Below are 72,089 nucleotides of genomic sequence, written 5' to 3' on the forward strand. Positions count from 1 at the left end.
AGAATTATCTATGGGACTTAAAAAAAATTACAATCTTGGATTGTGCCACCAGAAATTTTCATTCTGTAGGTTTTAGGAGACGTCTGAGCATCCCTGTTTTTAAAGAGCTGCACAGATGATTCTGATGTGTATCTCAATTGAGAACTATGGTCTAGAACAGGGGTCAGTAAACTATGGACCACATACCAAATCCAGCCTGCCATATGTTTTTAGATATCTTTTTTTTTTTTAATTTTATTTATTTATTTATTTATTTATTTATTTATTTATTTATGGCTCTGTTGGGTCTTCGTTTCTGCGCGAGGGCTTTCTCTAGTTGCGGCAAGCGGGGGCCACTCTTCATCGCGGTGCGCTGGCCTCTCACTGTCGCGGCCTCTCTTGTTGCGGAGCACAGGCTCCAGATGCGCAGGCTCAGTAATTATGGCTCACGGGCCTAGCCACTCCGCGGCCTGTGGGATCTTCCCAGACCAGGGTTCGAACCCGTGTCCCCTGCATTGGCAGGCGGATTCTCGACCCTGCACCACCAGAGAAGTCCTGCCATATGTTTTTATACGGCCCGTGAGCCAACCATTTACATTTTTAAATGGTTGAAAAAAATTTTTTAAGGAATATTTCATGGCATATGACATTAATATGAAATTCAAACCCCAGTGTCCAAAAATGAAGTTTTATTGGAATCCACCCATGCTCACGGGTTTATGTATTATCTATAACTGTTTTCCCACTACAGTGGCAAAGTTGAGCAATTATAAAAGACTGCAGGGCCCACAAAGCCAAAAATATTTACCATCTGGCATGTTACAGGAAAAGTTTGTGACCCCTGGCCTAGAGTAGTGAAATGAGACTAGAATTCCTTGGTTCTAGGGTATTACTGAAGTGCTGTCCCAGAATGATTTGTTGTCCGTTTCAGAAGCAAAATTACTATAGTTATATCAAGGTTCTCAAGACAAGAAACAGAGCTGAAAGAGATTATAAACTGTAGATCTTCCATTTATGGCAATAAGGTGAATTCTATATCCTGAAATCCTGCTACAGTATAGCCAAAATTGCTGTGTGGAATAGAAATAAACCACTCTTTAAATGCATGGCTGAACTGGAAAGAAAGTAAGGGTAAATTTCAGATGCATCAAACAAAGAAGAAAAACAAACTATATATATGTATAACTGAGTCACTTTGCTGTACAGAAGAAATTAACACAACATTGTAAATCAACTATACTTCAATAAAATTTTTTAAAAAATTTAAAAAGAAGGAGAAGAGAAGAAAACAAACCCAGGTAGCTGAGAGTGCTCTGAAGCTGGCAGCTGCCTTAAGGGAATCTTCTGATATCTGGCGACTACTGGGGGGGAATAGGACACAAAGCCTTGGGCCAAGGCAAAGTAGAGAGTTGAATTGTACTGTCCCCCACACCCCTTACCTCCCATGACACTGGGACTCTTGAGGACAACATCGTTACTGAGAGGGTGACCTAGAAAAACAAGGCACACAAAGGAAGACAACAAAGAAACTTGCTGTCTCAGTCTTTGGTTCAGGGTAAGGAAAAAAATTCTCCCCTGCAGATTCATAACACAAATCTAGCTCCCATGCAGATTTGGGGCCTGGATTCACACAATGTGCAAGGTATGAAGATTCCAAGAATTTATTTTCAAGTTGGTAGTGCCCCAGGTACCTGGCAGCAGCAAATCTCTATCTTCTCTGGAAGAAGAAACGCTCACCACATGCCTCCTATAACTACCACATATAAAGTTCCAAAAGACGTGAACTCACACAACAATAGATATACAAATACCAAAACACATGAGGGACTAAGGCACCATGAGTGAGAGTCAGAACATACAACAAATAGCAGAAGGAGTCCCCGAAAGACTTCGGATAAAGGAACTACTGGATACAGAATGTAAAGTAGCCATGTTTGATCAGTTTAAAGAATTAAAAGAGTAAATCAAAAGTCTGAGTAAGGAGCAAGAGATCATTCAAAATGACCAACAGACTGGGAGAAGAATGAGGTAGAACTTCTAGAAATAAAAAAACATAATACTTAAAATAGTATACAATGTCAATTTAATCCACTGTCCCACCTTTCAGGAGAACAATCGACTACCTGACTACCTGACATGGGTGGTGTAGGTAGAGATAAGATAGAGTTGGAATGAACTACAGAGAGCTCTGAAAGACAGGCTGAAGGGTTTGGAACTTATTCTGTGTGCCATGAAGAACCACTGACATTTTTTGAGCAGGAGTGGTGGCGGTGGTCATTGGGGGATTCAGGGTCCCATCATATTTAACCCCAGGCCTACCATCTTTCAGAGCACACAAATATGACCCTTCTTAAGAGACTCAGGGACCTTAAATATTGCAACTAAATTTCAGGGTGAAAATAAGTGGCCATGTGGGGCAAGTGGCAGGTCTAGCCTATCACCAAAGGGACAAAACAGAAATTAATGGATGTAAGCATGGCCATGAAGAGGGAGGAAAAGGAAGAGCAGAAATCCAAGGGAAAGACACAATGGGCTAAGAGAGTGGAGAAGTTTTGTAGGCAAAGGTGGATTGTGGCAAGGTGAATAGGGAGGGCAGTTAATAATGGTTGAAGGTGAAGGTGGGAGGGAAAATAGTAGAGTGAATACGTAGGTAAGTGGTTGCTGACTGAACTTAAGGTCACGTAGCATCAGCACCAGGGCGTTACCAGTAAAGCAATGTTTTGTGGCTCTGGGAACTTAAGTGGCTGGGAGGGGAGAGAGTTTCTCATTCATTCTCTTCATTCTGAAGATCAAAGCCTTGATTTTATGATCACTCCTAAACTCTGTTAGTATCATTTCTCTAACATTTCTTATTTTTCAGAGTCCCTCATGAACCTCTTCTTGTACATTCATTGCTCTCATTGATGTTGTTACAATTATGATGCTGCAGCTCCCCTTCCCCTAAGTTTCTGCCCCTGCCTTCTGAAGTCTAATTTTTTTTAAGTTTACCCAGGCAGCTCCAGAGAGATTCTCTGATTCTGCTTACATCCTGTGTTTTCTGCCTGATCTTTGTAGGTTAATTTCATTGTGAGATGGCATGCAATTAATGAGACTTATTATGTTAATGAGCACAGAAGTTATTATTTAATAATTATGTTAGTGATGAAAACAGTTATGGGTTAATTGTTACATTTACTATTAAAATAACAATCTGAGGGTTGAATTTATGTCTATAGTTCAGTTAAAAAGAAATTTAAACATAGAATTGTGATCAAGTGACTGGTATGTAGAAGACAAAAAATGTGTTTATACATGTAAAAGTTAACAGCTATCAACCTCACCAGTAAATGTGGTACAAGAAAGATTTTGACACAAAGAGACTTTGTACAGGGTGATCTTAGGTATTTTTTAAGAAAAGCAAAACTGAAAAAAACACTCCAGTTTGGAAGGACACCAGTGGATAAGATATTGGGAGCTTATGATAGACTCCTACGTCAAGGTCAAGAAAATATCAAAAATCAACATAGAACAAAAGCCATAACCAGATCAGGTGACTTGCCTTCTTGGTCACTGAATAGCCATTGACTTTTGACAGTTCGTTTTACCCTCTTAGTAACTCAGTTTCCTAATCTATCAAAAGAGGCTTTAGAGTCTATGGAAATGAATATTTTTAGAGGCACTGACACCCACACACCAAAGCAACCAAGGCTGTTCTCCAGAGTTGGTCTAAGTATCAGTGAAGTGCGTGTGTGTATATGTGTATGCATGCTTGCGCATAGACACATGCAGACATGGGACTAGGAGAAATTCTATAATTAGTCTGTTTGCAATGAGAAATCTTTGTCTGTAAATGATTTGTCTTAAAATCTCCTTCTTAAGACATTTGCATTGTGCCTTGCAAAAACTATTTGTTGTTAATGGCAAAGCAGGCTATGAGGGCATGTCTGAGTTCTGGGAAGGAGTGTCATGATCAATAACCATGTCTGCCATGGCCAGCCCTTTACAATCACTTCTGATTTCTTGCATTTTCTTTATTATTATTATTTTAAAATTTAGTCTAAAAACTTTTTTGGACACATATCCATTTTACATCAGTTTTCTTCTCTTTGTTTTGCTTGGACTCATAGACTTTTGACCTAGGAGGGACCCTAGAGCTCATCTAATCCAACTGTATCATTTTATAGAAGACAAAGCTGAGGACCAGAGAGGGGAACGTATTTGTCCAAACTTACAGGGGCGATTTGTAGCAGATTTGGAACTAGAATTCCAGTCTTTGACTCCTTGTAAAATGGTTTCTCTGCTCTAAGCTTTCCAGGACTCATCATAAGGTATGTCATAATAGTATATCGTTTTATCTCGGTAAAGCATTTTACAATTTTTAAAACAGTTTCATATATGTCATCTCACTGGACCCTAATAACATCCAATAAGATACACTCAGGCAGTTTTGTCTATATGTTAGCTAGATGAGAATCCTGAAATTCCCTTGTTCAAGGTCACATGATGAGTCAAAGTTAGCAGTGCTATTAGAAGCCAGTCTTTCCAGTTCTGGCTTACTGCTCTTGCATTGTTCCATGATACAGGAAAAATGGGATGAGATGATTGGGATTTATTTCAGAAACTCAAAAGCTGCTTTAAATTTACCTTGTAAATATTTTTTCAATATATCAATTCATCACATCTAAGAATTTCCCTTTGGCATATTTTGCACTGACCCTACACAATCTCTGCAGTAGCAGGAAGAAGCAGACTAACACTTGGGTTGTAAACAGCCCCGCTCTATAAGAACCGTTTCGTGCACTGTTCATGGATCAGAAATCTAAGCCTTGTGATATTGAGCAGTGCCACTCATGAAGCCTTAAGACCTGTAGAGGTAGTAAAAGGCCTGTAGAGGTATTAAAATAAAAGTAAGAATTAGGAAGAATAAGAATGGAGCAAGTGACCCAGGACACAGAGGTAAAAGAAGAGGACCCCAAGGTAGGGATGGCTGTGCCACCAGCCAGTGCCTTAAGGGCTCATGGAGTGTGGGGCTGGGAGGTAACTGGTGTCAGAGGCTCAGAGTTGGCATTTAGAATTACTCCTTTTCCCAGGTCTTTATTGACCGATTTCCTGCTCTGTTTGATATGGCCTAGGGTAGTAGCCAAAATGAATGAACCTTCATTTAGGTTTTTCCAGGTCCTGGTGGACATGGCCAGAATTAATAAAAACAGCTAACAGGTACTAAGATTAGCTTATAATGACAAAGCTAACATTTATTGAGCTAATAGTTATTAAAATTAGCTTTTATATAATGATAAGTAACAGGTATTGAACATTTATTAAGTGCCAGACCTGTTCTAAATACTCTGGGGGTATTAACACATTGAATTCTCACAATTCTATGAGTAGTTCCCTTTGACAGTTGAGAAAATTGCTGTGCAAAGAGGTGACATATCTTGCTGAAGGTCACACAGCTAGTAAGTGGTACAGTTAGGATTCAAAGCAGAGTCCTTGGGATTAATTACCAGGCTACACAAGTAAATGTCAAGTAAATAGTGATACCAGAAAGGATTGATTACTTGGGCCCTCTAATGCCATCATTGCTTGGTAGGCATGCAGTTGCTTGAGGTGCAAACGGTGTGCCCAAGTGCAAAGTCAGCCACCAAGGGTGACTGTGCAGACTGGCCATTCCACACCCAATATGTCAGTTTCCTGTACAACTGTGAAAACCACTTAGCTGAGAGGTGTGCAAATCACAGCCTCACCAGTGAGTGGTTCTCTGAGAGAATTAGAATATGCCAATCTCAACAGAAGTGTGCAGAAAAGTGTGGGTGTGGCATTTTCAAGCCCTCCTTCACTGCTAGCTTCCAGCTATATACATTATCACGCCCTTTCAAAGGGAGAGGGAGAATTAGTCATGATAGGTGTTAGAATCAGGTCAGGGTTATTGGCAGCTTGCTGTGAGGGAGGAAAAAGGGATTAGGAACAAGAGTAATTCTCTGTCTTCATTGATTTCAGAGGCTGTTTACCTGCAAGTGTTTTCTACAACTTTCCTTCTCCTTTTCGACAAATTCACAGTGCAGGGAAGAGATTTGCTCAATGGTGGCTCTGAGAGAGTCCTGCAGAGCTTAGAACTGCCAAGGTCAGGAAATGGAACACATGCTTTTTGCCAAGGCAATTTTTTTTCTCATCAGATTAGTGGTCATGCAGGGAAAAGGGCGATTGATAGGTCCAGAGGCACGTATAGTGGGGAAGAAATAGCCACAAGCCTGTGTTATAGCTTAGGATGAGAGCAGCTTAAAATTGTCTGTTTAGTTAAAACAGGGGCCTACGTTGGAGTGTTGGCTTCTGAGTGCCTGGCTTGAGGAAGGTCAGGTAGAATCTATGCCATTGCTTCTGTTGCACCTTTTGGAAGCCATCAGAGGAATCATGAATTCAGTTAAAGCAGAGCCATAGGATTCAAAATAAATAGAAATGATCTACTTTCAGGGTGAGGACATGCAAGATTTCCTTTGTTCTCCCAAGATAATTTGCTATTTTATAGATTACAGATCTGTGATGAGGCTGAGTATTGTTTGAACCTGTCTAGCTGCCCGGCTCTTTTAGGAGACAGCTGAGGAGGAAATACTCTTTTATTCATCCCTGTGAAACATTTCCCAATTAAAAACCAATCAAGCAAACAAACAACCCAATAAACCTATATTTAAAGAATCTGAACCTCTCTATGAGCAAAATCCCAATATGTGGGAGCATGAGTTTGGAAATACAATTGTCCCTCAGTATCTTCAGGGGGTTGGTTCCAGGATCTCACCCTGCACCCGGTCGATATGAATATCTGCAGAGGCTAAGTCCCTTATATAAAATAGCTTAGCATTTGCATATAAACTGTGCACATCCTCCCATGTACTTTAAAATCTCTAGATTACTTATAATACTGAAGACAATGTAAATGCTATGTAAATAGCTGTAAATACAATGTAAATATTATGTAAATATTTGCCAGCAAATTCAAGTTTTGTTTTTTGGGACTTTCTGGAATTTTTTTTACCAACTATTTCTGATCCCAGGTTGGTTGAATCTGAAGGTGTGGAACCCGGGGACAGAGGGCCAGCTGTGCTTGTTTTTCAAGTCCAAAGAGAGTAGTAGGTGTGAATATTATCTGGCAAATCCAGGGCATTGTTATTAGCTGTAAATATGAAAAACATTTAATAAGTTAACTTTCCCCTCGGAGTACAGCTAGGCATAAAGGGGCAGAGCGGCTGCCCCCAGGGTGCTGTTTATGAGTAACTTCAGCAAAGGAGGGGCTCCTTGCTGCCAAAGCCTAATGGGGTGCTGGGGAGAGGGTTTGCTCTGCTGCTTTCAAGTCAGCGCGACATAAGGACATAACGCAGCTGGATGGCAGCTCACGCGTGTGGCTGGGTCTCCACTCGGTCATAGCCCCTGGCTCTTCCTTTGAAGTGTCTCCTTTGGGAAGTGCTAATAAGAGCTGTTAACAACCACTGTGGTGCAGAGGAGCATGTGACAATCTAAGTATCTGTGTGGTAGCTCAGTGCTTAAAAAGAAATGGAAACATAACTGACCCTGGACAAGGACCAGTAATCCTTGCTGACTGTCGGGACTCCAGAGTGAGATGTGTTTCTGTTTGAATAAAGTTCTCTGCCCCAGCCTAAAGGTGGATATCGCTCTCCACTAGAGGAAGAGGAGGAGTCTGCAGGGTACGCTGCTTGTGATAGAGCCAATGCAAGGGGAGTTTCTCCAGGTGGTTTGTGGAACAGAATGTCTTGAAGTTATTGCTGTTTGGAGAGTGTCTCCATGGAGACATTGGCTTTCTGTAACATTGGATGCTGGAGTCTTGTTCAGGGACAGCTGGGCACCAGAATGGCTTTGTCTGCTCTGACAAGGACAAGGCATAAAGCCTTGGCTGACACTGCATTTGGTTTAAGATCTGGGAGGACTTGAGTTTCCTAGGCATTCTCCAAATGGAAACTCACAGATCCGTAGTGTCACGGTGATGTAAGCCTGAGCATAAATGGGTAGGAATTTGTGTTCTCTCCCAACTCTGGTGGAGGGAGAAGCTGGGGCAGAGTCTCTGCACCTGCTCCTGGGCCAGGAAGCCTCCTTGCTGCCTCCTCTGCATCCTTGGTTACATAGTACGGAAAACTATAACTGTGCATGGATGTGGTCTCTTCTCACCATTTGTAATGCTGCAAATAATTTCTCCATTACTCTGTTTAAAGTGTGTGTGTGTGTGTGGTGGGCGGGGGAGGAGGCTTAAATTAAACCAAATATAGAAATTAAGAGTACTAAATTTTCCAAAATTTGAGTTTGACCGAAGTGTTACATAATGACTAAACTGTAAATGAACCACATTAAAAAAATCTGATGAATTAATTTGAATCAGAACTAAAGTAGTACTGTTTTTAACTTTTTATTTTTTTACATTATTTCAGATTTATAGCAAAATTGCAAGACTAGTACAAAGTCTTTGCAGATAGATACCTTTCATCTAGATTCCCCCAACATTAACATTTTACCATTTTTGTTTTATCTCTGTCTCTCTCACTTTTTGACTACTTAAGAAAAAAGTTGCAGACATGATGCCTCTTTGCCTATAAATTCTTCAGAGTGTGTTTTCTAAAAACAAGGAAATTCCCTTACGTAACCAGAGTATAGTTATCAAAATCAGAAAGTTAATATTAACATAATACCATTATTTGATCTATAAACCTCACTCAGATTTTGCCAGTTGTCCTAATAATGTCCTTTATAGCAGAATAAACCCCCAAATCATGAGTTGCATTCAGTTGTCATGTCTTCTTAGCTCCCTTTATTTTGGAACTGATTCCTAGTCTTTCTTCAAAGCAATACATATTTAAAAGTATCTAGAGTAGATTAAAGGAGGGAATCAAAATATTGTGGAGCCTGCCAATTTTCCTTTAATCTTTGTAATGGAATTACACAGTCAGAATTTTTTAGTTGGTTACATGATCATCCACTTAAAGACTACATTTCCCAGATGATGTCTGGTTGCGACCCTGTGACTAAAATCTTGGGCAAAAGGAAGTGAGTAGTAGTAATGTGTACAACTTCTAGATCAAGCCCTTTATTAAAGGGAAAAATGTGTCTTATTTATTTATATATTTTTGCAAGGTGGGATAAAGATGTGATGGTGATAGCAGGACGGCTCTCTTGGACCACGAGGCTCATCAACAAGCTGATAATTGTGAAGCAGCCATACCAGCTGTCTAGATGATTACCCCCACCCTGCCATTCCTCCAAAAAATTTAAAGACTTAAAAAAAACCCCACCATTCTATTTTGTGTGAGTCATTATTATTTTGGGTCTCTTTCTTATAGTATTTGTACCAGTATGCAATTGTCTAAACCACTATTTATGGAATTGTTCAAATCTCTGAAATATTTCTGCCAAAGGAGAAAAAAAAGAAAAGCACAAAATTTTACACTGTAACAGTGTAAAAGGAGGTGAACTTGTGTAGAAAATTTTTTATTGGTAATTTTATCAAGACTGGAAAATGATGCCCCTTATGCTTTTATTAATTCATCTAGTAATTACATTTTCTCATTTGCATTGGTGTCAGTCAAAGCTGTATTCTCTGTGAACTTACAAAACTGTCTTTGTTATGCAAATTTAAAGTCTTACACTTAGAGGAATCTTGGGTTGAATGATCTGCCCCTGCAATTTCCATATGTTGGCATCAGGTGGCAGTAGAGTTATATTTGTTCTGAGCAGCTTAGTGTAACAGGACTTTCACTGATGATGTCAGCATGAGTTCCTGAGCTAAAACATTGGATAAAATACGATCTATTGATTTAAAAAAATGCAATACAAACTGAAGAAAGTTATTTCATAGAAAATATAAACAAATCTCACATACATTTTTCATGTGTTCTTTAGCATAACCAAGCTAAAACATGGTCTTGATAGTAAACCTGCAAAAGGCTTTATTTCCCATTTTCTATTTCTCATAGAACCACTATTATGAACACCCCTTTCTCGTAATAGCTTTTTCAAGGAAGGTAGTTCTCTCTGTCTCATAATCTAGACAGAAGTGTAGCCTTTCTGATCAACTAAAAGGGACTACAATTAAACTTTTCTCTTTAGCTTCTTGCTAAAACCCTCTCTTATTCCTACAAATTTAGGAAGAGGGAGGAAATTGTAAATCATAGCTCTTTAAGCCTATTAAAATCTTGTGTTCATCATGGGTTAAACTACATATGGTATTTTTTAAAAAATTTATTTATTTTTGACTGCGTTGAGCCTTCGTTGCTGCGTGTGAGCTTTCTCTAGTTGCGGCGAGCGGGGGCTACTCTTCGTTGCAGTGCTCAGGCTTCTCATTGCGGTGGTTTCTCTTGTTGTGGAGCACGTGCTCTAGGCACGCGGGCTTCAGTAGTTGTGGCATGTGGGCTCAGCAGTTGTGGCTCGTGGGCTCTGGAGCACAGGCTCAGTAGTTGTGGCGCACGGGCTTAGTTGCTCCACAGTATGCGGGATCTTCCTGTACGAGGCCTCGAAAACCGTGTCCCCTGCATTGGAAGGCAGATTCTTAACCACTGAGCCGCCAGGGAAGCCCCTACATATGGTATTTTGCCATTTAGAATTCTTTCCAAAATTTTCCCTGCCAAGTTAACATACCTGGAAACCTACTTGACCTGAAATGCATACAATAGTTTCTTTTTTTTTAAACTTAATTAACAGCCTTGTTTGGTACCTGGGTTACCAAGGTAACACCCGGAAGATAAAAGGAGAGTTGAACCAAAGTGAACAATATTTGGACTATTTTAATAATCTCAGGTGATTTCCTCTTTCCCACCAACAGGGGCTATAGGAGAGAACGGGAAAGGATTTTGCTATGTCTCCAAGCAAAGATGTGAAGAAGCCAGAAGTTGTCTTGATCATAAGGGAGGGTAAGTCTCATGTAATAATGTCACTTGATCTCTGTCCTGTGGCTGTTATGTCATTGTAGATGGGTTTGGGGCATCTGCTCCCGGATGCATTTTATTTGGAATTATCAGTGTCAGTTGGACTAGAAATAGTATAAATGTTAGGTGCACAATTCATAAGTTTGGGTTCTGAAATCATTGCAGGAAATTAAAAGATAAAATATGCAGCTCTTTGTCCTACCCAGGGGCAAAAACATCCCTGAAAAGTTGCTTCCTTTTTTAGATGGATTTGGGCCTACAGTTCTGTCCAGTCTCAATTATGATCCTTTTTTTTTTTTTTAACATCTTTATTAGAGTATAATTGCTTTACAGTGGTGTGTTAGTTTCTGCTGTATAACAAAGTGAATCAGCTATACGTATACACATATCGCCATATCCCCTCCCTCTTGTGTCTCCCTCCCACCCTCCCTATCCCACCCCTCTAGGTGGTCACAAAGCACCGAGCTGATCTCCCTGTGCTATGCGGCTGCTTTCCACTAGCTATCTGTTTTACATTTGGTAGTGTATATATGTCCATGCTACTCTCTCACTTCATCTCAGCTTACCCTTCTCCCTCCCCATGTCCTCAAGTCCATTCTCTACATCTGTGTCTTTATTCCTGTCCTGCCCCTAGGTTCTTCAGAACCATTTTTTTTTTTTAGATTCCATATGTATGTGTTAGCATACGGTATTTGTTTTTCTCTTTCTGACTTACTTCACTCTGTGTGACAGTCTCTAGGTCCATCCACCTCACTACAAATAACTCAATTTCGTTTCTTTTTATGGTTGAGTAATATTCCATTGTATATATGTGCCACATCTTCTTTACCCATTCACCTGTCGATGGACACTTAGTTTGCTTCCATATCCTGGCTATTGTAAATAGAGCTGCAATGAACATTGTGGTACATGACTCTCTTTGAATTATGGTTTTCTCAGGGTATATGCCCAGTAGTGGGATTGCTGGGTCGTATGGTAGTTCTAATTTTAGTTTTTTAAGGAACCTCCATACTGTTCTCCATAGTGGCTGTATCAATTTACATTCCCACCAACAGTGCAAGAGGGTTCCCTTTTGTCCACACCCTCTCCAGCATTTATTGTTTGTAGATTTTTTGATGATGGTCATTCTGACTGGTGTGAGGTGACACCTCATTGTAGTTTTGATTTGCATTTCTCTAATGATTAGTGATGTTGAGCATCCTTTCAGGTGTTTGTTGGCAATCTGTATATCTTCTTTGGAGAAGTGTCTGTTTAGGTCTTCTGCCCAGTTTTGGATTGGGTTGTTTTTTTGATATTGAGCTGCATGAGCTGCTTGTATATTTTGGAGATTAATCCTTAGTCAGTTGCTTCGTTTGCAAGTATTTTCTCCCATTCTGAGGGTTGTCTTTTCATCTTGTTTATGGTTTCCTTCGCTGTGCAAAGCTTTTAAGTTTCATTAGGTCCCATTTGTTTATTTTTGTTTTTATTTCCATTTCGCTAGGAGATGGGTCAAAAAGCATCTTGCTGTGATTTATGTCATGGAGTGTTCTGCCTGTGTTTTCCTCTAAGAGTTTTAGAGTGGCCTTACATTTAGGTCTTTAATCCATTTTGAGCTTATTTTTGTGTATGGTGTTAGGGAGTGTTCTAATTTCATTCTTTTACATGTAGCTGTCCAGTTTTCCCAGCACCACTTATTGAAGAGGCTGTCTTTTCTCCATTTTATATTCTTGCCTCCTTTATCAAAGATAAGGTGACCGTATGTGCATGGATTTGTCTCTGGACTTCCTATCCTGTTCCATTGATCTATATTTCTGTTTTTGTGCCAGTACCATACTGTCTTGATTACTGTAGCTTTGTAGTATAGTCTGAAGTCAGGGAGCCTGATTCCTCCAGCTCCGTTTTTCTTTATCAAGATTGCTTTTGCTATTCAGGGTCTTTTGTGTTTCCATACAAATTGTGAAATTTTTTGTTATAGTTCTGTGAAAAGTGCCATTGGTAATTTGATAGGGATTGCATTGAATCTGTAGATTGCTTTGAGTAGTATAGTCATTTTCACAATGTTGATTCTTCCAATCCAAGAACGTGGTATATCTCTCCATTTGTTTGTATCATCTTTAATTTCTTTCATCAGTGTCTTATAGTTTTCTGCATACAGGTCTTTTGTCTCCTTAGGCAGATTTATTCCTGTGTATTTTATTCTTTTTGTTGCAAAAATGGTAAATGGGAGTGTTTCCTTAATTTCTCTTTCAGATTTTTCATCATTAGTGTATAGGAATGCAAGGGATTTCTGTGCATTAATTTTGTATCCTGCTACTTTATATGGTCCCTTTTGAGTCTTTTTCTTTCTTTCTCTACAGACTTCTATAAAATGGAAAGGAATTACACACACACACACACACACACACACACACACACACACACACGTGTGTATATATGCATGTAATTCATAGCTTCGTTTATATCAAGGAACTCTATTTAAAATATGAGCCAAAATAAAATGAGCTATTCATTCATGAAACATTTATGGAACACCTACTATGTGTCTGACACTGTATTAGGTGATGTGACATCAAGGATAAAAAAGATACGGTTTTTACTTCCACAGCGTCCTCCATGCAATACTTCTAAAAAAATGTAGAAAGTAGTCTAATGAGAGACTCAAAATGTTACTGATATGTCAGTTTTCCTTTAATTCCTATTTTTTAAAAATATGAATCACTGAGCTATATAGCAACTGCTTAGTCTTTGTTAGAGTTTCCCTTTAATATAAAAAAGTTAAGGGAAAAACTTTTAAAGCATGGGACTGAGCTACCATGTGGCTCAGACCCCAAAGTGGGCAACATTCTGGAAATGGTAAATCCACTATAATAGGAAGCAGTTTTCCTGGGACATTTTTGCCCCTGGGGAGGACAAATTTGGCAGAATTTCCCCACTCTCAGTTTTTCTAAATTCTTTTCTTTATATTGAATACATTTAGAGCTCACAACAATGCTAGGAAGTATTATTTCTGTCCTCATTTTATAAATGAGAAAACTGGTGCATAGCATGGATTAGTAACTTGTCCCAAGCTTATATAGTTAGAGTGTGTCAGCCAGGATCCAAACACAGACAGCCAGGCTCTAGGATCTGCACTTTTAACCACTTCTCTATACATTTTATGATCTTAAGTGAGGGGGGAAGGGAGTCCATAACAAGAAATACATCCCCCTTTTTGGAATTTTATTTCCATTCAACTCTCGAGAAATCAACATAACCAGTCAGTGGTTTAGGCACCAGGGACCCAGAATTCTCAAGAACTTACTATGGAGCAGGGGAGATGGGCGTATCTGCAGATAGGTATGGCGAAAGGCAGAAAGCAACCAGTGCTGTAAGAGGCTGAGAGAATACTCCGTCAGCACAAAGGAGGAAGCAAAAAGAGGAAGCAGCCTGTCCTGATTTCAGTGATTGGAAAATCTCACCTGGAGATAATTGTTGGTTCTGTGTTAAATAGAACTTTGTTGCCACTCTTATTTGGAATGGGCAGTTCTTGGTTCTTTCCTTGTTGGATAGATTTTCTTTTTTGCCTCATTTTTGGGGCTAATGTCTATCAACAATCAGCAAATTCATAGACATGTGCGCAGGTTGATGTTTCTGTCCTTAACCTAAGGGCCACCACCTTAATCAACTGTCTTCATTCAACTCACAGTCTCAGGGCACTCATCTCATTGTTGGGTAACTGTGAACTGGTTTATTTGGCTTAACCACTGAGCTTGAGCTCTTTAGGGGTAGAGGGAGAGCCTTTAGGCCAGTGGCCTTAAACCTGGCCTGGAGCCAGGCACTCACATACTGAAAAACAAATGTATATGAAATGAATGAAATGCAAACAATTGATCCTGGGAAAGAGGGAAAAAACCCCACCACCTATTTATCACATTGCCCCATCCAATACACTTTTGACCCTCTTACTGAGGACAGAAGCTATTCATTAAATAAATTAACCAGTAGGTTGAGAACACGAGTGTCAATATAGACACAGGCTGTTAATTTGCTGGTCACTGATGCATCCAGTGCTCGGAGGACCTCAGCCACTGCACGTCCGTTAAACAGCAGGTGACTGAAACGTGGCTGAGAGGGACAAGGCCAACACAGAGCTCGCACAATTTGATAGAATCATCCGAAATGAGAGCCTCTTTCCCTTTGAAAAATGGATGTTCCTTGGCGTCAAACTTTGAAACTAAGCGATTAGGCCTATCCGTTCCCTTTTAACTGTTTTATTTCCATTGTAAAATAGATTGTACCATTTCTTACTTGTAATTTGGCCTAATGTTGCCTTGAAATAAGAGGGTGTTAAAGAAAGGGAGAAGAAATCTTTGATCATTCGTCATACTGTGGAAAATCTGACAGTGGCTTCAATTAACAGATGGGACCCCAGAGAATTTCTCAGGCTGATCTTCCCCCCAGCACTCTGTCTAATTGAGTAGAAGAAAACAGCCTTAGCAGGGACCTGGATAGCTGCCCAATGAAGCCACTGCCATTTCAGTGAGGCTAAAATCTCTGTCATACTCTGGGCTTTTTAAAAATTTTGCATGCTGATCTGGCAGGCTGCTGAAGCGTAGAGGTCAAAGGCTGATGGCGTTAGTGAGATGCGGTGGCAAAAGCCGTGGAATGGAACCTGGGAGACTCAACCAGCCTTGAGATCTTAAAGGGGCTCCTTCCCCTGTTTGGCCTCAGTTTCCACGTTTGTAGCATGCATCGGTTGGAGTAGATGATCTCCGGGGTCTTTCTCTGTTCTGACATTTAGTAAGTCCTTCTTGCCTTTTCTCCAAAAGGAGCTTAAAAGGATAGGTTTGGAAAATCCTTGCTTGGGGCACACACAACTCTTATCCTAGAAATGGAATTTTTATAAGTGTGTTTGGCAAATATGAAGGCAGGGTGAGACCAGTGGGGAGGATGGGATCTGAGGATGTCTTTGCAAATGCAGTTGGAAAACTCTTCGTCTTCCTTCCCCTTCCCATGCCTATCCATCCCCCACACAACTGCTGAAGGTGTCTACCTAAAACACTAAGTCATTAATGCAGTTTTTTTCCTTCTGAACCATACATGCAACAAGGGCAGGCACCATATTTGTCCTATACAGTGATGTATCCCTAGCTGTATCCTAGCACAATGCCTTGCCCAGGATAGATGCTCCATTAATGTTTGTTGAATGAATAGAATGCATACATGTTTAAAACTTTTCAGTGGTTAACCATAGATTTTAGTTTCCAGGTTAAAACTTAATCCTTTAATTCATGAATTCCTTCCTTACCTATCCCTCTCTTATACAGCCCTCCTGGATATATTCTTCCCTCCAAGTATACTATAATCTCTGCAGTTCTCCCAGGATATCACAATGTTGGACATTTCTGTGCCGTTATATGTTACGTTTGCCATGGATGCTTTTCTGCTAGTGTTCTGATAATTAACTAGTTCATCAAAACTCACATCAAATCCCAATTACTCTGGAAAGCCTTTTCTGATCTCCCTCCTCCATTATGATTTACGATGTCTCTTCCTAGGTTCCCGTGGCATCCAATGCATGCCTGTATCTGACTATTCATTATGCTATTCTGTAGTTATTGCCATCCTTAGCACACTCTCTAGAATATGGTAAATGCTCATTTAATGTTTTTTAAATGAATAATTCAGTGAGTTAAGCTCTCAGCCCCCATTTCAGGCTCATATCACATCTGTATCTTCTCCTTTTCTGTTATTCGTGAGGTCTCAGAGCATCAGCCTGCTTCCTTGTCTTGGGGTTCTTCCACCCCTCAAAACTTGGCTAAGGCATAGAAGTCCATTCTCTCAACTTTTTGTTGTCTCAGTAAAAAGTCCACAGACCCTTTTTGTTTCATGTGTTGATCACTTCATGGAAATACATGATACAATACCAAGCTGATTCTAGAAGCTTACGAAGCTCTTACAGTAGCTCTCTCCTACTGCTCTCTGCATCCTTCTCTGTGGTGATAGCTAGAATCTCAGCTAGACTTTTCCCTCTGATTTATGCCCAGAGTTGGAGTTCCCCAGTCCTTTTAGCTCCTTTGACCTCATCTTCAGATACTTTACGGACCCCATTTTTTATGATTGAACCCTCTTGGGTCTGAGGATATGGTTAAGGCAGCTGAAAATAACGAACATTTATTATCTCACACACTTTCTGAGGGTTATGAATCCAGAAGTGGCTTGGTTGTGTGGTTTTGGTTCAGGGTATCTCATGGCTGTCAAGCCTTGGCTGGGCTGTAGTCTCAGGGGCTTGAAGGCTTGACTGAAGGAGGGTCCTCTTCGAGCTCATTCACATGGTTGTTGGAAAGCCTCAGTCTTTGCAGACTCCTATGCTGAGGTTCTCATTTCCTCACTGGCTGTTGGCTGGAGGCCTCCCTCAGTCCCCTGCCATGTGGGCCTCTCCATAGGGCAGCTTATAACACGGCAGCTAGCTTCCTCAGAAGTGACAAATCATCACTTCTGCCGTATGCTATTGGCCATGCAGACCCAGTCCTGGTAGAATGTGGGAGGGGACTACGTAAGGGTATGAATACCAGGAGGTGGGGGAGTCATTGGGAGCCATCTTGGAGGCTGGCTGCCACAGGCAGAATTGGGGCTTTTTGCCTGTAATGGAAAATAGCAGTTTTGAGAACTTCCAAGCTGTCTGGGGCTCAGTCCAGATGGCCTCTGGTGTATTTGGGAATGATTTTCTCTCTGCATTTCTTTATTGATGTTTTGGAATTTTAATCCAAACACTTTTTACAGTTTTAGATACATCATTTCAGCTGATGTAGCTTTTGACTATTTTGAAGAAAGGTGAGCCATCCCATAGAATTAGGAGTGTAGAATGCAATCTTGGCCTTTAGCCATCATATTTCCCAGGCTCCAAGTGGTGAATTAGAATAAAAGTTTCTAATTTTTGCTGTATAAGCATGGCATTATTTTCAGCACATTGAAGGTGGGTGTCAGGAGGGCAGAGAAGTGCCTAAGGCATGCTGAAATGATTCATTTTTTTAAAAAAATAAAATCACCTACTTTGTGGTTATTTCTACTGCTTATAAATTATACTTATGTATTATTCACATAAGTGAGTTTCTAATTAGTTAGAAGTCATCAAGAAAAGATGGTCAATGCTGTTGTTCTCAGAACTTAGTAGATAAATTGACATGACAGAAACATTTCCAAGGGAATATATTTTGGGATCAAAGGGTCAGATTACGTTGTCATGAAGTGAGCATACAAACATGCAAGGTCTCCTGGTCTGCTCAGTCCTGCACTTTCCACAGCTCAGCTACTGGACAGTGGTTAGGGGGTGGTGTAGGGGGAGATGGTGATGGTTAAGGCTGGTGCTGCACAGGGAAGTTTCCAACCCCTGCTTTCTTCCCTTTCTGTAAACAGAGTAGCTCTGTAATTTTTTTTTTTTTTTTTACATTGGATTCCACATAACTACAATTTCATTTTGAGAAAAGATTTAGCAGCTTCAAAAAGAAAGGAAGCTGCAAACCTCCAGCCTGGGAAGACAGTAATTGAAACATCCTGGGAGGTCATCTCTGAGCAGGAGTGACTTTTTTGGTGACCAGGAGAGTGAGCGGAGAGAGCAAATGGGTGGCTCCTCTTTAAAATTCTCCTTTGGGGAAACTGAAGCTTTTTCTTAAGATGTTGCTTCTATTCAAACTGCTGGCACAGCAAAGGAAACCATAAACAAAACTAAAAGACAACCTACGGAATGGGGAAAGATATTTGCAAACGATGTGACTGACAAGGGCTTAATTTCCAAAGTATACAAACAGCTCATACAACTCAACAACAAAAAAACAAACAACCCAATTGAAAAATGGGCAAAAGACCTAAATAGACATTTCTCCAAAGAAGATATACAGATGGCCAACAGGCACATGAAAAGATGCTCCACATCACTAATTATTAGAGAAATGCAAATCAAAACTACAATGAGGTACCACCTCACACCAATCGGAATGGCCATCATTAAAAAGTTTACAAATAACAAATGCTGGAGAGGGTGTGGAGAAAAAGGGAACCCTCCTACACTGCTGGTGGGAATGTAAGTTGGTGAAGCCACTATGAAAAACAGTGTGGAGGTTCCTCAAAAAACTAAAAATAGAACTACTATATGATCCAGCATTCCCACTCCTGGACATATATCCAGACAGAACTGGATATATGTCCAGTACAAAGAGATACATGCACCCCTGTGTTCATAGCAGCACTATTCACGATAGCCAAGACACGGAAACAACCTATAAGTCCATTGACAGATGAACAGATAAAGATGTGGTACATATATACAATGGAATACTACTCAGCCCTAAAAAAGAACGAAATAGTGCCATTTGCAGCAACTTGGATGCAACTAGAGATTATCATACTAAGTGAAGTAAGTCAGAAAGAGAAAGACAAATACCATATGATATCGCTTATATGTGGAATCTAAAATATGACACAAATGAACCTGTCTACAAAACAGAAACAGACCCACAGACTTAGAGAACAGACTTACGGTTGCCACGGGGGAGAGGAGGTGGGGGAGGGATGGACTGGGAGTCTGAGGTTAGTAGATGGAAACTATTACATATAGAATGGATGGACAGCAAGGTCCTACTGTAGAGCACAGGGAACTATGGTCAGTGTCTTGGGATAAACCATAATGGAAATGTAAAAAAGAATGTGTACATGTATATGTGTATATATATGTGTGTGTGTGTATGTGTATATATATATACATAACTGAGTCACTTTGCTGTATGACAGATTTACAACATTGTAAATCAGCTATACTTCAGTTAAAAACTATTCTGTTAACAGTTAAATTTGCTCTCAAAAGGCTCAGGATATTCTTCCGAATAACACCTCAGTCTTCTGAGGGAGCCTTTGGCATCCTGAAGTCACTCAGGGCTTAGTCCGTGCAGGGTTTCTCGATGGAGGCACTGTTGACATTTTTGGCTGGATAATTCTTTGCTGGGGGGGCTGCCCTGTGCATTGTAGGGTGTTTAGCAGCATTGCTGGCCTCTACCCACAGGATCCCAATAGCACCCTCCTTCCCCCAGTTATACAATCAAGTATGTCTCCACACATTGGCTAATGTCCCCAGGGAAGGGGGGCAAAATCACCCCCAGTTGAGAACCACTGATCTGGTGAGTATTATGAATGACCAAGGTGACACTGCCAGTTTTGGCCCCCAGTTGAGGTTGAGTGTGAAGCACTGTCACTGCTTTTCACGTGGTTGGTTCAGAAACAGACTCTGAAGGCATTCTCCCAAGAGAAGGGCCAAGATATTTGGAATCAAGTTCTGGTATCACTGGAAGAAGTCTTTCATCTCCTAACATAATTTCTTGGAAGGTAGCAGACTCATTCAGTTGTACCAGTTCTGGTATGTTTGTTATAAACCTGGCCTGCTTCATTACAGGTTTGTCTTGTTCTCAATCCAGGTGTATCTCTCACCCACGAAGAAACCGAAATGGAAAAAAAAAGTGTAGCGCTATCTGCCTAGTAGTTCTTTTAGTAAAAGTTGGGAGGAAAAGTGGGGGAGGAACTCGGTTCTGAAGTCAGGCATTGGAGATCCTATCACATGTTTGTGATGCAGCAGAGATTCCTCCCTCAAGCTTCCTCCTGGGCGTTCCAAGGATGTCTCTTCTTAGGTATCAATGCACTCTCTTACTGTCAGTTAATCATCAAATATAGTTTATTTGATTACCTGACAGTTAAAAAAATTTGCATTTCCCCCTGCCTGTCTCTAGGCACGGTAAGAGCAACAAAAACAATAACAAAACAAAAGCTTTCTTTGAAAAGAATTTGTCCCTAATCTGTTGCAGCTGTAACAGCCAACACCACCAATGAAAAAGCCTGGCCTTTGGCTCTGCCCACAGGAAGCAGCCACGTGTTGACCTATGATCAGTCACCTTGGGGGCACTGAGGGCCGAGGGGCATCTGTTTGAAATTTCCTGTCACAACAGTGCCATTTGCAGAAACGGCCAGGGAGCAAACAAGGATGGTGCGGGCTTTCTTCATCAGATAACCTCCTCTGATCGTTTTTGCAGAGGGCTTGTAGGAAAGGAAGTGATTGCAGGCGTCCAGATAGCATGTGCTTCTGGGGCTGGGCTGTCCTTGGAGGGGAGGCCTGTGTTTCCTCCGTGGGGACCAAAGGCAAGAGCAGAAACTCCAACAGAAAAATGCAGGTTAAGACACCTACTGGAGCCCCCAGTTGTACTGGGGTGACAAATAAATAGAAAAGTAGAATTTGTATTGGTTGGATGTTGCCAGTGGCTTAAAGGGCTGTATAAATGTCTAGAAGAATAAACTGAAATTTATTTTCAGGCTACCTTTGTTATGGGTTAATGTCTTCAAAAAATAGGGTTGGTAATGATGGAAACTGGTATGCCTGATAGGAAACAGAACGAGACAACCTATGGAAGTAACCAGAGTTTGGCACCTAATCAATGGTGGATAAAATGATAAAAATAATGATCATCATTACCATTAATTGCACGGGGACTATTACATACCCCTATACAGATCCAAAGTAAAGGAGAGAACCAAGGTAAAGATGGAGATAATTTAGGCTTTCAAGCTAATTGTGGCCTCAGTTACCTATTACCAAAGGCAAGCTTTTGATTATCTGGGTAGTTCTCTGCCCTTGTATCAGTCTCTTTTGGCTGCTGTAACAGAGCACCACAAACTGAGTGGCTTAGAACAACAGAAATTTGTTTTCTCAATTCTGGAGGCCAGAAGTCAAAAATCAAGGAGTCAGCAAGGGCCATGCTCCCTCCCATTTGCCCCCAGAGCAAATTCTGTTGCAATAGCCTGTGTCCTGTAGGGCAGAAGAGAGGACTGGTGGAGGTAGGGAAGCCTGGGGCTAGGGTGGTGATACTGGCGAGATGTCCTAACAACAGCATAGCCTTGTAGTTGTTGAGACTTAAAAAAAATTCTTCCCTGTGGAAGAGAAGGGGTGAATTGAGAGGCTCTGAGTGGGGATGATGGGGCTTGGTCACAGATCACGTATAGGGGTTGAAGGCCAGAGAAGGGCTGGCGATGACTGATTTCTCACTTGAGAGACCGGTGGTGTGACTGACAGATGTGAGGAGGTTGCGAAGGTAACCCATGCTGGGAAGGCAGCTGTTGAGTTTGCTTTTAAAGAGTAGATTCTGGCCTCATTCAAGTGTAGAAAGCTCCTCCCTCATCTATAGAGTCACCATGACTTACCACCATCAAGGCCAATTTTACACGTGGCTTTACTATTACATTGTGTGTGTGTGTGTGTGTGTGTGTGTGTGTGTGTGTGTGTGTAGATGGGTGATGTGTCAGAGTTTCACGTCTCTAGGATGTCAGTAGTTAGAAAAGCTCCTTGTAGGCTGTTTTTGATGGGTCTGCAGAGCAATTTGTACCAACCATTTAGAGTGATGTGTGGAGCTTCGAATGATTTATTATTTTCAAATCTAGGAAAATATACAACCTCTTATGCTTAGTCAATAATTAGTGAATAATCAACTCCACCAAAGAACTTCTGTAATTTTTCAAGTACCAAATGTTTTACTTCTCAAATATCTGTTTTTCTCAGTCACTGACTGCTGTTCAACCATTTAACTGGTTAATATGAGCACCCAAGATAAATAAATGAAGACCTTTTAACCCGTAGACTTCGAGTGACAGCTTGGACTAAACCATCAGTCTTCCACCCAAAGAAAACACAAAAACGACCCTTAACGAAGTTAGACACAGACATGTTTTAAAGGTCAGGTAATTTATTTTTTTGAGGGAGAGGAAGGGTGAAGAATTAAGTTTTATTAATTATATGTATATTTTCAGTCCCTTTTAGTTTTGCAGTATTGAAGAAGTGTATGGAATGACTCAAATTATTATAAATTATAGAAGAGGTCTGAACATTGTGAGTTTTCTAAATTCAAGTTGTTTCTCTCTATGTCCTGGGTCTTTGAGTTCTGTCACAAAAATGCTTTTCTCTACAAAGATTTTGTACAATTTCATTATTTCTGATCAGGTGTAAACACCTAAAAATATATATATATCTTTTTCCTTCTCAGCCTAATTCGGAAACCCTGTCGTGTGAATTCATGGTTTTCACAGTCCAGGAAAATGAAATATTGGAATAGCCTCGTGGAGGTTCAGTTTTACAGACTATAAACTCTCTCTCCTGCACACATGTGTACACACACACGAGCACATCCATGATATCAGAGAGAGAGAATTCCAGCAGGAAGGTGGAAGAGTAGAAGTGGAATAAAAACAACAGGAGAGCTGAAGAAAGCTCCCAGAGGCAGGTTGCCTCATCAGTGAGGTGCTTTCTTCTCATTTCCTCAGTTCAGTATTGAATTGCTCCACTGTTCTCATGAGATTGATTTAATAGATACTTTGGTTGGAAATATTTCTCCCCCCAATCCTGCTGTTTTGCTTTCTCTCTGCCTCATCATTCCTCCTTTCCCAAAGTGAGTCATGAGAAATGTAAGGTACGAGTCCACACTTGGTTGTGTGGAAGAGTCAGTCATGAAGGGATGTGAAGGGCTCTTCGTCCTGAGAGGAGATGCATTTCTGGGTGGGAAAGAGGATGGATGGGTTAAAATAAGGAGGTGTGCCGGGTTTGCGTTTGCCCCCTGACGTCACCTCAAAAGAGAATATCACACGGAAGAGCCCAATGAAGGGGCGGGCCCGCTGGGCGATTGCTCAGAGTGTTTAAGACATCACCAGAAAAACTGGAAATTGTGGCCCAGTTAACTCAGGTCATTATAAGGAACCAGAGAAGCAGACTGTGCCCCCAAATGGAACTTGGAGAATAAAACACCTCCTTCCAATGCTTCCTCTACCCCACTAAATTGATACTATACTTAATATCAGTCTGAAGTGACTCCAGACTGTTGGGCTGCCTGGTATGCTTACATGTCTGGGTACCACTCTGGCCACGGCCACTCCGTGTGTTCACCTGCTTCTCTGACCACTGCCCGTCACAGGCCATAGCAGCCCAAGTGTTTCCAGAGCAGGAGATGTGGCAGGGAAGCACTTCTTGCTTATGCCCCAAATGAACCCTTAGCCCTGGCCCCCATCTCCCAGAAATGTCAATCCAGTCTATTTAAAATTATTTTCCCATTAAATAGCAATGACTAATACCATTATTTTCTTCAAGTCTGTTTCATTGTTTCTGCCTGGAATAACTGACCATCATTTCCTGCTTTCCATAGTCATGTTCTGTGTTCGTGATCCTGGCCTCGCCCCCAGCTTCCCTCTCACCCATCTCTCTTAACTCCATCCTTCCGTCCTCCCACCCGGCCCTCCCATCTCTCCATCCTCCAGACATCCTCACTGCACTGCATCACCAGCTTCCACCTATGCCCCAGACGTGCCGAGGATGAGCTTGGCTCTGGAGTGGAGCTTGGCTGGCAGGCTTTAATCAGGGTTGCATTTTAAAAGGACTATATCCAGACTTTGATAAGAAGCTGCTAGAGAAAAAGTGTGAGTTGTAAATTTTTATCTCTATGGCTGTTGAACTCTATGGAGTTTTATATAAACGATGAACAAATATTTTCATTATAAAAGAAACTTAGAAATAGTCTCAAATTGGTCACAGTAAGAAAAATGAGATGCATTATGTGTGATTATAGAACCCTTACTAAATTCCAGGTAAGTCTGACCTGCTTTGGAAAACTTGAAAGGTCCTGCCATCCACTGAGTGAGGTCTCTGTCCCAGATCTCTGCCTCTCTGCTTCAAGTTAGGTTTCAAAGCCAGCGTCACATCCTAGATCAGAGTGATTTAAAGATGCAAATGGTCAGAACCCTCCCCAAAATATTACGTGATAATAAGCTTAAGGGTTAGCCCCAGTCTGTACATTTAAATATTCCTGGAAAGCTCTTGCAGGTGTGTAGCAGACCCATGAATGGAAAGGAATTAACCATTATTGAGCTATTATGACTCAGGACTTTTATATGTATTACAAATATCGTATATTAACGCATATATGTGGAATTTAGAAAAATGGTACAGATGAACCTATTTGCAAAGCAGAAATAGAGACACAGACAGAGAGAACAAACATATGGACACCAAGGGGGAAGGGGGGCTGGGATGGACTGGGAGATTGGGATTAACATATGTACACTACTATGTATGAAGTAGATGGCTGGTGAGGGCCTACTGTATAGCACAGGGAAAGAAAAACAGAAGGTACAATCTGTTTGCAGGACATATATTAAGTTAACCTTAAAAATGCATTCCAATGCACATTAGGTGCAAATATTGTTTGATTCCACTTATACAAGGTACCTGGAATAGTCAAATTCATAGAGTCAGAAAGTACATTGGTGGATGCCAGGGGCCGGGGTGGGAGGGGTGGGGAGGGGGAATGGGGAGTTAGTGTTTAATGGGGACAGAGTTTCAGTTTAGGAAGGTGAAAAATTCGGGTGATGGATGATGGTGAGAGTTGCACAACAATGTGAATGTACTTATAAAAAAAAAGCCTATGTACATGGACAAGTGTTAGTATCAGTGTTAAACTGCTATAGCAAATAAACCCCCAAATGTAAGTGACTTAACACGATAGATTATCTTTCCTTTACAAGAACGGTCCGATTTGGTTCCAGGACAATGGTATCAAAGATGGGGGTGAGTGAAGGGGGTGGGACTTCTGCTCCATGCAGAGACTAGGGAACCCAGGCTGATGGAAGCTCTGCCTTCTACAACGTGGGGCTTCTAAGTTTTCCTTTAATGTCAACCTTCAGGGGGAGGGAGTGAACAGAGTATGAAGAGTGTGTGTGGGGGGGGGTTTATGATTCTGGCTTAGAAGTTACACGTTATCATTCCTGTACCCATTTCATTGACCAAGACTGAGTCTCAGGGACATCCTTGACTTCAAGGTTGGCTGGCAAATGTAGCCTAGCTGAGCACCCAGGAAGAATGCTCCAGGGAGCATTTGATGACTAGCTGGTGATCTTTGTCACATGCACTAAATGGTAGAAATGGTTATCCCCATTTTACAGGTGAGGAAGATTTAACTTATCCCAAATAATTCAGCTAGTAAGTGACTGAGAAAGGATTTGGGGGTTCGGGGTATTCTGGCACCTCCCAAAATTCCTGATTAAAGCACTGCAGTAATTATAGTTGCCATCTATTGAGCCTTTCCCTTCACAGTGATACTAAGATAGAGATTTTATTACCCCATAATAAGTGACAGGCCAGGTAATTGAGGCTCAGAGCTGTTCTGTAACATGTTCAACAAGAGCAAGGTAGAACTGAGATGCAGACTCCTTTTTTTCAGACTCCATATCCTATCTCTGGCCATACCCTTACAATACTTCCTACCCTGACCCCTTAGAGAATCAGCCCTGGATTCATAATGGCAACCTGACGGAGGCTGGGAAGGGCTGGGTCAACTAAGTTAGCTATAAACTTTCCTTGAGTACATTTTGACCTCTACTAAGCACGGCTTTGTTCTACTCCTGCTGTTTTCAAAATCAGTTTTTCCATTTATTCACGCATATTTGCTTGGGAATCTAAATGGCAAAACAGGCCTTTACATTGAATACTATTTACAGTACTACTTCCCCCCACATATTCACAGATATTTTTCTGCAAAAAAAAGGAGGGATGGGGATTATCCTCATAAACAAATGTTTATTGAGTACCTTATTACAGAGGAACTCATGATGCTGGGAAATGGGGAAATATACTGTGGGGTCCCTGTCCTCCCTGGGCTTACAGATGAGTTGGGGAGATGGAAAATGGCTATATAAAAAGATAAATGACAACACACAGTGGAGTTTGCTGGGAGCCACAGGACCAGTGCCAATAATAAGTGCTACAGGATGGCTGGGAGATGATTTTTGAGCAGTGGCTAATGTGCTGACCTCAGTCCTGGGTGATTTCATATGTTATCACATTAATTTTACAGGAATTCAATGGTAGGAGTAATCACTGGGGACTAGGATGGTCAGAAAGTCTTGAGAGAGGAGGTAAGACTTGAGCTGGGTTGAATTATATGGAGATATTTCTCAACAGTAATGAAAGCTGGCTGAGCTGAAACCTAGAGCGTACTTTCTCACTGGCTGGCTTCTCCAGATAGTAATAGCTTCCGCGCCCTTCACAATGGAATTTTTCTGAGCCTGTGAAGATGTGTGAGGTGTGCCCGGCAGGTAACCGTTCTTCCATTTACCTTCCACACATTGCTTTAATAAATATGCTGGGGCTTCGCTGGTGGCGCAGTGGTTGAGATTCTGCCTGCCAATGCAGGGGACACGGGTTCGAGCCCTGGTCTGGGAAGATCCCACATGCCGCGGAGCAACTAAGCCCGTGAGCCACAACTACTGAGCCTTCGCGTGTGGAGCCTGTGCTCCGCAACAAGAGAGGCCGCGATAGTGAGAGGCCCGCGCACCGCGATGAAGAGTGGCCCCCGCTTGCCGCAACTAGAGAAAGCCCTCGCACAGAAACGAAGACCCAACATAGCAATCTATCAATCAATCAATCAATCAATCAAATCTTTAAAAAAAAATAAATAAATATGCTGTTCTTCTCTTGGTTAGCTCTTCAGAGCCTCCAAAAGTTCTGGAACGTGGCTGTAGCAGCTGAAATGGAAATTATACAGAGAGGGGAAAAATGTCTCCCCCTACCCTCCGTTTTATTGAGAAATAATTAACATAAATCACTGTGTAAGTTAAAGGTGGACAGCATGATGGTTTGATTTACATATATTTTGAAATGATGACCGCAGTAGGTTCAGCTAACATCCATCTCCTCATATAGATACAATAAAAAAAAAGAAAGAAAAAAGAAAAATATTTTTTCCTTGTGATTAGAACTTTTAGGATTCACTCTCTTAACAACTTTCTTATATATCATACAACAGTGTTAGCTGTAGTCATCGTGTTGTGCATTACATCCCTACTACTTATTTATCTTGTAACTGGAAGTCTGTGTCTTTTTATCACCTTGCTCCAATTCCCCTTCCCCCTGCCTCTGCCTCTTCTAACCACAAGTCTGATCTCTTTTTCTATGAGTTCGGTTTTTTTGTTTGTTTGTTTTAGATTCCGCGTATAAGTGAGATCATACAGTGTTTGGTTTCTCTGTCTGACTTACCTCACTTAGCATACTGCCTTCAAAGTCCATCCATACTATTGCAAATGGTGACATTTCCTTGTTTTTTTTTATGGCTGAATAGTATTCCTTTATATGTATATATACGTGACAATTTCTTTGTCCATTCAACCATCTATGGACACTTAGGTTGCTTGCATGTCTTGGCTGTTGTAAACAATACTGCTATGAACATGGAGGTGCCGATATACTTAAAGTTATAAGATATATATAAAGTTATGTATATAAAGTTAGTGCTTTCCTTTCCTTTGGATATATTCCCAGAAGTGGAATTGCTGGGTTGTATGGTAGTTCTATTTTTAATTTTTTGAGGATCGTCCATACATTTTTCCTTAGTGGCTTTACCAGTTTACAAGAGCTCCCTCTTCTCCACATCCACACCAGCATTTGTTATCTCTTGTCTTTTTGATGATGGCCATTCTAAAAGGCGTGAGATGATATTTCATGCAGGTGGGTTTATGGCAGGAGGCACCCAGATTTACACTATTCCTCTAGGAGTTAAGAAACATAGTCAACATTTATTGAGAGCTTACTGTAAGTTTAAACCCTCCATATGGATTATTATACTTAATCCTTACAATAATGCAGGTCCATTTTACAGATGAGGAAACTGAGGCTTAGAGAGGTTAAACAAGTTGCTCGAGACTACATAGCTAGTAAGAGGTATATAGAGAGATTGGAACCCTTGGTCTTCTCTTTTTAAACTTTTTAAAAGGTAACAACTTTATTGAGATATAATTCACATACCTTATAATTTACCCATTTAAAGTGCACAATTCAGTGGTTTTTACTTTATTCAGATGTGCAACCATCACTACAATTGATTTTAGAACATTTTCATTTCTTGACAAATAAACCCTATACCATTTAGCAGTCATTCCCCATTTCTTCCCAACCCCTTTCTCCCCCAAGCCCTTGGCAACTACTAATCTACTTTCTGTTTCTATAGATTTGCCTGTTTCACATGAATGGGATCATGTACCATGTAGTCTTTTGTGACTGGCTTCTTTCACTTAGCATAATGTTTTCAAGGGTCATCCATGTTGCAGCATGTGTCAGTGCTTCATTCCTTTTCATGACTGAATAATGTTCTGTTGTATGGATATACCATATTTTATTTATTGATTTATCAATTGATAGACATTGGGGTTGTTTCCAGTATTCACAACCACTTTTCAGCTATTGTGAATACTGCTGCTATGAATATTTATGTACAAGTTTCTGTGTTGGCATATGATATACCTAGGAGGGGAATTGCTGGGTCATGTGGTAACTCTATGGTTGACCTTTTGAAGAACTGCTAGACTGTTTTCGAAAGTGATGTACCATTTTACATTTCTACCAGCATGAAGTCCTCAGTGTTAACTACTAACAAGATAATTTATACCTTGGTCACTTATTTGCACAAAAAGTATCCATACAACTTAGTAAAGCTCTAACAAACCGATTAGAAACCAGAGAATTTTCTTAATGAGAAATCTTAAAGCCGAACTCCCGGTTTGGAAGCTTTGGTGCTTTTTGATTTGAAGACATCAATTAAGCCAACTACTGAAGAGGTAAATGATGAGAACTGCCATATTTGTATTTCCCTTTATTCCCTGAGGCATTACGGGGCTTTTCTGCTTGTTTCTAAGACTGAGTGGTTTCTAGCAATACATGTGCAGGTGCTGCAATAGCCCAGGATTGTCTATTATTTTGAAAAGCCACTGACATTTACTGGAAGACAGCACACAAAAGAAGCCATGCTTAATATCTACACATATGTCATGCTGGTCTCTTGAAAAGTTGGGTACTCTGGGCATCAAGTTCACTGCCACTTGATTGTGAGTGACATAAACCTCAAGGCTATTTTTTTTAAAAAAATGAAGTAGAAAAAAGGAGAGAAATACAGAAAGCAATTCTCTTTTTTTCCTTCTGCTTGCAACAGATTTTTGAAAGGGGCCCAAAAGGTGATTTTCAACAAGGTATATACTTGGATGAGTCTTGAGGCTTGCTATCTGGGAATGGAAGAGCCTTTGTCGAGTGCTTATTCTGAGTGAACCGGGTGGATATGAGAAGAGCATAAGCCATAGTCTCTGCCCTCTGGGAATTTCTATCCCGTGTTATTACAGAATAACTCAAGGCTAACCTGTGACCATAAGTGCTGTGGGGTGGAAAGGAAGGAGAGGTGGCTTGCGCTGGAGTGGAGGCTGAGAGAGCTTATGCAGGAAGTGGAAACAGCCTAAAAGGAAGCCAAGCCAGGATCTAGTTAAACTGGAAAAAAAGGCATGGCTGTTCCAGGTGGGGGCAGTGGCATCAACATGACACACATGAATTTAGGGGTCAGTGCACAGATGGGCCCGGCTGGAGGACAAGGTGTACATGGAAGTTGGGGGGAGAAAAGTTTAGACAGCAGCAGAGCATCATGGGAGGAACCTTGGACATGGATTCTGCTTCCCGTTCTGCCACTAACTAGCTTTTGTCGCTGGTTCTATGATTTAGCAACTTGGAGCTTCTGTTTAATAATCTCTAGACTATGGAAGTTGGACTAGTTCTGGTTCTCAAACTTGGTTTCACATTACAAGGTCCTGTGTATCTATTTAAAATACAGATTCCAGGACCCCACCCCCTGGAGATCGTGTTTCCATAGCTATGAGGTGTAGCCCAGGAGGAGTGGTTCTCTTAGTTGCGTGTTGGTATCATCTGAGTTTTTAAAACTAGTGATCCCTTGGTCCACCTACAGAGTTTCTGATTCAGTGGGTCTTGGGTGCAGCCAGGCTTTGGGAGTTTTCAGAGTTCCCCAGACAATTCTAATGGGCAGCTAGGCTGAGAACCACGATCTCTGGTCGATTCTGAAGTACTGGAGGGCTGGCTAGAGACTCCACTGGAATGGAAGGACTCTAAATCCTTCCTAACTCTCAAGGACTTTGATTCTGTGAAACGTATGTTGGGATCAGGTCGTAAAGGGCCTTAAATGCTGGATGAAGGGATTTGTGCTTTGTTTTATAGGTGGCAGGAGACATGTTAGATGTTCTAGCAGAGGAATAATTTAAGACCTCTGATCTGTGTACATTTCATTGCTTTGGAGCATGATATCCACCATCGGGAAAAGAAAGGAAAAGAGCAAACAGCCTCTTCATTCATGCTTTTAGCTGGAAAGGGGTGACCATTGCCAAGTCCACTGTGACAGTGTCTAGTGTCTTTGCATAGCACAAACAGAAACAGCCAAAAAGGAGAAGTGGCAAGAGTGGCCTGGGGCAGCAGAGCAGTGGAGCATGGCCTTAACCAAAGCGTCGGCATCCTTAGCCAAAGAACCCCGCCGCTGGGCCAGAGGTAGTGGCAGGTAGGGTGGATTTTCAGTTATCTTTTACATTACCACCCCTCCCTACTTCCAGTTCTCCTTTTAATCCTCAGTTGAATTAGGTTGCCTCTCAGTTGAACAGTAGTATAGCTGTAACAGTCCTCTGACCCTTGCCAATCTCTCCTTCTGACAGAGAGCAGGCTGCAGGCTTAGAGTCCCAGGCAGGTGACGTTTCTAGCCAGACTTTAGAAGAGCATCCCTCCTTATCTAAATCCACCCTGCCCCTCAGTTTCAGTGAGTTCAGATGAGGAGGGTTGGGATCTTCCATTTACAGTACCAACTCGAAGTTTGCTTCTTGAGTAAATTTGAGTAAAGACAGGAGCTGATTAAAAGAGAAATGCTAATAATAGCATGGATGGCAAGGTGAGGCAGAAAGGAGATAAAATTCTGAAGAATCACGCAAATCAGTGACCTTCAGGAAACACTGGTGGGTTCGTTCCAGAACCTGGACTGGGAGCCGGAAGCCCCAGTCCGGGCTCTTAGCGCTGGCGGGCTCCTCCTGTCTCTAGTCTGAAACTGCTGAGGACTCCACTGGGTAATCCTTGAAGTGCTTTCCAGGTCCGAAACTCTATGTTTGCATGACAGTGTTTCTAAGTACAGCCCCTTGCCCAGGAAACTGATCATGCCTGGCGATTCACCAGTGGTCACGGCACCATTCTGTGTCCTATTGGGTTCTGAGAGCCTGTGGGCAGCTCCCTGGCATGAGACATCATTCCTGTGGGACCACCAGCTCCAGATTTCCTTGGAAATTGCAGGGCAAGAACATTTTAAGGAATGTGGATGCTACAAACTAAAACATCAAAATCTTTCAAGAGGAGAATAATCAAATCGAAACAAACAACTAATGAAAACAAATCAAGTAACCTTATAGTTAACAACTGAATTTCCCTCCACTTTCAGTTTTTGGGGGGATGGGTGTGTTTCTTTTCTTTTCCTAAAAATGTCTTCTCAGGGAACAGACGATGAATCCTTTTTCTTTTTCTTTTATTTTTTTTTAAATTAATTAATTAATTAATTTTTGGTTGCGTTGGGTCTTTGTTGCTGCGTGTGGGCTTTCTCTAGCTGCGGTGAGTGGGGGCTACTCTTTGTTGTGGTGTGTGGGCTTCTCATTGCAGTGGCTTCTCTTGTTTCGGAGCGTGGAGCTTTAGGCGCGTGGGCTTCAGTAGTTGTGGCTCACGGGCTCTAGAGCGCTGGCTCAGTAGTTGTGGTGCATGGGCTTAGTTGCTCCACGGCGTGTGGGGTCTTCCAGGACCAGGGCTCGAACCCGTGTCCCCTGCATTGGCAGGTGGATTCCTGACCACTGCACCACAGGGAAGTCCCATAAATCCTTTTTCAAATGTGCTTTTTTGCCACTACATCTATGCTTCATTGGACCAACATGGAAGAATATCCCTCCAATCCCCCCTCAACCCCCCAAAATTTAGTGCCAACAGATATTGTTCCATAGATCATTTGAGAGCAGTTTCGTGGTTCTTAAATATTAGTGTATGTAAGAATCACCTGGGGAACTTACCGAACCTGCAGGTTTTTGGGCCCCAACCTCAGCCATCTGACTGAGCAGATGTGGATTAGGGCCCCAGAGCAAGAATCTTTAACAAGCTTCACAGATGATTTTGACACTGATGGTCTGCAGAGCACCCAGCCAGAAGTCTGGTGTTAAGGAAAGGTAACAGTGTATGCAGCAATCTTCTTAGCATTGTGGTGTGAACCTATACTTCTCTCACCCCTCCTCCTTTTTACACAGCCTTTAAGTGAATATCAAGGGCAAATATCTCAACAGCAGGCGAAGGATGATGTAATGGTATAAGGGCGTAAGTTCAGGCAATTCAAAATCTGCCTTCAAATCCTTACTTTCTAGCTTTGTGATCTTGGGCAGGTTGCTAACCCTCCAGTCTCAATTTCCTCCTTATTAAAATGGGGATCACAACAAGGTTAATTGAGTTAATGCATATAAAGCCCCTGGCACGAGGTAAGCATTCAGTGAAGGTTGGCTGTTATTAGTATGGTAGGAGTTGGGAGAAAACAAAAGGAAAGGGGCCAGAAGGGCAGGATATGGGAGGTGTGAAAGTGGAGCTTGGATCCCCAGGATTGACCAGGACCAGGGAGAAAGGTGGAGTTCCTTCTAGTGAGGGCTGTGCATGTGTAGCATCTCATCCCGTCCCAGGCCAGCCTCTGTGTCTCCCTGGTGCCCTACGTGGCAGCGACAACCAAGTGTAACGTGAAGACGGAGTCCAGAGCGTGGAGCCTGGAGCTGGAGGGAGCTCGAGCTGTCTCCAGGTTGCCACACAGTGGCTCTCTGCTTGGCATTCACACCACAGAGAGGACTCCATGGCAAGTTTCTGGGCATTAGAGGGTACTCAGTGGCATCATGGAGCTCACAGCCAAGTGCCCCATCAAGCCCAAGTCTCCCATGACTGTGTCCTGGGCTGTTCTCAATGCACCATCTCCTGGGCAGCCTCCAGTACTCTGTGGGTGTTGGCCAGTGCCTCCTAGAAATGGCTTTATAGGAATGACTCAGCAAATAAGAGGTTATTTGCCCCCAGAAAGCTAGCGGAGCACTTGCTCAGGGTGCCGACACACACCCTCTGGTTTATTTTTCAGGTGCCTACCAAATGTTTGTGCACAAACAGTGCAGGCGTGAGGGTGTGAAACAAATTCCCCTTATCCTTTTCTGGTATGCCAAAGTACGGTACCTTTGGCAGAGAACGCAAACTTTTCTCCCCAAGGAGTGTCTGGAGTCTCAGAGCCTGGATTGAGCCTGTTTGAGCGCTTACAATGTTTTGTTTGAGTGGTAGCTCTGCTGACAAGGAAATATGGATACATTTAAAGGGTAAAATGAGGGGAATTTCATACACAGAGGATAGAAGATTCAAGGTAGCCAGTCCAGCTGCTGACGCCTCTTGGTTTTGGTGACAGCAAGGAGGGAAAAAGCTGGCTCTCTAAACCTGCCTACCCTCCCTTTCTCTGCATCTTTTTTTCCTTTTTTCTTTTCTCCAACCACTCAGTTCCAGGAAAGGATAAGGAGGAAGAGGACAAACACAAGAGCAGAGCAAGAAGTTGCCATTGTGGTATAAACCTCTGATTTTTATCACGTTTGGAATTTCTAAATCACCTTCCGGTCTTGGAATCCAACTTTAGGAATATCTCCTAAACAGTAAGGAATCAATTATTCTGACTTTCAAAGTGGGATGTTAATTTACATACCAAGAATGATGAGTTTTGCTGAAGGTACAATTTTTTTAAAAATTTATTCAAGGTACAAGTTGTTAGTACATGCAGATAAACCAGAAGGTACCACCTTCAGAAGTCCTGAGCCACGGCCCCCCTCCCTTTACCGCTTTCCTGTCTGGCCACCAGGATCCACTCTTTCCCTGCCTTGCAGCAGCTCCAGAGGTTTTTCCTCCCACTGTCAGCCCAATATGAATCCAATCAGGGGCCTCCCTCTGTGTCGCCAAACAAACCCCAACTCCTGATGCAGGGGAAAGATGCAGAGCCCTGACCCCAGCCAATGATAACAATGTTATAACATGTTCTAGATTTGCCTCTTAGGCGCTCAGCTTGCTTTTCCCACCTGCCTTTAATTTTTGCCCTTACCACAAGCCGATAGAGATATGCATCAAAGACTTATCAGATGCGTGTGCTCAACAGAACTGAAATGCTCAGTCCATCTAATCTAGCAAATTCTAAATAGCTACCTTCAACGAAGTTCAAAGAATGTAGCAAGGTATGAAAAAAATAAAGGAAAATACAAGAAAATTGAAAGTTAACAGAACATTTTCAAGCGGTAATTTAAGTTTGCACAAAGGCTCAGGGTTGGTCTGTATTCTGATGTCACTGAAATATCCCCGATTTAAACATGAGTACTTTAATAACTAGTTAGGGAAAGAAAAATTTTCTTTCCCAGGCAAGTGGCAAGAGAAACCTTTCTGTTAGATTCCTTTGATTACAATAGTCCTTTGTTAACAGATTGTAACTTTGCCCAAGGACTGGTGATAAGCTCCTAAAATCCAGAAGACCTGTCTTTCCTGTGAAGGGACGGGTTCACCTTGAAGATGGATTGAAAAGAAAATAAACGTCTAGCGTTTAAACTTTACACTTATTTGTCTTCACGAGTCTCTTTGCCTGAGAAGTCTGACAAAGTCAACATTAGTGTGGAAATAATGTAAAGCCAAAGCACATGGACTGGAAAAGATTATTCACACTTGTTGCTTGGAAACCCTTCTCAAATTAGAAAGTATCGTCATCTTTAGGTATGTCCCTGCTGCTCGAAGCAGAAGTTAGGCAGTTATTGGATTTGTTTTATAAGTAGGCTATCAAGAGAAAAAAATATCCACTTTGGAAGGTCTAGATTATCTCTGTTGATTTTACAATGATCAGTCAGTAAACAATAACCAGATCAGTAATTAGATGGAGGAGGGTAGCCAAGAGTCTGTGGGTCTCACCTAAGAGCCACTTCATCAGAGAGTGGACCAATTATTTTGTAATATTATTATTATTATTTTATAATACTAATTATTTTGTAATACTGTTTCCAGCTGCAGAAACTCGAGGGTTCAAAAATGAGAAGGAACTTGAAAGATGGTTCTGTTGTCTCCCATTTTATAGTCGAAGAAATAGAGGCTCAAGGTCACACGCCTGCTTGGTCAGGATTAGAATCCAGAGCTACTCATTCCTAGGCCAATGGATTTTCCGTCCCCTCCTACTGCCCTGTTATTTGATTAGCAGAGTCTTTCACTGGAGGAGCAAAGGAATGAGATGCAGCGTAACCTGATCTTGTGCATTTTCTTCTCACTCCTCTGGGTGCCCTTCTATGTATGTCTCCTTCCAGTCCATTAATTATGGTGGTCAGAGGGAAAGAGCATAGGGGAAAGAAGACAGGCAGACAGAGGAGGATTAAGAAAGGCTGGGCAAAAACGCTAGGGAAGGACCCCAGGGCAATGGCCAAGTCAGATGGGATGGGTTCCACTCCACCCAAAGCAAGGGAGGAGGGGCTCAGCTCCCCTTCCTCTTTTTCCACACCAGCATTGCTTGCTGAGCGTTTCTTCCACACTTCATCTCCATTTGCCCCTACAGTGGATGAGTGTTTTCATTCCTGTTATGCCTGAGTAAGTTCCAAAAATACACAGAGAAAGTCTGGTTATATGGTATTTAGAGTTGGCCCCAGAACAGAAACTGGTACTTTGAGAAGGAGCTTGTGTGTAGTGTCTTGTTTGTTTGCCAGGATCCAGTCTCATTGTGTAGGCTCGGAGTTTGAAATAAGCACTTGCATATTTGCATTTCGTTCCAGCCAATCTCAAGCTTTTGAGTTTTTCTCATTGCCTACGCCCGTTTTAATAATACTGCAATTAAGAGTCCAGGACTTTTCAAACAGGAGTTGAGTCCTGGCTGGACGCGTATTTAACCATGGGCAAATTTCTTAATGACTATGTAGGCCCTGGTCTTCTCACCTGCTATGGGAATAATAATAATGTATACCTCTGGGGTAATGAGCAGTAAATAAGGTGATGTTAATGCGGAACTGCCGCAGCGTGTGGAGTGGAGTCAAAGCCCAGTAAGTGGTGACTGGCGCCATCATCATTGTCATCAGTTGTAGCCATGCACCAGGGCTTGACATGTATCTGTGTTTAATAAAATGTTAACCTGAATCAGAGGCCTTCATAGGATAATCTAGAATATTCTCTCTATTTTGTTGAGGGTATAGCTATAAGTATCAGAAGTTTAATTTCCCTTAGACGCATATTTTTGAAGGATTTGGGCAGAAACAGGGTCTGGGGGCATGCCGGAACTGTCCCTGCTGGGAATGAACAGGCTTCAGGTTTAATCCATCATCTGAGAGGCAGGGTAGTAGGTGTAGGAAAGGGGGTGGGTCAGTCACTGGGTTCACACAGAGGTTCTGAGATCTGTTCTGGGCAAAGACAGAACCTGGAGGTCTGTGGAACCTGGTGGCAATTGGAAAGGAGGTCCTCATCCCCTGTGACAGGGACCACTCCAAGTGCAGAACTGCTTCTGTATGGTGAATCGTTAAAATCTTGCCTCCTGACACCCATGCTTGGCATAATTATAAAGTTCATGAGTCTTTTTTACTGCTCATAACTCTCAACTCTAGTATGATGTATGCAGAGAGTGTAACTTCCCAAGTGTTTTCATCACGGATTTCTGGGAATGTTTACTTTACCATGCCTGTGATAAAACCTGGATTATACCCTGTTTGGGGTTCAAATCCTGGTGCTACAACTAACTAACTGTGGACCTCGACAGGGTACTTAATCTCCTTGGGTTCCGAGGAGAATGCTTTAGTGGGAGTTGATTTATCAGGATACTTGACCATCTGCGGGCTGGCTGAAGAGGTGGGCGGGAGGGCATAATCAGATGCTCTTGATAGGTATTGACGGTGTTGGGTAGACATTGGGTAGGCAAGGGATCCAGAGGCAGGAGAAGGGCACAGCCGGGAGAACTGCTCAGGATCTCCAGTTTTGCAAGAAAGCCAGAGCCAGGCAGGTCTTCTAGTAGCGCTTCAAAAGAGTGACAGGTGGGACCCAAATGCAGGCTGGACTACATATTTGGGTCTGTGAGTCATTAGGACATGGAACAAATCCCTTAACTTCTCTGATCCTCAGTTTTCTTGTGCATAAAATGGGGCCGATGACTACTTCTCTGCTTGCCTTGCAGCATGGGTGAGACTCAAGGTCACTGAGTGAAAGTGCTTTGTAAAGCTGATGGGCAACTGAAACATAGCCATGATTTTTTCTGACTGAGTAATGAGGTCTCACTTGCTTCTACTCCCCGTTTTAATACCCCTCCTTCTATTTTCTTTACCTCCGCTTGCTTGAGCAGGGGCACTGTGCCCCTCGTGCAAGAAAAAGAGCTGAAATGGTCTCACCTTTAGAGGACTCATCAGCATGCAAGGGAAAAACGGTTCCTATCTTAATTATATTAGACACAGGTTAATGAATGATTGAGTTTTGACATTTGCGGTCTGAAGAGGGTTTTACTCTTTGCTAATAACCTTAATACAGAAAGACTTGGAAAAACTTACCTGATTTCATAAGTTATCGGACAGATTTGGGGGTTAGGGAGTGGGGTGATGACGGAGAGTTGGAATTGAAAAATCATCTAGAGAAATCCAAGTCTGGAAAATGCCTAGAGAACCTAGTCAGTTCTGCAAAGGAAATTTCCATATCAGAAATGCTCACCTGACCACATGCGTTATAGCTCTGCCTGCCCCTGGTTTTAACTTTTATTAGGTTATTCCATCTGGCTCCTGATCGCCATCAGAAAGTATTAGGTGTGAGGAATCTCTGCAGTCTGAGGTTTTAGTTCATGGAGAATTTTGATACTTCCACTTATCTTTATTGGGCGGCTTGTAAAGAGATTGAAGCTCTTTACCCAAACGCTGTCTCTAAGTCCATGTGGAGAGAAGATGATGGGTAAGTGATTAAGTTGTTACAATGGAGAAGATGCAGGATCCGTTAATGGTCAGCAGGGTGACATCGGGTCGGGTGGTACACTGAGCTATTTGGCTGCTTGTCTGGGCTACTTAATGAGCGTGGGGTGTGTGTGTATGTGTGTGTGTGCGTGGGCGTGCACATCCGTGTACCATATCCACCTTGGGTAAAATTGTGATGGAGGCTAAGATAGTTCTTGTCATTCCTCCCTCTTCTTTTCTTTGTGTTTGTTCTCACTCTTTCTCCCTACTGGCCCAATGCCTTATTATTGTCTCCTTCTCTGCTTTAACCTTTCTCTGCAAAGTCTGCGGTAGGGGCTCTGCTCTCCTACATCCCAAGGGTAATTGATCATTAACAGCTTAGAGTGGTATTAAAGGGATGTGGGAGGCATTTGCTTTTTCAAGTTTGTGCTTCAGAGAAACTCTTGGGCTGAAAAAAGGGTGGAAATGTTGACCAGGATATCAGGGGCAGGGGTCTAGTGCTTAGAAAAATCACTTCACCGAAGGACCTGATGATATTTTACCTGGAGGAGATTTGAGAAGGAACAGTGAGAGCTGTTCTGGAAAGCAGTAGCAGGACGGGGGGGAGACTTTGGTCCTGGTTCATTGCAGCACGCAGGACTGGGGCTGGTGGCTGCATCTCTAAGGAGGGCGATTTCATCTCAGCTCTTGGGGTGGGGTCCCCTGATGGGAGAGAGCGAGCTCCCGGCCTCTGGAGGGCTGGAGGGCGTTCTTGCAGTGACCGGGAGGCAGGGAGGTGACAGGCTAAGGCCCCTCCAACTCTAAGTACTATGATTCTGCTGTCACCTTCGACGGGTTCTGAGGGGAGGTCAGCCCCATGGTCAATGTCAACCTGTAGTTTCACTGGGAAATGCAGTTTTCATTCTTCTCTTTTGTATTGGGGAAGCAATATCAGGCTTTTAAGAGAGTGTGGCCTGTGTCCCCTTTTCTAGCCAAATGTTAGTCTTTGCTTCCTCCTCAGTGTTTAGTTCTATATTTTTCAAGGGTGCTCGGGTAGCTCGAGTTTACTAATTTAGACTTTCACAATTTCCTGGAGGCTGAATACATTCCTGCCTTGCGGTTCTCAAGTACAAGGTCGCTCAGATGACACGAGATACAGTGGAAAGTGGCATCATTCTCGTTTTCAGTAAATATCTCTGATTAGCGTTCATTTGAGATATTAACAGCCCTGAGAGTAAACACCAGGGTTTTATCCCCTCATCTAAATGGGCATTAACTCAAGGTATGTCCCTTCTGTTTTGTCATGATTCGTAAATCACCCGCCTGTAAAAATCAAAGGCTGAGACTATTTGGTTACCTGTGGCCATGATGGACTTTCTATCAATGACATTTGCTTTCCTGCCCTGGGTTCTTCTTAAGTACTGGAGCCTTTCTCCCTCCACCTTTGACCTGGACTTCCTGTCCCAGCATAAACATCTCTTCTCTTTTATTCTGACAGATGCCTATAGAAGCGCAGTGAAACGTTACGCGACTTGGGTTTGTTTGTGTTTATTTGGTTCCTGCGCAAAGTGGTCTGGCTGGATGTAATCAGTGTGGTCCCTCTGCTTTGTTCAGTGGGCTTCAGTAATGATGTGCAGATGCCAAATGTGATGTGTTTGGGCACAAGGTAGTTTAACTCTAGTTTTATTTGCACCTCATGACTTGATGTCACTGGAGGCTTTGTCTTCAAGAAGCCCGCTCAGATAGAGAAGCGGCCGCTGTAAATGTGAACACATACTATAAAAAGGCTGGAGTGCTCACTTTGCTATGGGTTCCGAGGAGGAGCATTTAAGAACTGAGCTAAACCACTGTGGCCTTTCTTTCCTTTATTTTTTGTTTCTTTTCTTAAATGACAGTTATGAGTCTGTCCCTCAATCACACCATTTGACGTCGGGAGTTTAGAAGGCTGGGTCATTTAAGAAGTCCATTTCAAAGGATCTTGAGGTTGGGAGCTTGGACTGAAGCTCGGCCTGTAAATACCTTGTTAAAATTCCTGTGATGGAGTCTGATGAGTGGGAGGTCGATATGTTCCTCCCTTGGTGACTTCCTGACATTAACTGCCATTCCTACAAACAAGAGTCTTCAGATGTTCCACACTGGAAATGAATCCTGATGGAATTATTCGTATTAATCAATTTTTTAAAATTGTGGAAAAATATACATAACATAAAATTTACATTTTAACCATTTTTAAGTATGCAGTTCTGTGGCATTAAGTACATTCTCATTGTTCTGCAGCCATTACCACCATCCATCTCTAGAACTTCTTCATCCTCCCAGGCAGAAACTCTGTACCCATTAAAGATTAACTCCCTGTCCCCTCCTCCCTGCAGCCCTTGGTAAGCACTGTCTACTTTCTGTTCCTATGAATCTGACTCTTCTAGGACCTCATAGAAGGAGACCATGAACTTGACCATGACTCTTCTAGGAGATCATGAACACTTGCCTCTCACCCCCATGTAATCACCACTTATCTCCTTAGAGATGTCCTCTGCCAGTAGTGTGATGCTTTCTTCTGTTTCCTTTCTCTGTATTTACACGCTTACACACTTCCACATACACCTTTCTTTAAAAATATCATTGGGTACACAGTATTCTAACTGTTCTGCAACTTGCTCTTTTCATGTAACAACACGTCTTGGAAATCATTAGGGTTTAATTCTTTCTTTTACTGGCTTCATAGTATTCCAGAATATGGATCTATGGTAACTTAATTTACATGGCCTCCTAACTGATGAACATTTGTTTCCAGTTTTTCACGATCATCCATGATAAATAGCTATATACAATGTTCAACATCCTCCTTTTGTGCATACGAGCAAGTATTTTTTAAAGCATGATTCCTGGAAGTGGAATTGCTCAGTCCAAAGGCATGTGTGCTTACAACATTTATAGGTGCTGCCAAATTGTTTTTCAAAAAGGCACCCCTAAGTTACAGACTCCCTAACTGAACGATGGCATTGCGTTTCCTGGCATCCCCCTCCAGCATTTTATAGTATTAGTTTTTTAAACTTCTGCCAATCTGACCAAAAAAAAATCTTAAAATTTGCTATTTGCATTGATCTACTATGATAAGAGAATTTGCTATTTGCATTGATCTCCTATGATAAGAGAAGAACCTAAAGAAGGAATAAGGAAGAGCAGAGGGTCAGAGTAGAAAAAGGGAAGGGAAGAGGAGAGGATTTGTCCTGGAGGTGCTGGTGCTCTTTTTAGGAATGCGCAGGGGCTGGATTAAGGCCATCAAGAACAGATGTTCCTGAAGACATTTGGCAGGCTCTCTTCTGCTGCATCCACAAGCCACGTGGCCTCTTGCTGTGACCGGAAGGGGGTGGTGACCCAAGACTGTCGGCCCCCTGTGAGTTGGCCACAGTTGCCTCTGTCCATGGCAGAGGCCAACACTTGCGTGGTCTCAGAAGCAGCAGGGCTGTAGCTGTCCCGAGACTTATCTTGATTCCGCTTCACCCACGGGGCTCCCTCTGCCTGGAGCACTCTCTCCCCGACTCCTCTGCCCAACCTGCTCATCTTGAAGTCAATTTGAACATCACTCCCTCAGAAAGATCTTCCTGAGATCCCTCCAGTCCAGTACTTTCCCTTCAAAGCACTTGTAACAATTGTAGTTAAATGTTTCTGTGGTGATTGTCACTGACTGTGGATGATTGTTGATAAAGCCTATCTCTCCATCTAAAGTATAAGCTCAATGAGGGTCGGAAGTGGGTACATTATAGTCACCACTGTATCCTGTCACAGAGTAGGCACTCAATAAAGATTTGTGGATGAATCAAGGAAAGCCAGGCACCTGCAGTGTAGAGCATTGTTACTTTTAATTCACAAATGAGCACACTGAGGTCTGCAGAGGTTCAAACACTTACACACATAGAACCATCCTTGTGTGCCTGGCAGGTTTTCAGCACTCTGATTAGTGCTCAGAATAGTACCTGGTGCTTGCTTGAATCATTTCACCTCAAAGGCACCCTATGAGATAGTTTTTATCTTTATCCCCATTTTACAGATGGGAACATCAAGACATGGAGCTCCTCCTGGGAGCGAAATGAGGCTGATTTACTTCACTGTGGCTAGGGCTGGCCCTTGACAACTTTGTAAAAGAAGGGGGAGAAGGCCAGTTAACTCTTCTGCTCCCTTCTCTGGGAAGGTGTCCCACACTCTGAACTTGCTTGTCTTGGTTTACTTCCTTTAAGGATGGGAGGTGATTGCCTCACTGCTCTTGAGTAAACCAAATAAGCCAAGGTATTACTGCTCTAATTAATACCTACTAGGGTCCTATGCATTTTAAAAGAGGATTCCTGGGGGAAACAGCTTGACTCTAAGGAATGGCTCTCGTCTGGTGGAGATCGCAGGCTGGGGAAAGATCTGCAGTGTTTCCTCACCCTTCCTGACAGCACATCAAAGAGGGCTCAGTCCCAGCTCTCCTGGGTGAAAACGTCTGGCCTTGCGTGTGGCTGTATTTGTGTCACTCCCTGTCTAAGCTAAAAATGCTCTTGCAGGGGAAATTCGATTGCTTCATGGAGATGGATGAAAGGCCTTAGGACTTTTTCTTTTCTCTCTCCTGAGCTCCAGAAGACATTTAAGAATCATATTCCCAGTCTCAAAATAGAGACCAAAACCTACTTTAATCCATTTAATTTACTTATTTATACCTCAGATTTTCCACAAAGGGAGTCAGCCAAAACTATTCTTGACAGCTTTGAGGCAGCATGGGAGAATGCAGAGGGCATGGACTCGGAGGTCAGACTGGCTGGAGTTTGAGCCCCAGCTTTGCTGCTTATTCATTGTGTTTTTAAGTTTCCTGATCTGAAATGTTCCCTTCTGGGAAATGGGAGTGATGATGTCTACTCTGTGTGATGACTGGGAGAGTTTGTCAAGCACCTGACAGAGACCAGATCTTGGGCAAACATCATTTGGTAGCTGTAGTTTTCAGATTTAAAGGAATTTACAAAGTCAAGTTTTCGGGCCAGTAAAATCTCCTAAATCCTACCCTAATTAAATGTATTAGGTTTTTCAGGACTTTTAGAAGCATTGGTATGTATACGATATTCGTGCTTTCTTTCTACGTCCTCTTAATTCAGTTTATATTAAGACGTTATGAAAAAGCGTGTGATTCGTCTAATAGTCGTACGAGTCCTAGGGAATGATTTTTAAAATTAGTATGTATCTTTCAATTATTTACATATCTTAAAATCCTTACCTGAAATTTCTCTCTTTAGCTACCCATAAAACCATAAAGAATTTATTGAGTCATTTCCCTGGGACCCTAATCAGGATACATCTCTGAAAGCATGACAATCTCCTTTTAAACTTTTAATGACGTAGAATGATTTTTATTTCTACATTACGATTTTCAAATAATGTGTGTGCAATGAATGTAAACAGCGATGCTACATAAGTACCACATAGTTGGAAAAAGTCTCAGTGGCTGTTCATACTCGGGCCAAAGTAGATTGAAGACTGAATATGACGGGAACAGGGAATATGGTTCAATTAGAGAACTCTGCCTGCAAAGGGATTGGCTTGACACCTGCCTATCTTATTATTCTCTGTGTTCTCAGGATCTAGCACACAGTAGTTGCTGAATAAGTGTTTATCGTGTGAACACATGAATAGGTAGGAATCATTTCGATATCTGCAAGTCACACTGACCTGTGTGGTTACAATAAATCTTAGGGCCTTTGCTAAACTTTTGATTCATTCTGCAAAATTATTGAGTGTCTACTTTATGCCAAGCACTGAGCAGAGCCAGGCACAATTCTTCCCTGCTCTCTTGGAGCTTACATCCTTAGGAGGGCAAGACATCACCTAGCTAAAAATAAAATCACAACTGCTGAGAGACTGGTGCAGTCTAATAATGGAGAAAACCAGAGTGGCTGGAGGGTAGAGGTAAGTTAGTGGCGTGTGAAGCTTCTGGAGAGGTGAGCAGAGAACAGGCCAAGCAAGGCCATTGTTCCCCCCAAATTTATATTGGAAGCCCTAACCCCCAATGTGACAATATTTGGAAATAGTGCCTTTAAGGAGATAACTAAGATTAAATGAGGTCATAAAGGTGGGGCCCTGGTCCAATACAACTGGTGTCCTTATAAGAAGAGAGAGAGACACCAGGGATGCACTTTCACAGAGGAAAGGCCATGTGAGGACACATGGAGAGATCAGTTGTCTGCAAGCCAAGGTGAAAATGACCTTGTTGTCACCTTGATCTTAGACATCCAGCCTCCAGAACGGTGAGAAAATAAATTTCTTTTGTTTATGCCACCCAGTCTGTAGTATTTTCTTAACGGCATCGCAAGCAGACTCATATAGCCATAAAGCCATATTAGGGAATCTGGTTGTTACTCCAAAAGTAATGAAAAGCAGTGGAAGGTTTTAAAACAGGGGTCAGCGTTGTGTTTTGGAAAGATTATTCTGACTGCAATGAGAAAACAGAATGGGGGGAAATACAAGTAGATGTGGATTCCTTTGGGAAAAAAATCCCAGCAGTCATGGTTTAGAGTATAATTCTCTTTCCATGATGCTGTTCAGAGTTGGTCTCAAACAGCATTCCATCCAGGGAGGATACTGGAAAGAATGATCGTAAAGCCCCACAGTTAGGTCACCAATAATGGCTGTTACAGTTGATGGAAACCTCTTCTTTGACTGTCTGAAACCAGCTGAGCAGAAAGTGTCCTGCAGGAAGACAGGGGACGTGGGTGGGAACCTGATTCATGTGCCGTGCTCTTCTTCAGTCTGGTTCCTTTCTCTCTGCTGCTAAGGTTATTTTTGGTTGAATACACAGGCTGATGAAAGAAGGGGAGGAAAGTCAATGAACTTCAAACTGGAATGCTGCAAGTTACCTTTCCTGTCCAGCCCTCCTACCCTCTTCCAGATTATCTCAGTGTTTGTTTCAGCCCTGAAGCAGCTAAGAGCAACTCTGATGAAAATAAAAAACAGAAAATTTGAGAAACTATTGTAATCACCAGTCGATAAATAGAAATTTGATGAGAACGTTTAAGTGGTAGTTTTAAACATCAGCCGTTTCTTTTTCTAGCTCACAATTCTGCATGTTTGCAATTTGGGCTGGGCTCAGCTGGATGGTTCTGTTGATCTAGGCATGGGGATTGGCCAGCCTGGTCTGGGGCTCAAGTCATGTGCCTGCCATCGGCAGCTGGTCAGCTTAGGGGCTGGCTGACCATCAGCTGGTTGTCTTGTTCTACTTCGTGTGGTGTCTCATCTTTTAGCAGGGTGGCCCAGACAAGAGGGCGAGCCCCCGTGAGCGTGCACTTTTCAAGCTTCTGCTTATGGCGTACTGGCTAATATTGCATTGGCCAAAGCAAAACCCAAGGCCAGCCAGATCCAAGGGGTAGAGAAACAGACTCTACCTCTTGATGGGACGCACTCTATAGGGATGTGGCAAGAGGGAGGGAAAGAATTTGTGGCCAGTTTTATAATCAACCTCCCTTTCAGTTTCAGTCATTCGCTGTACAGTGCTTACAACTTTGCAATGTTCGCCTACCATTCTTGTTAATTTTCTTTAACTCAACTTAAACAAAATACTTATTTTAGCCTCCTCCTAAGCAATCTTATCTTTGAAATCACAGACTTAATGTGTTGGTTCTTGTTATGGGTTGAATTGTGTCTCTCCAAAATTCACATGTTAAAGTCCTAACCCCTAGTCCCTCAGAATGTGGCCTTATTTAGAAATAGGGTCACTGTAGATGTAATTAGTTAAGATGAGGTGATACTGGTGTGGGGTGGGTCACTAATCCAGTATGGCTTTGTCCTTATAAGAAGATGGCCATGTGAAGATGGGGACACTAGGAAGCACCATGGGATGTCAAGGATAGCTGCAAGCCAAGGAATGTGGAAGATCACCAGCAAACGCCAGAAGCTAGGAGGAAACAAAGGCTTCCCCTAGGGTTGCAGGGGGTTTATGGCCCAGCTGATGCAATTTCGAATTTCTAGAATCCAGAACTGTGAGACAGTATGTTTTTGTTACTTTAAGCCAACCAGTTTGTGGTATTTTGCTATGGCAGCCCAAGGAAACTAATACAGTTATTAAAAAAAAAAAAAAAAGATAATAGCTTAAACCATATGAAACTGCCACCTTTGTATTTTTCAGATACAAAATGGTTGAATAACAGCAATTTCACATTAAATAAATATCTGGCTATTGAGAAAAGTTTGTGGGCCACCTAAAATTATTTGTATGTAATCTTTGGTACATTGCTACACGTTTGAAGACATCAATGTAAAATGGTCTATTAAAAAATAAGGCATTTAAATTTCGGTGGGAAGGTCAGGCTCAGTTAGTGTTTCTCCCCTGCAATACTGTCTTTCCTGCTTCTACATCCTTGCAGAAGCATTAGAAGGAAAAGCTGCATAATTAATTTGCAAATTCTCTAAAAAGTTTTTTAGTACTGAACTTGACTTTTTAATCCATAAATTAGTCTCTGACCTTGGGATAGTAAAAAATCAAGGAGTGGATTTTCTAGACTAGACAAAATGTGCCTTTTGGCTTCTAAATAAAATATGTGGATTGAATCAAGTTTCCTTCATTGAGACAGTCCAAATTAACTTGTAACTCTTTCAGTAGAATTAAATTTCAGTTACTTTTGCATGGAAATAATAATAATAATAAAGTAATGAAATCTAAAATTTCTGAATCTTGCAAATACTAGCTAATTAAGAGACTATCTGTCATGATTATTTTGAGCAACTGATTATTTCCATCAATCAACCAAGGAACCCTGATAAGCCAATCATTTTTTAATCGATGTTGAGCCACTGAAAAGTTACCATAGATACCAAATTCTACAGCCATCACAACAGAAAGTCAGGTTAGAATTGGAAGTGACAGGTGTATTCATCACATAGTTAACCAGCCTTTGAAGGGAAAGAGAGAGTTTGTCAGAGTCCTTAGGCTAGGTATAAAAGATTGCAGAGAACACTCAAACAATTCCCAAAGAGCACTTCAAAAGCAGGGGAAAGGATCCGTTTTTCATTAGAAATGCAGGAAGATGTTTGCTTGAAATTCAAGCTCTAAGTAACAAGTTCCTTGAAGTTTTGCTTGGCTGTCATTTACCAGGGGTCACCAGTAAGTTATCTTAAGAGCAGAGTTTCCGGTTTTTTTTTTTTTTTCCTTTTTTTCTTCATCAGAAGTAATAAGGAATGGTTGAGAACATGGGGCAATGATTACTGTAAAAAGCAGTCCTGATTGCACTGTTTATACATGTGGAAATGTGAATGTATATGCCTTTATATATAAGTGTATATATATTTACCTGTGGTCAAAGCTGTCAGAATAAAAGTGTAGAACCAAGAAATACATTTTGAGAGCCATTGGACATAAGCCAGTGTCTATTACTAGTAAGAATATTGCAGGCTCAGAACTTTAGACAGTAGGTGAAAAAAAACCCAAAACCAGAAGGTTTGGGGTGAAATAAATGAATACATTTCAAAGGTATAGCACACACCTTCCAGTTTTTGGGGGCAGCTGAGGCAAGCCCAGTTCCACGTCCCGATGCCGGTGAGCTGGTCCTCCTCATTCATGCACATCAGCCGTTGGACTGGGGGAAGACATAGTGCCCACCGCAGGCCCTGGAATGAGCACTGGGAAGGGAGTCAGGAGAGCGCAGTCCTACGCGGCTCTGTCATTTACTCGGTGTGAACACGGGGCTCTCCAGGACTGTGGGACCTAGGAGGGAGCAGGGTCTGCCTCAATTGCTAAAATTCCATCAGGTGCTAACATTCTTTGAGCGTTGGGGGTTATTTGTGTCTACAGCCAGCTGTGGCTTCTGGGGACTTGTCCACCCTGCCTAATCGTCAGCTCTCCTCTGCCCCCTCATGTGTATCACGTGGAGCTCTGTGGCACCCTTTCGATTTCATGCTCGGTTTTGGAATCATATAAGCACAGCGGTTGAAAGCGTTTGATAAGTAAAGGAAAGGGGGTGTGAGGAAGTTTCTGAGGCTCGGAGGCAAGGGGGGGAACTCGAGTGTGTGTGTCACCACCCAGGGAGAACTCTGCTCATCTTGAAGGAGAGCAGCTTCCCTGGGCACCAGAATCTTGACTTCAGTGCCCAGCTGGTCCAAGCACTTTGTATCTCTCTCCTTTACAGTACTCTAAGGGGGAGCTTTATCACAACAACCAAAAGGTCAGTGGAGAAGATCTGAATCCATATCAGAGAATACACAATTTACTAGACAGTAGTAATATGATCTATTTTTAGTTATATTATCTATTTGATATCTATCTGCATCTATATTTTTATCTGTCAGTGAAAAATAATAACCCAGTGTGGGTCTGATATTAGGTACCTGTAATTTCCCCTCTTTTTTTCCCCCTATATCTTAGTTCATGGCTGTGATTATAATTGGTCCATGGTGGCTGGCTTCTTTCTTGTTTGCTTGCTTGTATGAATGTAGTTCCTTTTATTCCAGCATCTAAATCCCTTGCCTTCCTCAACATAGTCAATGATTTTAATGCTGTGCAAAAGGCATTAATGCCTTCTATGCCTATATTTCTAATCTACATAAATGGAATTTTGTTATAGATCTCATTCTGTTTCTTGTACTTTTTTTCAAGAAACATTATACTTTTAGATCCATTCCTATTACTCTGTGTCCTCATCTCTTTAATTTGATATTCATTCAGCAAAATATTCACTGAGAGCAAATTATGTGCCAGGAACTATTGTTGGCTGGAAGATATAGTGACGAAGTCTGCAAACATGACCTTTGCTCTCTTGGAACCTACATTTTACTGGGAAGCAATAGACTATAAACAAGTAAGCACATAAATAAACAAGATAACTTGGGGAAGCGGTCAGCACTGTAAAAAGAATAAAATGGGGAGAAGCGGTGGTGCCTGGAGGTCAACTGTACATAGAGGGCTGGTCACAGTCGTTCTAAGGGGTGAGATTTGAGTTGTGACCTTGGGGGAGGTCATTCCAGGCAGCGGGGACAGCAGGGTGATGCTTGCAAAAGACTTACCTGTTCCGAAGCAGAACTATGTAACCCATCGAGTGACTGGTGAACCCTTTAGGCAGGACTGAGTAAGGACACTTGGATGCACTTTCAGCTTCTTCAGTCCTTTGTCTCCCTTCCTGTGCCTCATTCTCTTCCCTGATCCAGGGCAGGGTGATGAGTGGATGGAAGTCATCTGCCATGGGATAGAGTCACTGAGTTCCCACATGCTCTTCCTTGACAACGGTGAACTCTTCCTTCCTCCTTCCTTCCCTCCCTCCCAGCAAATATTTACTGCATACTTACAATGTGCTAAGCACTGGATGGTACAGTGGTAAGCGGGATCTTTACACTCACAGAGCTTATACTCTGAGCATTTTTCCTTTTGTGTTGCATCTGAGGATGTCCTGCTTCCTCCCTGATCTCTCAAAAAAGTTTAATGCTAATCGGAGAAATGGCTGACTCCCTTCTTCTGTTTCCCATCAGGGAAACTCTTCCCTACCACTACCTTCTCCTCTTCTGGTCACTTCTCATGTTTCGCAATCTGTCAGAGGTGATTAGGAAGGATTTTATTTAGTCTTTTTTACTAGAGCAGTCAGAAATAAATCAATTAATAAAATTATATTTGCTAAAAAACAAAGTTGAAAATCCAGCTGTGTTTCGCGACATTAAGATGTGCTAATCATGATGCCAATAAACAAAAGTGTTTGTTGGAAGAAATATGTGTTTTGTTGGCATAGAGGACAGTAATCTGATGTATGCAAACAGTACCTTCTCTGAGAATGGGCTGGGTCCAAACGTTCATTTGTAAAGGAGTTGTTTAGAAGGCCGTGTATTTTCCCATGGACACAGGGTTACCATAGATTTAGGTCTGTCATCCTAACTGCAAAAAACTGGTTAACCCATAATATACTTGATAAGTTGTCCAGGTCATCTAGGTGTCCTATAAAATCTAACCAGCCCTTAACAATGTCAAAGGCATTCACCCCTCTCTGTTCTGACAGCCATTGTTCTGGTTCAGTCTCTTGTCTCTCATGTGAATCATCCCAATAACTTCTTCCCTTGTCGGCTTTCTCTGTCCCCGTGTTCGTCATCCATATTGCAAGCATAAGATTTCTAAAATGCAGATCCGCTTGTAGCCCTCCCCTGTGACCCAACAGTGGTTCCACTGCTTGCAGAATAGAGACCAGACTCCTAATCAGAAGGCCAAGGCTCACATGGCCTCTCTCTCCCTTACCTTTGAGCTCATCTCTCAATGGTTCCCTTCTGGAGCTCCCCAAAGGCACCTTGCTGCCTCAGGCCTTCATCTCTTTGCTCATTGGCTCCTCTGCTTGGATGTCCTCCCTCTCCTTGTCTACTTGGAAAATTCCTCCTTTTTCAGGATTTAGAGCAGGAGTTCTCTCTTCCCTGATCATTCTCTTCCCAGCCTTGGGAATCATCTACCCTTCTTCTATAACATAATATCACACGGTTTTGTAATTATTTGTTTATATGTTTCTCCCATTGGATGCTGAAAAGGTGGTCGACAGGTATTTACGTAGATGAGTATTTAGAGCCACGAGGCTGGGACAGGAAGTAAGGGCTATAGAAACAGGGCTCCCCACACTCATCTCAGGGATGAAGACCTGAGGTGGGCTCTGAGACGAGGAACATGATGATGACTTAGGATGGGCTGGGCTCTGAGTGGTCAGTCATATGTGTGTGTATGTTAGCTCTTGTCAGCTGAATCATAGGGTTCGTGTAGGACAGTTAAGGGAAATAAGCCTGGAAAGTCAGGTTAAGATCTTGAATGCCAGATGAAGGCATTTTTATTGCTTTCTCTGCAATAGGAAATGCCAAGTTTATTTGAACTTGGAAATGACAAAATCCAGAAGGTGCTTTGGAACACTCATTAGCCTGTTGTGGCTGGGCTGATTTGGGAGAGAGTGTAGCTGGAGAGACCAGTTTGAGGATGACTGGGATAAATGGGGTGTGAGCAGATAGGAGTCAGCAGAAATGTCAGTAGGAATGGAAGACGAGATCTGAAAAAGTTTGTCCTGGTTATCAGACTATATTTAATATTGACTCTGTAAGACGTTTGACATACCTTGAAATATTTTACTAGTGACCCATCTCCTTGGCCTGCTTTAGAGCTCTTCTGGGGTGAGTCTGTGACTGCTGGCTCTCCAAAGCCAAAAAGAGTCACATGTGAGGAGGATGGAGCTGAAGTTTGTACCAGAACATACCATTATCCACCTGAGGATGGTGGGCTTGACTTACAGGCTTCATTTGCTCACATGTGTATGGTGCGTCACATGTGAGACTCTGATGTCATCTCCCGCCTTTGATTGGGTGGTTCTTGGGGCTCACCTCTCAACCTGATGACCCCAGAATCTTGATGATATATTGACATCAGATTTACACCCAAAGGTGGAATACGGGCAACCTGATACTGGGGACTCTGAGAGGTCTCCATTACCTGCTAAATATTGGGTTGGCCAAAAAGTTCGTTTGGGTTTTTCCATAAAATGTTATGGAAAAACCCAAACGAACTTTTTGGCCAACCCAATACATTCAAGACCTGATTGCTGACAGATATATTGACTTCAATAATCAACAAAAAAGGCACAAGTGTTTGGGAGAAGTAACATGTTGGCTTACATTTCCACTGAGATGTGCAAAACAGTATTGGGCCCCTCTCCTGCCTCCGGCTCTCCTCCTCTCTTCCCACCTTGTATTTCTGTGGCACCAGCTTCATGCAGGTGTGCCCCATAGGATCTTGCCCAGGTATACTGTGTATTCCTCACTTGCTTCTTTGAAAATGTGGGATGCCAAAGGAGCCCAGCCAGCACGCAGGAACATGTTGCTGAAAGTGCAGCAAGTTATTGTCTGCTGTGGTCTGAATGCTTGTGTTCCTCCCAAATTCATATGTTGAAATCCTAACCCTCCAGGTGATGGTATTAGGAGGTGGGGCCTTTGGGAGGTGATGAGGTCATGAGGTGGAGCCCTCATGAATGGGATTAGTGCCCTTATAAAGGAGGCCCCAGAGAAATCCCTTGCCTTTTTGGCCATAGGAGGACACAACAAAAAGTTGTCTATGAACCAGGAAGATGGCCCTCACCAGACACTGAGTTTGCTGGAGCCTTGATCTTGGACTTCCCAGCCTCCAGAACTGAGAGAAATAAAATTCTGTTGTTTATAAGCTACCCTGTCAGCATTCTGCTATGGCAGCCTGAACAGACTAAGGCAGGGTCCAATGGGGAGGTCCTTGCCAGTGGGGGACAGGAGCTGGTGGGTTAACCCTGTCCTCTTCTGTCCCTTGGGTAGACAACTCCTTAGAGTTCTACACAGAGTGACCCTCAGTTTCCACAGTGGTGCCCAGCTCAAGAATATGCCTTGGTATTGTCTCTTCTTCCCCCCCTCCACCTTCCTTCCTTCCTTCCTTCCTTCCTGGTTTCACTCTTCAATCCCTTTCTCCTATTCTCTGGGGATCACTTCTAAAAATAAACTACTGGTATGAGATCTTGTATCTCAGGTTCTTGTTTGTGAGGGGTGGGGAACCAGGTTGACACCAGGACTAAGGGGGTTATCCTTCCTATGAGTGGGTTTACTAGAGGTGAAGGGTAGAAAGGCAACATCAGGACTAAGTATGTCTTACCTACATGCCGTGTCCTAGGCTCAGCCGTGTCCTAGGCTCAACCATGTCTGTGAATGTGTCTTCATGATGTGTACAGAGGAATTGAGCAAGAAACTGTGCTTCCCATGTCTTTGTGCACAAAGCCTTTCAATCAAGCTGAAATATCACTCCCCCTACAGCCCTTACTGGACAGTAATCATGTCAGTGTGCTTGACTTACGACCAGAGTCGGTGATGAGGGTGGGACACGGAGAGGCTGTTGGGCTTTGGCCTTTAGCTCAGGTGGGCTATTTAAAATCTAATTAATGGCTTTGATGTTTGTTGTCACTGTGCAATTGTCATATTATGCTATAGTAGATTTTCCCTCAATAAATGCATCTGAATATAAAAAAATTGGGTTTTCTGGTACATATTTTATTTTTGTAATTTTCCTTCTCTTCTCCCATTCCTCCTCTTCCTTTTGTTTTTCCTCATCTTCTCCCTCCTCCTTCCTCTGGCTAGGAGCTTAGTGCCTTGGGTATCTCTGACCCTTGGACAGAGTTAGTGCCTGACCTCATATCATGGAGTTATGATACCTGGTACATCCCCTACCACCTTCCACCACCTTCACTTTATACTCTGTCATTCCCCCGGCTTCTTTGTCCTGAGTGTCCTCAACCCCCTACCACTTCCAATCTCTAGTGGTAGCAATAAGACAGATATAAAAATACTCATGCTCTCTACTACCATTGAAAATATGTTTACCTTTCACCTTCCCATTCTGGGTTCCTGGCTTCCAGCTGAGTGTATCTTCCTTAAGAGGAAATTTCTCAAACAGTTCAAAGCAGAAAGTAAAAAGGGATATGAATCCACCTGTACAAGAGTTAAGAACAATCTTTGTGAACAAGTCTCAGGAGAAGTCCAACTCCTATCTATACCAGACTGCGCCTTTAACACCTTTCCCCGGACCTCACCTGGAGAATCAGCACCCAGGACTGGTTCCCTTCATAAGCTCAGAGGAGGACTCAATTCTGGCCTCCTATCTTCTTCTCCAAACCCCAGGTCCATTCCTGCCAACTTGTACCTGGAATCCTCTTCCCAGTCCAGCTCTTTTGGATGGTGAATCACTCAATGAATGTGACACTCTTACTGGCAGAGATACACCCTCTCAGAGAACACTTCTGTGCTGTGGCTGCTGTCTTCCCTGGGCCTGGCTGCCAAGTGGATGAGGAAGCACGTGGAGATGGGGAGTGGGAAGAAGAATTGAACTATCAGCTTTGCAGCTCTTACCGCTGTCTCCAGGGATGCTCTTGAGGTGCCTATTGAAGCCAGAGGCTTTCCCCAGGTACCACTGAACTTGCTCTGACCTAGGTGGACATTGGACCCTGGCTCAGATGGGGCAGATGTTCAGTCTACTCTAGGAGAAAGAATCACACAGATGGGGTGAGCTGGACCTCAAGTGATTAGGAAGAGGACCTAGGTCCAATGGCTGGACTATTTTTAGTTATCAGTGCAGAGGTTAACCTCGCCGTGGAAGAAGACAGGGCTAGTAATCTCTAGTGGTGGAGATAAGACAGATATATAAATCATTTATGGTCAAGCAGGTGAAGATTTCACAAGAGGTCCCAGGCCTCTACCAAACCAAAGCTTCCTCATCTATTGCCCAAGGGCCATGCCTCCAGCATCAGGATTTTTTTCCCATGCCATCTTCTAACTCGCAGGCCATTACTTTTGAACACAATAATTGGCTCAGGTTGAAGACCTTCAGTACTGACACTGGGAGTGGCAAGGACAGGTGGAGATATTGATTCCCTTTGTCCTTCTTTTATTAACTCCTTAAGGAATATCCAATGTGTTTTTGGATTGTTACTGTTTTCTTTCTTTCTAATTATGCCCGTGGTTGGGACATAGGTTGGCTAGACCCTTTCTCAGGTGTCTTTGACTTAGTTTCCAGAGGCTGAGTGGGCCCACCGGGGTTAAGTCTTCTGACTCTACAACCTAAGGACTTCCCATTTTACCTGTTAATAGCATTGTGCAGTGTTCATTGAGCATGATGTTCTCTGGAGGTGAAGCTCTTTCCTTTGGCTCACCCAAAAATGGGGAAGGCAGTCAACAGAGCCCAACCCAGAGAGTCTCTGCTGGTCCCTAGACACACCTGGGTCTTGAATCCTGAAAGTTCCCCATAGCAGTAGGTCTGACTTGGCCAGAGTTGAGTGGTCTGGGAGAAGATCAAAGGTAGAGAAGAAGATGAACTGTGTGAAAAGTGCTCACATTATTATGAACCAAACAGACAGAACGGTTCAAGTGTGGGCCCCGGACCATAAGTGTCAGCATCACCTGGGAATGTATTAGAAATGGAGCTTGGGGCCTCACCCCATAGCTACTTAGTTAGAAACTCTGGGGGTGAGATCCAGCAGTCGTGTTGTCCCAAGTCCTCCAGGTGGTTCTGATACATGGTCAAGTTTAAGAACCACTGCATTAGAGGGACTAGAGCAGTGATTCTCAAAGTTAGCTGCTCTGTTGAAATATCTTGAGAGGGGCTGGTTTTTAGGACTCCCAGTTCCCAGGTGACACTCCATAACAGTTAGACCAAAATCTCCAAGGGTGGGACCCAGGTATCAGTATTTTTTTAAAGCTCCCAGTGTGATTCCACTGTGCAGCCCAAGTTGAGCATCACCGGGCTAAGCCCCAGGCAAAAGGAGATTAATGAACTAAAGTGTCTGTCCCTGACGACATTCTTTCCCCTTCCTCATCTTCCTCCATCTCTCCAAACTCAGGGATTGCTGAAAAGAACTTTAAAAATGCCGCCACTGTTGAGTCACGTATTTCCTGTATATCTGTTTTGTCACAGTCTAAATATGCATACGTTAATAACTTGTTATAACTTCTTTTCTGGAAGTGTATGTTTCTGGCTACTAGGCATAGGCTGGCTGGGGCATTTCTCAGCTAACGCTAGTCTGGCTCTTGGAAGCTGATCAGGTACTGGAGGGGCTTTTGGATTTAAGTGCCTCCATCCTGTAAACTAAGGAATTCCCCACATCCTTTGCCAGGGCGCTCGGAAGTTCTCTGAAAATATCTTTGGACTTAATCTGAGATGGTCCTGGGAGTTACTTTATAAAATTGGGTTCTGCCCAGGAGAGTATCACTATATGATGTGGCCCTCATTTGAACCCTTCTTAATCGTGTAACTGGGTATATAGACAAAGAAACGGAGAGAAGTTAAAACTGTTTTTGTTTCTAAATTTGAAAATCACTAGATCATGAGCACATGTTCTAGAAGGGTCTCCCCCGAGGAAGCTATCAAAATCAGCCTGTCGGCGCATGCAGGGGACTTAAGAGCATCCTTTCAAACGCCTTCATTTCAGAGATCTAGCAACCAAGGCCCAAGGCGAGTTAATACTGGCCCCAAATCACATGGCAAATTAGCGGCAGAATTAATACCAGAAACCAGATCACTTCACTCCCACTTGGCTGTCCCACCCTGCTATATCATGCTGCCTCTTATATTAAAATTTTTTTTTTCGGCCAACACAGGCTTCCTTCCATTCCCCCCTCACCTCAAGGATTTTTGTTAAGGAAATATCTGTTTTATTTTTAAGTGGCTGATAGAACTCATCAATTAGATCATTGAGATGGTTTTGAGGATGCATTAAGTCATTTTTATATGTGCTGGAAAATGAGTCTGTGAAAGTATAATGCAGGGTAATGAGATGTCAGAAGTCATGGAAATAAGAGGATCTGAGTATAATTGCAAAGACTCTGAAATAGGCTTTGGAATTTTCCAGGGTTTTTGGAGCCCTTTCATTGTTTATGTTTTATTGGTTATATAGTAGTTGACATGAAAAACCCAAATAGTCACATTTTTCCAATTGGGCCCATGACTCAGAACACCGAAGATCTTTTTCGAGCATTTGAACCATTTACCACACCTTTAATAGGGAAAAAAATGTTCAGAAATTCCTTTATTTACTTTTTCACATGTTTTATATTTTCTGGATTTCTTAGTGGCAGCTGTAAAAAGGGCTTTTCATGTGATCATTTCATTCAGTAATTTGTCTAAACCGAGGCCTTTTCCCTCTTTTCTAGTGCCTGCCCAGCTGTCACTGCTGCCTGCTAAAGTGATTTTTCTCTATTATGTTGTCACTTTACACTCCCACAGGGTCCAATCCTGCAGGCCTTACATGCATGGAACTCACATTAAAGTCATTGGAAGTTTTAACATGTAAAAATGTAGGTTTGGGGTCCAGAGAAAGAGCCTATTTTGAAACCTCAGGCTCTGGAGTATGGATCCACATTGCAGTTAAAATTCGAGGATTCTGCCTTATCTCTGATCTCACTGGATTGTTGATACACAACTGATTGATATGGTCAATTGTTGGAGGAATTTGGGGGCAGAAATTCATCTATCCACAGATTAGGCTTTCGAGAGTTTTATATTCCAAAGCATCTTGTCTCCACATCGACTCTACCATTAGAAGTTAGTACAAAAGCAGGGAAATATTCGGGGGGGGGGCGGTGTTCACAAGGACGATGAGACTGTCTTACATCAGATTTAGTGTCTTCTTTGGTGCTTTCCTAGAGGAGAGGTCTTGCCTAGGGAGAAAATAGAATCAACAAATATGAGGAGAAACTGAACTGTACTTAGAGAAGGAAAATACCCTGGGCGAAGTGGGAGAAAGCTGGTCAGAATGTTAAGCGTCCGACTCAAATCAAGAGAATTAGAAATGAAAAAGGAGAAGTAACAACTGACACTGCAGAAATACAAAGGATCATGAGAGATTACTACAAGCAACTATATGCCAATAAAATCGACAACCTGGAAGAAATGGACAAATTCTTAGAAAAGCACAACCTTCCAAGACTGAAATTGAAACTGTGATTAAAAATCTTCCAACAAACAAAAGCCCAGGACCAGATGGCTTCATCGGCAAATTCTATCAAACATTTAGAGAGGAGCTAACACCCATCCTTCTCAAACTTTTCCAAAATATAACAGAGGGAGGAACACTCCCAAACTCATTCTACGAGGCCACCATCACCCGGATACCAAAACCAGACAAAGATGTCACAACGAAAGAAAACTACAGGCCAATATCACTGATGAACATAGATGCAAAAATCCTCAACAAAATACTAGCAAACAGAATCCAACAGCACATTAAAAGGATCATACACCATGATCAAGTGGGGTTTATCCCAGGAATGCAAGGATTCTTCAGTATACGCAAATCAATCAATGTGATACAACACCATGATCAAGTGGGGTTTATCCCAGGAATGCAAGGATTCTTCAATGTACGCAAATCAATCAATGTGATACAACACCATGATCAAGTGGGGTTTATCCCAGGAATGCAAGGATTCTTCAATGTACGCAAATCAATCAATGTGATACACCATATTAACAAATTGAAGGAGAAAAACGATATGATCATCTCAATAGATGCAGAAAAAGCTTTCGACAAAATTCAACACCCATTTATGATAAAAACCCTCCAGAAAGTAGGCATAGAGGGAACTTACCTCAAATAATAAAGGCCATATATGACAAACCCACAGCCAACATCGTCCTCAATGGTGAAAAACTGAAACCATTTCCACTAAGATCAGGAACAAGACAAGGTTGCCCACTCTCACCACTGTTATTCAACATTGTTTTGGAAGTTTTAGCCACAACAGTCAGAGAAGAAAAAGAAATAAAAGGAATCCAAATCAGAAAAGAAGAAGTAAAGCTGTCACTGTTTGCAGATGACATGGTACTATACATAGAGAATCCTAAAGATGCTACCAGAAAACTACTAGAGCTAATCAATGAATTTGGTAAAGTAGCAGGATACAAAATTAATGCATAGAAATCTCTTGCATTCCTATACACTAATGATGAAAAATCTGAAAGTGAAATTAAGGAAACATTCCCATTTACCATTGTAGCAAAAAGAATAAAATACCTAGGAATAAACCTACCTAAGGAGACAAAAGACCTGTATGCAGAAAACTATAAGAGACTGATGAAAGAAATGAAAGATGATATAAACAGATGGAGAGATATACCATGTTCTTGGATTGGAAGAATCAACATTGTGAAAATGACTATACTACCCAAAGCAATCTACGGATTCAGTCCAATCCCTATCAAACTACCACTGGCATTTTTCACAGAACTAGAACAAAAAATTTCACAATTTGTATGGAAACACAAAAGACCCCAAATAGCCAAAGCAATCTTGAGAAAGAAAAATGGAGCTGGAGGAATCAGGCTCCCTGACTTCAGGCTATACTACAAAGCTACAGTAATCAAGACAGTATGGTACTGGCACAAAAACAGAAATATAGATTAATGGAACAGGATAGAAGGCCCAGAGGTAAACCCATGCACATATGGTCACCTTAATTTTGACAAAGGAGGCAAGAATATACAATGGAGAAAAGACAGCCTCTTCAATAAGTGGTGCTGGGAAAACTGGACAGCTACATGTAAAAGAATGAAATTAGAACACTCCCTAACACCATAACCAAAAATACACTCAGAATGGATTAAAGACCTAAATGTAAGGCCAGACACTCTAAAACTCTTAGAGGAAAACACAGGCAGAACACTCTATGACATAAATCACAGCAAGATGCTTTTTGACCCATCTCCTAGAGAAATGGAAATAAAAACAAAAATAAACAAATGGGACCTAATGAAACTTAAAAGCTTTTGCACAGCAAAGGAAACCATAAACAAGATGAAAAGACAACCCTCAGAATGGGAGAAAATATTTGCAAATGAAACAACTGACAAAGGTTTAATCTTCAAAATATACAAGCAGCTCATGCAGCTCAATATCAAAAAAACAAACAACCCAATCCAAAACTGGGCAGAAGAACTAAACAGACATTTCTCCAAAGAAGATATACAGATTGCCAACAAACACGTGAAAGGATGCTCAACATCACTAATCATTAGAGAAATGCAAATCAAAATTACAATGAGGTATCACCTCACACCAGTCAGAATGACCATCATCAAAAAATCTACAAACAGTAAATGCTGGAGAGGGTGTGGAGAAAAGGGAACCCTCTTGCACTGTTGGTGGGAATGTAAATTGATACCGTCACTATAGAGAACAGTATGGAGGTTCCTTAAAAAACTAAAAATAGAACTACCATACGACCCAGCAATCCCACTACTGGGCATATACCCTGAGAAAACCGTAATTCAAAAAGACACATGTACCACAATATTCATTGCATCTCTATTTACAGTAGCCAGGACATGGAAGCAACCTAACTGTCCATTGACAGGTGAATGGATAAAGGAGATGTGGCACATATATACAATGGAATATTACTCAGCCATAAAAAGAAACGAAATTGAGTTATTTGTAGTGAGGTGGATGGACCTAGAGACTGTCATACAGAGTGAAGTAAGTCAGAAAGAGAAAAACAAATACCATATGCTAACACATATATGTGGAATCTAAAAAAAAAAAAAAGGTCATGAAGACCCTAGGGGCAGAATGGGAATAAAGATGCAGACCTACTAGAGAATGGACTTGAGGACACCGGGAGGGGGCAGGTAAGCTGGGATGAAGTGAGAGAGTGGCATGTACATATATACACTACCAAATGTAAAACCGATAGCTAGTGGGAAGCAGCTGCATAGCACAGGGAGATCAGCTCGGTGCTTTGTGACCAGCTAGAAGGGTGGGATAGGGAGGGTGGGAGGGAGGGAGACACGAGGGAAGAGATATGGGGGTATGTGTATATGTATAGCTGACTGAGTTTGTTATAAAGCAGAAACTAACACACCATTGTAAAGCAATTATACTCCAATAAAGATGTTAAAAAAAGAAAAAAAAAAAGAATGTTAAAGGTCCAATAGTTAAGTTTTGTTTTGTTTTGTTTTTTCTTCTGAATTGGATGGTTTGGTTCTGCCCTCTCACATATGAGATGGCTTTAGGGTATGGGTGTCATTTATCTCCTGTGATCAGGTTCAAGTGATTCTTGGGCCTGAGATGTTCTAGTTTATCTTTTCGTCTGAGTCTTACTTCTTTAGGAATCAAAGGTGCTACCTCCTAACAGATGCACAGTGCTACACATGAAAAAGAGAAACAGGGACCTACTGTAGAGCACAGGGAACTATATTCAATAGCTTATAATAACCTATAATGGAAGAATCTGAAACTGAATCACTTTGCTGTACAACTGAAACATTGTAAGTCAACTATACTTCAATTAAAAACAGCAGTGGTACCTCCTCCAGGAAGCCCTCCAAGAATCCTCCAGGCCTCCCTATCTTGGCTTTCCTCCACTTCTCAGAGCATGTATGATGGGAAGGGGTGGCTTCACCTGACCCACTTCTGGTTGTAGATCTGGTGGGTCAGCGACACTTGCGAGTGTCCACTGACATGTGTTATCATTGGGATAGTGGGGAAGGGGGGGACGTTGGGCTGAAAGGGGAGGGAGGAATTTTCTCATTGATAGGGAATTCTCTGAGAGGTGAGAGGACTGACTATCTCTCTACCTAGCCTGAAGTTTGGGTGGGAAAGCTGGGTTCCTGAAGACTTTGTGAGACCCTGGGCACACACAGGGTCAATTTAGGGCCCGGGTGACAGAGACACTGCACTGGGGAACACAGCTCCTTTCTCCCAACCCCTCTCAGGTCTCCATGAGGCTTTGGTACTGAGAGTCCCCAAGTGGGCACCAGGTAGGCCCCTGGGGAGGTGGCTGAGCCCAGCAGGACTTCACTTAGGGTCCTGGACCACAGCGGGAGGCCTGAACCCTGCCTAGGGGCTGGAGAACAAGAGACTCCACAGACTTATCTAGGAGCATGGGGGACACCCATGGGCTCCCTGAAGTAACCAAGGGAGATTTTGAGGGGAGGCTGCAGTGCTGTGAGAACAGATGTGGGCTCAGAGCTCTACTCATTAGACCTTAATACGAACAGGGACGACATTTGCACCACACTCCCTTTAGAGAGAGGGCCAGAGGAACATGGCTTTCCTAGAATGAAGGGTGGGAAGACCTGGGAAGGGTGAGGGGCCCAAAAGGAAGACCCCGCCGCCCATGCACACACACCTACTCTCGCCCCCCAATCAGATTGTTTTGCAAGGTCCCTCCTGGGATGGACCCTATCCTACACACTCCTGCATGCTTCTAATGGATGCTAATTAAGCACTTTTCCACAGGGAAAATTTCTCTGTTATTTTAAATGTTTATCCGTGTTTCCAGAGCTAGTGACCATGAACTTCCTGCTCCCGGGGACTCTATACCAGTGTGAGGTTTGTTTGCATGCAGTTTTGTTTAGACATTTTGTTGTGGGCTGTCCAAAGACAGCATGGAACTAGGTTACCCGTGCAGTTAGTACCATGCCTCATTTAGACGAGCCACAGGATAAGTTTTTGAGTATGTCTTGTGTTAGTACCTGAAATATGGAGAATCATGGAGAAAAGAGCATTGGTCTTGAAGTCAGAAAACCAAGTTTAATGGCCCTGCCATTTCTAGCTATATGTCTTGGGGCAAGTCACTTCGACTGAATCTCAGTTTCATCCATCTGCCTCCCAGAGTTTATGTGAAGGTCAAGTATTTTATATACATATACAGTATTATATTATTTAGTATATATACTATATAGTATACATGTATATTATATCACATAATATGTATATATACTTATATATTATATACATGTATATAATATTTATGTATATATGTTAAAATCTTATATATATCAATTTTGGAAAATCGCTGACCTGCACGTGTACTTGGGATTCTTATTTTTGAAATAATTCGGTTCTCATACCTCCTGTTATGTTTAGTTCTGCTGGAGCAGGTTTCCAGTGACGTTTGAATTTTAAACAAGAAGCACTGTGATATAATAGCTCAGTTGTTTTAAATGGACTGTCCCTTCTCCTCTTGGGGAAAGCAACACCAGAAAATCATCTAGTATGCTCCTCTTATTTCCAACTGCAATTTACTATGGAGGCAAGGCACAAAGAGAAAGGTAAGGTGATCAGCTGTGAAGGGAACGGTGACCTTCATTCATTTTTACTCTCTTTTTTTGTGTGACTGAGGGACAATAATAATAAACTCTCTTCCCTTGCCTATTTCAAGACAGATTTTAGGGGTGTTTTATGACTTCAGCTTGTCTCAAGCCAATCCGCTCCACTAGTGGTGATGAAATAGCCCTTGACGCCCATTAGCATAAGTGAATGTTACTTTGTTAAGTCTGATGGGGTCCTAATCCACGCTGATTCTCCCGTTGGCATGGCCTTTGGGAGGGTGCAGCCAGGTGCTTCCCCAGATGTGAAAGGGAGAGAGCCCTGCCTGCCTCCTTGCCCTCCACCACCACCCCAGAACCTTCAGCGGCATACTAGTTCACGCCTGACTGAGAACCCACTCAAGTGTTTCTGGAGCCATGCTCCCTGCTGCATCTAAGAAACGTACTCCCTCCCCCAGCCCAGCTCTAGGAAAACAGACACGACTGGGAGTTGGGAGAACAGAAGAGGCTGGCGATCATGTCCCCTGGCATCTCTGCCGAGAGCAGGTCCTGCAGCCAGGGGTCCGTCACCATCAACAAAGCTCAGTGGTTCCATCCTCTTCTCCTCTCCCTACAGAGGGGGTCCTTGTGCCGTGTAGCTTGGCCCTTCCCCTGCAGGGTGTGGGCTACTGAATGAATATGTTTGCCAGTGTGTCTGAGGATGTTGGGTGGGGACAGGAGGAAGGGGACATAAAGACTCGAGATGCCAAGCCACGGAGAGAGAAGAACCACCATGGGTCCGCACTTAGCTCTCCAGGGGACCACGTGGGGTGGAAAAGCAGCGTCCAGGAGTTAGAAGACCTGAGGTGCAACTCAACCAGAGTGTCCCCTGGACATTACTTAGCCTTTCATGTCTCAGAGTCTTGATCTGTAGAAAGGAAAACGATTCTTGTCCTCCATCCCTTCCAGGATTCTTGGAAGCTTTCAGTGGCAGCTTGCCTTTGTATGGAATTGCTTCATAATTTTAAAAAGGCATTTAGTGGTAACAAGTGAGCTGTAGTGTCTTTCAAAGCGTGGGCCACCAGTCCCCTGAGTCAGAATTCCCCACAAGGCTCCTCTAACGGACCCTGAGCTTGGGCATGTGACTCAAGGTAAGGCAACAAGACTCCCTGTCCTGGAGTTTCCACTGATCCGTGAGCCATGTGAGGGCAGATTGCAGGGAGACCCTGGGTGTCCCCATGGATCTGCCCCAAAGAGACCGTCTTTGAGCTCCCGTTCTCCCCGCAGCCTGGGGCTCCACTTCCTTCAGTTCTATAAGTCTCTCTGTATTCTTCTAACAAATGCCCTGTTTGGCTTAAGTTAGTCCCCAATTTCAACTGATAGAACTTCCAAGCGTTCTCAGCTAGAAAGACTCTCTACTCTGAGGACCTTGTGACTTGGCCTGAGTGGGGGAAATTTTCCCTGTGACCCTGGATTTGGTGTCACTTTGGGCTTAAGAAGAATGATGTCTCCCGGTCTGAGCACAAGAGAGGAGACACAGCGGCAGTCTCGGGGGGTGGTCCTTAGCATCAGGGTGTAACGTTTCTGGGACGTCATTTAGAAGAGCCACATAACGATGCAGCTGCCATCTTTCAGCTTCTTGGCCAACAGGACAAAGAAGAGGTTGAGATTTCAGGTTCTGGAACCCGTTTACTTGGCTTCACATGCTGACTCTGTTGCTTGCTAGCTGTGTGACCTCTGAGTCCACTGTGTCTCAGTTTCTCTATCCGTAAAATGGGGACAATTGTAGTACTACCATATAGGCTGTTACAAAGATTAAGTGAGTTAAGACACATAACATGCTCAGAAAGGTGCTTGGCACAAGGTAAATGTTAGCTATTATTGTTATTTTCCTGAGACTGTTTACTCTTCAGTTATTACCAAGGGAGCAAACCCACGGGAGAAAACCTAAGCTGGGTTTACAGAAAAATAAAAGCCTTTTTAAAAAACCAAAGAATGAAAAGAAGGAACTGCTACTTGCTGGTGCCTAGAGAGATGAAAGGATTTCTTCATAATCTCGACTCCAATCTGGGCTCTTCCATCCAACAGAGGAGAAGTTTCTAGCCAAGCTTTCCTTCAGCTGTTAGGGAAGCAGCTGCGATGGAGCTAATATGGCTGGATGCAGAGATCGCAACATGGGATTTTGCAGAACAGGCTTTGAGCACACGGGACTCTCCTTTTTTGGGAGAGAAATGGGCTAACTAACGCTGTGGGCTTCAGGACACCTTGGAGGGCATGGGGATTGATGACAAACGGCGTGCATGCACCACAACATCTATGTAAAACATGTCTGCTTGCCCAACAATGACAAACTACTCACCTTGGCAAAACAAGCATGATATTCATTTGGAAGCTTGCTTCTAAGAAAGATAAATCCCGCTGTCTTTGCACAAAGAGATAAGAAAGACTGGATGACAGTTTTTCATTGATAAAAGATTCTGTCTGTATTTTAAAAGAATTTACTTTCTTCCCGTCTACTGATACCCACACGAGTTAAGGCAGAGATACGCTATCTTTCATGTTTTTGTCAGAATGTGTTATTACCGCGGGTGGCAGTGACTCAATTGCTTCATTTAGTGATCGGACGCAAGTGGAATGTTGCCTGCGCAGGAGCTGCAGGACCCAAACGAAGTACAACCCCCAGAATTAAGAAGCGAGCTCGGAAGCGTTCCTGGTTAGAAGGGAAATTTATAAGAGTTAACCTGGGCTTCCCTGGTGGCACAGTGGTTGAGAATCTGCCTGCCAATGCGGGGGACACGGGTTCGAGCCCTGGTCTGGGAAGATCCCACATGCCGCGGAGCAACTGGGCCCGTGAGCCACAACTACTGAGCCTGCGCGTCTGGAGCCTGTGCTCCGCAACAAGAGAGGCCGCGATAGTGAGAGGCCCGCGCACCGTGATGAAGAGTGGCCCCCGCTTGCCGCAACTGGAGAAAGCCTTCGCACAGAAACGAAGACCCAACACAGCCAAAAATAAAAATAAATAAATAAATAAAATTAAAAAAAAAAAAAAAGAGTTAACCTAACATGGGAGAGGTTAACTGTGTGTGAAAATCTTCCCTAAGAGAAGTTTTAAAAATTTTCTGCTGACTAAGGTATTTCTGAGAACCTCACTGGGGAGACACTGTTGCACAATAATTAATATAAGATAAGCAGTAATCTAATTAATTGCCACATGAGGTGATGTTGCAACAACATGGTTGAAAGAAAAGAAGGGAAGGAGAGAGTATCCATTTGTCAATGTCCTGGATGGGGCAACGATGAAAGTCTTGTTTCTCTTGGTTGGTCTAAATCTGTGTGAGTAGGCATGGTGCTTACAGGTAATCCTAAGCAAGGAAACTTCTGATCTTACTTTGGTTTCCCAGGTAGACTTTTCTATTGGGAAGAGAATGTACTGACCAGTTGCCATGAATATTCCAGTCTGCTTATCACTTTTACTTATAAACCATAGGCAATCCTCATAACAGCCTAAAGACATAGGAGCTTCTATAAACCCCATTTTATTTTTTAATTTATTTTTCTTGAAGTATAGTTGATTGACAATGTTCTGTTAGTTTCAGGTATACAGCGAAGTGACTCAGTTATACATATATATGTATATATTCTTTTTCAAATTCCTTTCACTTGTAGGTTATTACAAAATATTGAGTATAGTTCCCTGTTCTTACAGTAGGTCCTTGTTGGTTATCTATTTTATATATAATAGTGTGTATATATTAATCCCAAACTCCTAATTTATTCCTCCCCCTGCCCCACTTTCCCCTTTGGTAACATAAGTTTGTTTTCTATGTCTGTGAGTCTATTTCTGTTTTGTATGTAAGTTCATTTGTATCTTTTTTTTTTTAAGATTCCACATATAAACCACATTTTAAAGATTAGGAAACTAAGGCGACCAACTAAGGCTTATCTTCATAGTCTGCTAGAGTAAAAGATTGCATTGTCTCTATTTGACAGATGAAAACACTGCAACTCAGCACACAGTGGGTAAGAACTGGGCTCTGGAGTGAAAAAGTCTGGAATCCAAAGCTCCGTCTCTGACAGCCTAGGTGACCTTAGGAAGGTACGTGGCAGATTGCATTGTCTGATAATAGCCACAACGATATTTCTGGTCCCATGTGCTCTTCTAGGATCTTGTCATTGCCTATGAAGGGATGGAATCTATTTTCCCCCTCTTGAACCTGGGTAAGACTTTAGGACTGCCTCTGTGGCTCTAGTGTGGTGGGAGTGATACTGCAAGGCTTCTGATGGTGGGCTGTAAAGAGGACCCCGCTTGCACCTGCCCCCCTTCCCTGGGGACCCTTCCCCTGAGAACCCGGCCACCATGCTGTAAGGAAGTCTTCAGAGAGAGACCTCACGGAGAGGCCCCTGTGGAGGGGAACCAAGGCTCCCAGTTGACAGCCAGCATCAGACCACTCCAGCCCCCAGCCTCCGAGTCTTCCAGCGGAGGCACCAGACCTTGTGGGGCAGAGACAAACAGTCCTTGCTGTGTTCTGTCTGAATCTCTGAGCAACAGAATCCACAGGCTAAAAAATGGCTTCTTTACATCACACGGTTGGAGTAATTTTCTACAAAGCCACAATAACTGGAGCAGCGCTTTAACCCTCCAAATGTTAATTTCCTCATCTGCGAAATGCGGGTAATAGCAGTACCTATTTCATGGGTGATCGTGAGGACTTATCGGGTGTGAATTGCTCAGCGTACTTTCTGGAACAAAATAATAGCTAAGGCTTACATGATACTGTGGGCTAGACACTGTTCTAGGAACTTTACCTATATCAACATTAAATCCTTATAACAACCTCATGATGCAGGTACTACTTTAAAAGAAAATTTATTTTATTGAGGTAGAATAGACATAGCATAAAATCGATCATCTTAAAGTGAACAATTTAATGGCATTTAGCGTATTCACAATGCTGTGCAGCCTCTATCTAGTTCCAAAACATTTTCATCGCCCCAAAAGGAAACACGGGCACTACCTTTAAATCCATTTTACAGATGAGGAAACTCAGGCAAAGAGAGGTCATGTAACTTACCTGCGGTCAGACGGATAGTAATGGCAGATCTGGGTTGAGGACACACTTGACGTCCAGGGTCCATGGTCTTTGCTGCCACTCCACACTGCCTAGAACTCACGAATGTGAACCGCTCCGATGAAGTGATGAAGTGTCCTGCCCAAAGCGACACAACTATCAGGTGGCTTAGCCCCGACTGCTGTGCTCGTCAAGCTTGTGTTTTCTTCTGCTGAGATAAAACGTACATTGAGCTTGTCAGTCAAGTTCCACAAATAGTCTCCATATGGACACATGGAGCCAACATTCAGAGCCTGATCACCCTATAAACTCATCGTGCTGAGGGTCCGACCCCAGCCTTCCTACACGACCCCCCCTCTCCCCCACAAGATGTAGACGTCCTTGAAACAGGCCGATCTGCTAAACATCTTAATTGCAGCATTGATCTATCTGAAGTGGAAAGTATGTGCTACCACCCTGCAGAAAAACGCCTATTTGGCAGAGGAAAGAATCTCCTGTCCCAAACTCATAATTCTTTTACTCTGTGGCCTACCAAAATATTTGGGTAATCGCTTGGGCTAGGGCCATCCAACTGAGGCGTCCCGAGTCTCTGTGGTTTTTCTGTAGCTGCACTCACCCTGCATGCATAGAGAGAGATTTATGATTCTTGGCCCTGGAAGCTGAGAAGTGTGCTGGCCTAATAAGAAGAGAGTTATATGCTCTATAGGCTCGGTGTTGATCTGATGCCTTTCCTTTCTTTCACCGTGTCTGCACTCTAGAACAGCCCAGAATTCTATATGCAGCTGCCACAGGAGTAGGGGCTCGGGTGTTGGGAGCTGTGAAACGCTATGGGTGCAGCAGACGGACCCAGTGAGGAGACAGAAGGCATGCCAGTTATAGAACAGAGATGAGAGTCAATTCTGACTGGTATGGGCGGGGTGGGTGGAGTCTATTTACACAGACCTGGGAACCCACTAAAGCCCTCCAAGAAATGAAGGGGACATTGCAACTGGGGACTGACGTTAAGTGTCAGCTGATGGAAGACAGTGGACTTTCCCAACGTTGGGGCCTGATGGGATAGCGGAGTGGAAGCTGTGCCTCTTTGTAACCTTGGGCCTTGAACCTGGACTGTCTGTACCCCACGTGACAGGGAGAGGGACATCTGGGGCCCTAAGGGCAGGCACTCTGTGTGCTGAGAATAACCATGATGTATGTTCTGCAGGGAGACGCCACTATTCATCAGTCACCAGCAAAGCATGTGCTCTGAGTGGGTTTGCTTTTTCCGGCAGTTGTGGATTACACTGTGCCAGTCAACACTCGCACGACCCAGAGGAAGGAACAGAGATTTGGGATTCATTCAGCTCCTGATTTGAGTCCTGGCCGTGTCGCTTATTAGTTGTGTTACTAGGTCACAGTCTTCCTGAGTCTGGTCTCGATTTCCTCATACGTATCCTGGAGCTCATGATACTGAGCATGACTTTTTTGGAAACTGATGCATTGAATGCCTGTGAAGTGCGTGGCCTGTAGTAGGTACTCAACATGTGTCAGCATGGCGTGCATGTGCCGGTAAGCGGAGACTCCTTGACCATGAGCTGAGCAAATTAATTAGGTCACACGCTGAACGTTACTCTTGGCCTTTACAGCACTTTGCTGTAACCATCTGAGCGAGGCATATGCCTACCGGGGATGCCACGATGCTGGGTTGATACAAACTTTTGGTTCAGAGATGTGAATCAACATCAGTGTTTTATTTTGGTGGCAGTTTGGAACTTTGTAGTCACTTTGTAGATCCAGTTTGCATTTGCCGTTTTGAGACAGGGCTGGCATCACCAGGCTTTATTCCTGCAGGTGACCCTTGCAGTCACCCAGTGGAGCAGCAATTTAGTAATGGAAAAGTGTTTCATTTTAACTATGAAATTTAACACAAAGAATACCGCTGCTCAGCCTGGCGGTGACAGTGTATGCTAATTTGATTTATATATGTGCGATGTACCATGCCTAATGGTGAACGCTGGAAGACTCCAGCGAGGCTGGTACCAGCATCGTAAATGAGGGGCTACCACGATGGGCTGCCTTCACGTGTGTCCGCAAATAAAGCTGTGGGAGCCGGTCTGTGCAAGAGAAGCAGGAGGCAGTGTTCTCCTGCAGGGCATGGGGGAGGGCCCAGCTTTCCCCAACGAAGTGTGTGGCTTTTCTGGAGGCATCCATCAGGATTCTCCCCATGCGTGTGACCCATTGGCAGGTGCAGGGTGTTGCTCTCAAGGAGACCAAGAGCCCGTGGAGTGGGAGCTGCTTTCAGCCTCCTGTGCGGCTCATGGGGTGCTCTGCTGGGCAAGCACACTTCAGTTTCCTGTGAGGGCGAGGGACAGAGCTTCCCCGGTCCCCTGGCTCACCGGAATCCCAAGAGCAAACGCTTTCCAAGACTGACACCCAGTGAAACGCACGTGGAGATAAAAGCATATGAAATTGCCTTTGTGTGTGTGTGTGTGGGTTGTGTGTCTGTGGTGTGTGATATGTGGTGTGTCGGTGTGGGTTGTGTGCGTGTGTGGGATATGTGTGTGTGTTGTGTGCGTAGTATGTGTGTGGGTTGTGTGTGTGGTGTATGTGTGTGTGTTGTGTGCATAGTATGTATGTGTTCTGTGTGTTCATGGTGTGTGTTCATGGTGTGCGTGTGGTGTATGTGGTATGTGTGTGGGGTGTGTGTGGTATGTATGTGTGTTGTGTGCATAGTATGTGTGTGTTATTTGTGTGTTGTGTGTGTGTGTGGTGTATGTGTGTGTGTTGTGTGCATAGTATGTATGTGTTCTGTGTGTTCACGGTGTGTGTTCATGGTGTGTGTGTGGTGTATATGGTATGTGCATGTGGTGTATGTGGTATGTATGTGTGTTGTGTGCATAGTATGTGTGTGTTGTGTGCATAGTATGTATGTGTTCTGTGTGTTCACAGTGTGTGTTCATGTGGTGTATATGGTATGTGCATGTGGTGTATGTGGTATGTATGTGTGTTGTGTGCATAGTATGTGTGTGTTGTGTGTGTGTGTTGTGTGGTGTGTGTGCATTGCGTGTGTGATATATATGGTATGCATGTATGTTGTGTGTGTGTGGTGTGTCGGTGTGTGTTGTGTGTGTGTGGTGTATGTGTGTATGTTGTGTGCAAAGTGTGTATGTGTTCTGTGTGTTCATGGTGTGTGTTCATGGTGTGCGTGTGGTGTATATGGTATGTGTGTGGGGTGTGTGTGTATGGTGTATGTGGTATGTGTGTTGTGTGCATAGTATGTATGTGTTCTGTGTGTTCATGGTGTGTGTGTGGTGTATATGGTATGTGTGTGGGGTGTGTGTGTGTGTGGGGGGGTCCAGTTCTCACACTCACTTTGGACACTGTGTAGTCACCCAGGTTCATCCCAGGCATCTCAGGTCACAGCCAGGCCACTTTCCTTCCTCACCTTTCTGCATCATGATGAAACCAGTCTATCGACCAATAGGAAATGTAGAAAGTAGAGGGGGAGTCACCCATAATCCCACAATGCCCTAATGCTGCTCTTTTGAGATCTTCTCTTCTAGTGCTTATCCACCTGAATACAGGGCACATTGGTGACCAGCAGTGATGTTGCCTATTATGATCACTTTCCATGTTGCTAGTTAGTCTTCGCAACAATCATGCTTAATGGATGTACGGTACTCCGTCCTGTGCTGGACCACTGCTTAGATGCACATGGCTTTCAAGCTTTTGGTATAACAGATAGCGCCATCCTGCATGTCCTCCATTCCATCGGGCCTGGTCCCCATCACCGCCTTTACC

The sequence above is a fragment of the Balaenoptera physalus genome, assembly GCF_965194825.1.
Source record: "Balaenoptera physalus genome assembly, chromosome: 6".
In the NCBI taxonomy this organism is placed as follows: domain Eukaryota; kingdom Metazoa; phylum Chordata; class Mammalia; order Artiodactyla; family Balaenopteridae; genus Balaenoptera; species Balaenoptera physalus.